This window comes from Thermobia domestica, chromosome 14 (assembly GCF_964235325.1).
Source record: "Thermobia domestica chromosome 14, izTheDome1.hap1.1, whole genome shotgun sequence".
Lineage (NCBI taxonomy): Eukaryota > Metazoa > Arthropoda > Insecta > Zygentoma > Lepismatidae > Thermobia > Thermobia domestica.
The window spans coordinates 114,462,007-114,534,095 of NC_137467.1; the positions used below are offsets into that span (position 1 = coordinate 114,462,007).

Consider the following 72,089-nt stretch of genomic DNA (forward strand, 5'->3'; position numbering starts at 1 on the left):
AGGCCTGATTATTGGTTTCATTTCCAACACAGCCTTCAATGGGAAATCACATCTTAATCCCTATGAGTTCCGGAACTTTAACGTTAACAAACTGCACTTACATGTTGGCTCAAAATCATTCCCTCAACCCCCTTACTCCTGATTTTAATAACGATTTATATCTTCTAAGTTACTATACTCTGATATCAGGTACTGGTATATATTATCAAAATTATTCACATACTGTTACTCTTGAAGAATATCCTAATGGATATGCTCTATATGCTTTTATTCTATCTCCAACTGGAACTTTAGATGATAACCCTTGGGATATAGTTCGTGGTTCTCCTGTAAATTTAAAAGTATCATTTTCAGAAACTTTAACTGAACCGCTTACATGTATTGTCTATGGTCAATTTGATGCGTTAGCACAAGTTGACAAAGATAGAAATATTTATACTGATGACACCTTTAAATATTCAGTTGAGTAGAATGAGGGTTGTTGTACACTTCTCCGCATTCCATAATAATGATGATGAATTCATTGTAAAGGAACTAGCAATTTTAAATCCTGACGTTCCGTTTTTACAAAATTGGATATTTAAACCACCATATCCATTAAATAAGTTGTCTGAGCCAATTATAAGTACAAACAAATATCTAAGTGAAAATTTATATGACATTACCTGGCACGAAGGCGATGTAGAGTATACACTTCTTAAGGAGATACTTCAATCATATTGCTCAAATACTACAAGTATTTACACGTATGGAATAATTAGAAAGTATTTCTTGAAGAAATTCTGAAAAGAAATGTTACGAATTTGGAAGAAATAGACTGTCCAAAGTATACAGAATTAAGTTTCCACGTTCACAAGTGTGCACATAATAAACATCGTTTTAGACAATATAGGTGCAGTGTTCATGAAGCATTACTATATAGTGAATATGTAAAAGTGTATGATTATGTTTTACATGTGAAAAACAGTGATAATTACATACCTACTATAATTAAGGAAATATAATCATGATCATCATATATAGTGACGAATTGTTAAAAGTGTTAGTGATTGATAAAGTGACTGCTGCAAGTGTTACTGGGATTTATCCTATTGACAAACTTCCTGTAATGGTCGAACCATCTGCAGCACTTGTAATTAATCTTGATACATCAGATTCAAGTGGTTCCCACTGGGTTGCAGTATACATTAATGAGAAAAAACATGGTTTCTACTTTGACAGTCTTGCTATGGACATTCTCAAGGAAATAAAGAACTTTTTATCAAAAATACTAAAATATATTTTACAAAAAGTGAACAGTATCAGGACGATGCGTTGCGTGTTACTTGCCACGGTGTTACTTGCCACTATTGGAATTTCGTGTTACTTGCCACGGTTACCTTATCGCATATTTATCTATCTATGACAGCGTGTCAGTTGCCACGCACCTGCATGTGATTTGACCTTGAAGGGGTGTGAGTAATTCCCTAATTACCTGAGCACCTGCACCTGCTTTTGAGAGGGGAGGGGGTGAGGAAACGAGGACACAAACAACTTGAACATCTGAACTTGATCTTCAGAAAGACTATAAAAGCTAAGGTTTGTGCTGAAATGTAACATTAGTTTTGTGATTATCTTGTGTGGATTAATTTCTTGTGAGCGTAATGGAGTTTTCAACTACGTCAAAGGGCAAACCCCTTTTACTGCACGAAGGATTTCAGTACCACTTGCAGAGAAAGAACATTAAATCGACAACATGGGTATGTATATATAATATTTTAGTGTGTTTTCTCTTTGTACAGTTCACCGTCTTTCAGTTCTTGCATGCCGGCCTTTTTCGACTCCTGGACGTCAGTTTGTCATGTTGTATTTTATATACATGCTCTGTGAATCGCACTTATTGTTGCCAAATACTTCGATTATTTTAGACAATTAAATTGGCTGTTTTAGTATTGTTCGTATTTTCTTGGCTATTTTAAACAAGTTCAAATTTAGTAGCAGAAGAGCTTGATATTAATTGTTCGTTTTTTTTTTTTTTTTTAATTATGGCAGTGCCTATTGAGTTGCTTTTTTGATTGTTTGAACTTCTTATTGATCGTCACTAAATGTATTTGATACTTTGATACACTTGATTAAATCCGCCTGTAGGCTTGGAAGAAAGCAGTAGCGTACGCAGGAATTTATTTCGGGAGGGGTCCAAACTCAATATGAGGGTATTTTATATTAAAATTCCTAAAATTGCCCCTAAAATTTGGCTAAATTTACACAAAAGTCGAAATTTCGGGGTGGGTGGGTGTCCGGACCCTCAGGACCCACCCCCTGGTACGTCCCTGGCCAAAAGGTATTTTTATCATTGTCGCCATAACCATAGACTTTACAACCAGAGTCCCTTCTCTTTACTTTGCGGGGGGAAGGGGGCTCACTACGCCACTGTAAACAGAAGTGAAATATATTATTAATAGAGGGAGGGCCATTTCAAAATTAGGCCACTTCGTTCACCTGTGTTGAGATATCTTTAAATTTGAAATTTAACTAGTTCACAATTTTGTCCAGTTTTTGTCCATTTTTGTTCACCCAAGAAAATTTGTTGTACCATTCAAATAAACGAGGGAGGCCTACTTCAAGATTTGGCCACTTCAATCACCTGTAGTGCGACATGTTCAAAGTCTGAATATTAAATAGCTCATAATTTTGTCCGATTTTAGTACATTTTTGTACCACCAAGAAAAATTATGTAAAATTGAAATAAACGAGGGAGGGCCATTTGAAATTATGGCCACATCGATCAGTGTGACATACTCAAATTCACGTTTTAACAAGCTTAGATTTTTTTTTCCAATCCTTGTACCACAAACAAAACATTTTGTACCATCCAAATAAACGAGGAAGGTCATTTCAAAGTTTGGCTACTTCGATCACCTGTAGTGTGACATTTCCAAATTCCAATTTTAATTAGTGTGGACTTTGTGGTGGACAAAAAACGTACTCGTGGGTTTTCTAGGGGTTCTCCCGTTTCCTCCCACTTTCTTCATTCCACCATTTCATTCATTTCTCATCTTCACCGTCTCCTTTAATCTAACCGGCATAACCGTGGGACGTAAAACTTAAAGATTTCATTTCAGTTTCATTTCGAATTTTGATTAGCTCAAGATTTTTATCATTTTTTGTACATTTTTGTACTATCAAGAAAAAATTTTGTACGCTCAAATTAACAAAGGAGAGTCATTTCAAATTTTGGCCACTTCGTTCACCAGTAGTGTAACATCTTTAAATTCTAATTCTAACTAGCTAAGAATTTTCACTGTTTCTTGTAGAGTTTTTACCATCAAGCTAGTTAAAATTCAAATTTGAAATGTTTTACTACAGGTGAACGAAGTGGCCAAATTTTTAAATGTCCGTCCCTGGTTTATTTGAATTATCCGAATTTTTTTCCTGGTGGTAAAAATATTTTCAAATATTCAATAAAATTCTAAGCTAATTAAGACTCGAAAAAGTGAAATGAAATCTTTGAGTTTTAAGTCTCACGGTTATGCCGGGTAGGCTAAAGGAGGCGGTGATGATGAGTAATGAATGAAAATGGTGGAATGAAGAAAGTGGGAGGAAACGGGAGAACCCCGAGTAGGGATGAGCACGAGACAAGATTTGAGGCTGCCTCGTCTCGAAAATGTGCTGTAAAAGCGATGTCTCGACTCGAAAAATGTATATTTCTCTATTGGAAAAGCTGTGTCTCGACTTGAATTTTGTCAGAAAAAGTTCTGTCTTCACTTGTCTCGTGCGCATCCTTAACCCCGAGGAAACCCACGCACACGGTGTTTGTCCACCACAAAGTTCACTTGGGATTGAACCCGGGACCCCAAGCACCAGAGGTGAACGCTCTATCACTGAGCCACCACGTCCCCTAATTAAAATTCGAGTTTGAATATGTCTCACTACAGGTGATCGAAGTAGCCAAATTTTGAAATGAATCTCCCTCGTTCATTTGGATGGTATATATCTTTTTGTTGGTGATTCAAGAATGTAAAAAATTGGACAAAATTCTAAGCTTGTAAAATTTGAATTTGAAGATGTCGCACTACAGGTGATCGATGTGGCCAAAATTTCAAATGGCCCTCTCTCGTTTATTTCAATTGTAAAAATAATCCTTCGTGGTTCACCAATGTACAAAAACCGGTCAAAATTCTGAACAATTTAAAATGCGAATTTGGAGATGTCGTACGACAGGTGATCGAAGTAGCCCAAATTTTGAAATGGCCTTCCGTCGTTTATTTAAATGATACAATTTTTTTTCTTGGATAGACAAAAATGGACAAAATTCTGAGAGCTAGTTAAAATTGAAATTTGAAGGTGTAATATATTATACCTCCCTCGTGAGGTGTACAATTAATGGACCCTCCGAAACAATGGATTGAGGTCGAGAGACGTTAACAATTCAAGGAGAAAACATATTTTGCAAAGTGTGTGTTAAACAAGTAATACTTTCAAACTAAGTATGCTTGTTTTCAGAAGAGGACATTTCCATATTGTTCGACAGCAAAAGCTTATACTTCAGCAGAGCCCTATTTTTTGGGCTTCTTATATTTCCATAACAGCTTCAAGTCTGGTAAGGAGTTCTACAAGTATGAAACAACCCAGTTGTGGCTTTTTTTTTTTTTTTTTTTTTGTATACTCGGCAGAGATCATTCCAAAGAAATCATTTAATTTTTTTTTCGGGAAGAAACGAACAACCCTTTTGAAAATATGCTCTACAATTAATTAATATTTGCTTTACAAAATCTAAAACTTGTCGCAGTAGTTACTTTTTGAGATAAGTTACCGAGTTTTCCTTTAAGGAGTTTATGACATTATTTAAATATAAGTTTCTGTTGCTTTGATATGCACCTCAGTCTCTCGAAACGTAACTTTCCTACTAAGTCTTCTGTTATATTTTCGATAACTTTACCTTCTTCCCATTCGTGCTCCACGTCTCGCTCAAATCAGTTTATTCCATTTAAAGTATCAATATCATACATTGTAAATTCTCACTGTTTTTAACGGACAATGTTACGCTAGAAGAAAATATTCTAGGATTAACACATAATTGGATACAAAAAGTAATTTGAAGTGGATTTATTTTCTTTTAAACAAGAATATAAAGTTTTGAATGCAGGCTTTTAGTACAGTAAAAAGGCCCCTTACTAAACGGAAATATTTCACGGTCCCATGAATTTAAAGGTAAAAAAACATTTTTTTTTTTTTTGATTAGTCGGAACCTGTGTTGCGAACAACGGATGTTAAAATATACTTTTTAACGGAAATTTTCAAGTTCCGGAATGCAACGTTTAGAAAAATTTTAGACATTCTGTGAGAGGTTAGGTATATGAACTACGTTGTCTGTAAAAGTCTTCGTTTACTGGTTACTCTACGCATTTAACCTATAGTCTAGCGCCATATAAGGCCCTAGATGCCGTGCAACTTTTTGAACGAAGTGCAATTTATATAGTAATTTCCAAACCAATAACTATTTTCTAGCTGGTCTAGAAACATAGAACAATGAACATAATATACACAATAGATCAAAGGGAGCCAAAAGTACATGGAGGAGCGCTGAAGAATGACATAGCATCTACTTTTTGTCTTGGCCTTGGAAAATGTATGTAGACTTTTTTGTTCACTGGAAGTTTTATGTGTATGGGGGGGGGAGATGTATTTCAATTTCACATACTGAGCTGTTTGAACCCGAAGAAACCAAATGTATTCAAGAAGCCATAGATATTGAAAACATTAAAAGCGAACTTGCGTTTATCAATACTCATTTCAGTTTAATTTCAAAGATCATAACGAGATGAGAAGAGCGATGATTAGGACTATGTAGTGCACTTGAGCTGTTTGATTCAATAACGAAACAGACTCCGCCAAGACCAATCGGACAAACATATTTTCGAAAAGCACAGTCAATAGACGCGAAAAAACCTGACATAAAATTCTTGTCTAATGCAAATAAAGTGTTCCTGGGAACAATGATACACGAATTACAGATTTATCGGCAAGTAACATTGCTTCTTTGAAATACTGTCTCTTAACGACCCGTGACACGGAAGGAACATTTTCAATGTACAGTAATACTTTGACTGACAAATGCAAGCTTTGCTAGAATATACCGAAAACTATATAGTTGTCTTTTGTAGCATGAATGCATCATAGTTGTACACCAAGTATATGTAGTTCAAGTAATACAACTCTTTTTCTCTAGAGACCTAGGTTCGATTCCCGGCGGGAGCTCATGTGGTTCGGATTCCACGTCTAATATAGCCTCGCTGCTGAACGGAACGCTAAACTGAAATCAAATAAAAAAAATCTTTTTCTCTAAATATAATAAAATTTCTCGCTAACTTTAGATTTTGATTGATGCATAATTATCCTTTTTAGTGCATATTTGCATATTTTCAGTGCATATTTTCGTTATTTTTAACGCATATTTGCATGCATATTTTGCCGTTTTTTAGTGCACATCGATCCGAAGTCTAATTATTAATAAAAATTAGTACACAACGCACACAAAAATCTGCAAATGAACAATGTAATTCCAGTTGCGAGTTGTGCCTTTATTATTCGTATGCAACGTCCGTAGACTCTTTCTACTGTTATTGCTTTTAAATGTAAATTTAAATGTTTTTAAAGGTCGGTGTTTCTTATTGTGGTCTCATTTTTCAGCTGTGTGTGAACAGAAAGAAATCTACGTGTCCGGGTTCAGTTACGACAGTAGGTGAAATTGCTACAGTGCAGCATGACCACACATGCATTCCGGACGTGGCGGCTTGCGAGATACGAAAGCGCCTCGCAAATTGCAAGAAGAGGGCACGGGAAGAAATCCTAACGCCTGTGTGTATGATCTTCCAAGAGGAAATGGCTGTACCGATAAATCAGGGATTGGATCTGGTCACTGCAATTCCTTTGTACAGCAATAGGAAAGGTAATCTCAACAAAACGAGAAGGGAATCTTTGGGTATCAATCAGGGCACACCTACACCAAGCAATATATGTTTTCCAGATGATTTTCTCCTGTTTGAAGATGGCACTTCGTTTTTGCAATATGACAAGTTGGAAGACGGGCAACGAATTCTTTGTTTTGCATACGAGGGTCTCAGGGACGCACTGGGGAACAGTGAACAGTGGTTTTTCGATGGAACTTTTAAGAGTTGCCCCAAACACTTTGCACAGCTGTACACGGTACATGCAGACATCAGGAGCGTACATGAGACTACGTCAGTTGTACCTGTTATGTATGCTTTGCTACCAGATAAAATGGAGGTCACCTACAATCACCTGTTCTCTTTCCTTAAAGTTTGGGTTGGAGAGAAGTACCCAAAAGTGTGCAAATTAGATTTTGAAACTGCAGCAATGAATGCACTTCACGCTACATTTCCACACACTGAAATATCAGGTTGTAACTTTCACTTCGCCCAGAGCATATGGAGAAAAGTGCAAAGTCTTGGCCTTGTAGAAGACTACACTAATAACGAGGAGGTGCGTCGACATATCCGGATGTGTGCTGCATTGGCCCTAATACCCCTAGAGTATATTGATGATAGCTGGCTACTTATTATGGAGGACTGCCCACCTGGAACCAAGGTTGAAGCCTTTAATGATTATTTTGTCGGACAGTGGCTAGAAAATCCTGCCATTAAAAGAAGTACTTGGAATTGCAGTGCTGAGAGACACAGAACCAACAACGTAGTGGAAGGATGGAACCACAAATTGAACGCTACAATATCTAAACGTTCGCCGCACATACTTACTTTGGTAAAGGTGCTGAAGGAAGACGCTAAATTTAGTTTTCATGCCTTTACGAGACACCAAGTGCAAGGTATACCACAAAAGAGAAGGAAAGTATCTTCCATAAAGCTTGACGAGAGGATACAACGAATTCTCGAGAATCTGAGAAGAGGCTGTGATTTAAAAAAATGTATCAGAAGTTTGAGTTACATACAAAAATTGGAATAGTTGATTAAGAAGAAAGGCGACATGCTGTTGGATTTTGTAAATAATTAATGCTTATAATTATCATGACGTGCGACGCGCACGGAATACAAGTGACAAGGTTCCTATTGGAACCGCCTAGGAGTATGGATCGATTGCGATGTAATATATAAATCATTGCGTTTCTTCCATGCTTTCAGGCGGCAAAATGAGCGCTCGAATTACAGAACTTCAATTGTTTGCATAGATTTGCAAGAATACTACTTTCATCAGAGTCTTAGAGTCTTGTTTTGTTTCTTGTATTTCGTGTGAGTTTTGTGACACAATCATAATTATTATGACGTGCAACGTGCACGGAATACAAGTGACAAGGTTCCTATTGGAACCGCCTAGGAGTATGGATCGATTGCGATGTAATATATAAATCATTGCGTTTCTTCCATGCTTTCAGGCGGCAAAATGAGCGCTCGAATTACAGAACTTCAATTGTTTGCATAGATTTGCAAGAATACTACTTTCATCAGAGTCTTAGAGTCTTGTTTTGTTTCTTGTATTTCGTGTGAGTTTTGTGACACAATCATAATTATTATGACGTGCGACGTGCACGGAATACAAGTGACAAGGTTCATATTGGAACCGCCTAGGAGTATGGATCGATTGTGATGTAATATATAAATCATTGCGTTTCTTCCATGCTTTCAGGCGGCATAATGAGCGCTCGAATCACTGAAGAACATCAATTGTTTGTGTAGATTTGCAAGAATACTACATTCTTCAGAATCTTGTTTTGTTCCTTGTATTTCGTGTGAGTTTTGTGACACGCATAAATGTAGCAAGGTTCCTATTTCTTAAATCAGAAATTTGGTTTGTTTCTTGTGTTTCAGGTGATTGCCTTGCTTTGAAAATTGCTTGGGAAATTACTCCCACCCCCTCAAGGTCAAATCTAGATGCAGGTGCGTGGCAACTGACACGCTGTCATAGATAGATAAATATGCGATAAGGTAACCGTGGCAAGTAACACGAAATTCCAATAGTGGCAAGTAACACCGTGGCAAGTAACACGCAAACGGACGATGATTCAGTTTTGTGCGGATATTTTGTTTTATTCTTTTTGCATCATATTATTCGCACTCGATGATTTGATTGATGATTTGATTGTCCCTTTGTGTACAATTCTAAAGATTTCTACTATTAAGAGATTAAAAATATACCAACAAAGTGTGTTTGTGTGTGAGAGAGAGAGAGAACAAAAATAAAAAAGAGTGGAAAATGATCAAGAAATTGCTTATCTAAATTTTCTAAATTCTATTTGGTAATAGCTATTTACAGGGAAACCAGTACTCTTCAGACTTCCCACATTTTATACTTATTTAATAAAGGGAATTAGCTACTCCAAAACAGAGACTGTAGAAAAATAATAAGCTGTTCGGAAGTTCTTTATAGAACAAGATAATAATAATATTATTATACAATTGTAATAGAGAAAATGGAAACAACAAAATTCCAAAGACAAGAAACGAGAAAAAGAATACACAGCGCCTTGTCACTCACTCTTTTCATCTAACTCACTAGCCGGCCCACATTAGCGGCCGCATGTGCATTCAATCATAAGAAAACATTTTCCTCAACAAAATCGGTGTCGGCGATATCACCGACAATATCGGGGGCTTGGCCGACAGCATCTGCGTGTCGGAGGATCGGCCAATAATATCGGTGGCGTGTGTAAGCTATGATTTGAGTACATTGAAGTTGATTTCACCGCCCACATTTTCGGCGCTTCCACCGATATTATCGTTGCCGTGTGCAAACGCACTTAGAATGTTTTTCCGCATAAACAAAAAGACGTGTCGACTTATTTCCTATTTACTGTTGATGTGCCAAATTTGAAGCAAATCGGATGCGGACACTTGGAAAACACGAGAGGCCTTACTTAACATATGCAATACCTACACACAATTTCATTTGCTTCGATCCACTCTTCCTGCGCTACTACGGTAAAATTTACTTTTTTTCGGAGGGGGCCTTGGCCCCCAAAACAGTATCGGAGCCAAGGCGCCCTCCGAATCGCCTTTTGATATTTCGTAATCAACAGTTTAGAAGACCTGTGTCCCGCCCAACTTTCTTTTAAAATGAAAATTCGAAACAGTATTCCCTCACTTCCTCGGGGTTCTCCCGTTTCCTCCCACTTCCTTCATTCCACAATTTCTTTCACTTATCATCAACGTCTATTTTAGTCTAACCGGCATAAACGTGGCACGTAAAACTAAAGATTTCATTTCATGTTTCTTGCTGTAAAGTATAATATAACTAAAAATTTGATGTAAATGAATGAGAAACCTGTGATATTGCAGATTACTGAAATTGCGATTTAATTCAATTGTAAGCATTATACATCTATATGATTGATCAAGTTGATTTATAAAGATGCAGATTATGAATTATACTATTTTTTTCAATGAAATGAAATTAAATCTTTAAGTTAGACGTGGCATGCTTATGTCGGTTATGTCAAGGAGACGGGGATGATGGGGAATGAATGAAAATTGTGGAACAAAAAAGTGAGAGGAAAGAGGGGAACCCTAAGAAAACTCACGCACACACGGTGTTTCTTTATCACAAATCTCACTTTGTGCAATCTGAGGTCGAACCATGCACCAGAGGTGAACGCTCTACCACTAAGATACCGCGACCCTATGAAAAATACAATATTTATTCTGCTCCCCGTCTCTCTCTCTCTCTCTCTCTCTCTCTCTCTCTCTATATATATATATATATATATATATATATATATATATATATATATATATATCAGGAGCATTGATAATTTTCATTTTGGACATACAGTTTCAAGTTGCTATATAACATAGAACTATGTTCTTAATCAGTTGAGTTGATTTGGAGTTTAACGTAGCTTCCAACAGTAAGAGTATATGAGACCTGGACGTATTGATTAACGTAAAAAACAAACAAAAAAAAAACGTGAACTTCCGCCGGGTGGTGATGATAATTTTGACGCAGCGTTCATTTGTGCCACACATAAACTTCTGAGGACAGTGCCCCATATTTAGGAACGTTTTGATGTCAGCAATCATATGTTGTTGACAGTGTGGACACCTACTGCTAGTTGAAAACATAACACTTTGTACCAGATTGGCCACATTGTCAACCAAATAAGCTCAAATATTGATAAGTTTCATTCTCTATGTTAGTATAAATGTATTTGCACATGCATAATTCGACTTGATTGTATTATTTCTGTAATAAGGAACATTTCCATTTACTTTCCCATAGTGAGGTATTGTAGGGACTCGAAATGTGAACACTGTTTCTCGGAAACGAAGCGGCATCAGAACCATGTTTATAGGAACATTTTTACTTATTTGGATGTCCTCAATCACCTTGTCACTTTTGGCTATGCATTAATGATACACCCTGTATATACCATATATATATATATATATATATATATATATATATCAAATTTGTACTTTCCAAATATATCTTTGTAGAAGAACATAATCAGGATCTAATTGTATAAGATCATAGCCAGCAAAAAAATTATACACAAAGCGTAAGAGAGAGAGTTGAAACTCGGTATAAACGATACCTCAAATTGACATGGCTGCTTGTGGGCAACGTATCATATTTAATTTATTGTAAAAAATAAATTCATTTTCACTCTAAATTTTGGATTTAGTATCTAAAATATGCAAAACACCCAAATTTGAAATTTTTAACACAGCCCGTTCCCGTTTTGGCAACTAAAGGGATTATATACGCGTCGTAGTTCATTGAAAATAATAAACTTTTGTATTTTGCTTTTAAAAAATCTCTAATGTAGATAATTTAGTGAATACAATTATATAATGCCCTGTGAGTCCTCAATTACGTAGTCCTGTTTTGCCAGTCAATTTGGCTATAAACAAGCTACTGTTTATAGCGAATTGAGAAGACTATATTTAGGCAAGCCAGAATATGTAACGCTTTAGGTGAGTGGTTAGCGTAATGATTTTACAAGTTCCGGGCCCGGGTTCGATTCTCGACCCGCGCCCATTACATTTTTAAAATGTTTCATTTACAAGCATGAGCTCCAGTTGGATGCTGCTAAACGAAGATAATCTCCAGTGGAGAAATTCAGTGATGATGTAATCCTGAAAATGAGGGAAGAAGAATGAATGGAGAAAACGAATTACAGAGTTAACTCTGTTAATGGTTCTATATTTGATATTATCCGTTAATTTCGTGCACGTTTAAATTGTTAATTATTTGTGCTATATTTTTCCTTTTTTCCTTGTGTCTCAATGTGTAAATTTTCACAAATATTATACAACTCAGGAACGTTCAGTTATATTTGCAACCTGAGGGGAAATACGCTTAGTACGGATAAGTTCTCCAACTCATTTGAGAGTTATCGAATTTGCATTTTTAGTATTGACAAATAAATTACTGCGCACCAATATTTAGCATTATCAAAAGTCATTTAACAAATATTGAAATCGGATCAGTTCTTCTTTCGAAGTAGTATTATGTATCAATCAGTGGCGCAGGAATCAAGGAGCTCATGCCCTGTTAGACCCCCAAAATTTCCATTGGAGGCTGGGGTCTTCCTCCGAATGATAGATTCATATTTTAATTGATTTGCAAGTAGGACTATTGTTAATAGTTTCAAACTCACTTCTAGACTTTGTGTTTACTTAAAAATTAACCTACTACATATACCGCATAATCTATCCGTACTGTCAAATGGGGTGAATAGAAACAAAACTCCCTGATTAGTATTGGATTTATCTAGACGATAAATTAATCAACAAAACTGAAATTTCTTAACGTAGTCTTATACGGCTAAAGTGTTCAGAGCAGACACAAAATATTTTACTGAGTTTATAACTCTGAAGTAGACGGCAGCAGCATTAATGTGTTACTGAAATCCCACACGGTATTTTAGGGCTCCTCAAACTTTCCTGGTAAGTATGACATTGTCATATTTGTTGCGTTTTAACATATGCCTATTTTGAGTTTGTTGTTTCATTTACTGAGGTTCATAGTAAAAGATTTCCTTTTGTAAATTATTTCTAATCAAAATTTAACTTTATTGGGTTATTGCTATGATTTTTAACTAGTGGGGGAATAGGAACACTTCTTGAGGAGTGGAAAATTGTTGAGAAGCGGAAAAAATGACCTGATAGGAATGAATCAACCATGTCTAAGAACAAATTTCCAAGTCTTCTATAAAAAATGTGTGACAAACTGAAGGAGGAAGTTATGATGGATGGATTTGAAAAGTGTGGATGTGGAATTTTTCCCCTTTGTCGAGACCAAATACTTAGGATGCTGCCAAAAAGAGACATTGAACGAGAAGAAACAGAACAGCAAAAGACATCTCAGACTGTAGATCATTCCCTTATATATGGATTTTCTCAAGAACATGAGAGAAGATGAAAAAAGTAAACAAAAGAAGAAGAGAGTAGGAGTAGATGTCGTTTCTGATAAGAGTTTTGATTTGTTTTCTGAAAAATGATACATTTTCATCAAATCACAACGAAACTCAACCTGGATCCCCTTAGTCGGACAACGGAACGGATCTCTCACGAACAAGAAAGTTAATGCACGTGGAACACTCGTCATCAGATAGCTTAGACAAAGATTTAAATTTAACCCTTGTATTGTCGGAAGAGGAGAAAGACAAAACTCCAGGAGACAACATTCCAGATGATCACGAACTAGATGATGGTTTTCTAAAGCTGGTGATTTTGCTGTGGTAAAGGTTTATGGGAAGCTAAAATACTCGATGAGACTATTCACTACCCAAGTACGAAAATGTGAACATGTGGATATGGGGGAGTGATTTATAAGAGAGCACAAAAACAATGAAATATTCAGAAACTTCTGAAGAATCGTTCTTACTACATGAGGATATTGTGACGAAACTGTCGGGTCCTATCAGGAGTTCGTCAGAACGCTTTAAGTATATGATAAGTTTCCCTGGTGATTTCAGTGCTTTAAATCTTTTTCAAATATCATCAAAGCTGTATGGTCGTTTGAACCTACAGTATATTGTGCATTGTATTGTTTTATAAGTTTGTAACTTATGTAATACTGGTCTTATTGAACTTATATCTTGTAGGTATCAAATAAATAGTTCCTTTCAACAAATATGCTTTTTCTTTTTACCTTTCCAATACTATAAAAGAAACAACAATGAAAATAAAGTCATTGTTGCTATTCACCCCCAACCATGTGAAAAATCAAGTGAAGAAAAGTGGAGTTGATGAATTAATATGACGCTTACTGGATTTCATCAGCATATTAAGACCAATTTTTTGGAATAATCTAATAAGTGAAATCTTTAACATCACCAGACTTACATACTTATATAGCCAAAAATGTGTTTCTATTCTATACGCATACATGTATAGTCATTTGAAGTAAGTTAATTTGTTTACAATCCCTCATTTCAGTTAATTATAAGATTATTTAAGTCCCCTGACTGTTATCTTCTCATCGGCCTTTCTGGTGTCCGTATATTTTTTCTGGCATTGTGCTGTTTACTGTGAGTACAAGTATCCAAAGACTCCTTTCTGTCATTTCGTCAACCAGCGTTTCTCCTCACTCCTGCCAAAAACAATCTTTACGATTTGTTATTTTAACAGGTGGTGCATACTCCATGCTGCTGTTCTAGCTACTCTACCAGGCGTTATTAATCTTGGAGCGGGCGTTTGTTAGGTTGTCTATCTCATGGACTTAGTACATCAAGAATTTGTGTGGCCCACTCTACATGTATAGCTATAGGGTGTGTGTTTTGGTACTTATAATGAGAAATAGAATTGGATAGACCTTCACCTCAATTCATCATTTATATGCGTGAAAAATCGAAATTCTTAGAAATTAGGGTTGCGATATAGAAGTTCTATCATGATTTTCACGAAGCTTTGCACCCCTTGTAAACAATGCAGACTGCAGTGCAGAAATGTTGCCAACTAATTAAACAAAAAATGTTATATGCAAACTTGTGCTAAGAAATGAATAAACAAACTGAAGGAGGAAAAACAATGAGATTAAAAATAAAATAGGATAGGCTTGTGATAAGAGAATCAAGAACCATTTTCTCTCGTTTGCAGTGGCGTACGCTGAATTTTTGAACTACTATGTAAACACAGACACGCATCAGGAGAAAGAAGAGCAGAAAGTTGAATTTCTTCTACCAGTGTAAATTACAACTAAAACTTACTATCCCCACTCCTAACGTTTCCTCTAGCTGAGAATCTACCTAAAATGTTACGATTCAGAGCAGGCCCGTATCCAGGGGGTCTAGGGGGCCGCCCCCCTAAATTTTCGTTGGCCCACTCTAAAATTTTCACGGTAGGCTTGCAAATGAACTATAATACGATGTTAAACTATAGTATGGTTGGATCGGGCCCCCCCCTAAATTCAGCCGGGCCCCCTACATTTTTGGGCTGGCTACCGGCCTGATTCAGAGCCACTATTACAAGATGACTTAGTGTTCCTACTAGCAGATCTATGGTTGGATGGGTGGATTAAAGTTTATCGTACCTTCAACAACAAGGTTCTATAAGATTTGGACCTACAGCAGAACGAGTGAGCCGAACTACATGAATTTCCTCCGGAAATCGAACGCGGGTCTCCCGCCCGACGACGAGTACGCTGAGGTGGTAGAGCGTTCACCTCTGGCACATTGGATTCCTGGTTCGATCCCAGTTCGCGCCAAGTGAACCTTGTGGTAGACAAACACCGTGTGCGTGGGTTTCCTCTGGGTCCTTCAGTTTCCTCCCACTTTCTTCATTCCAACATTTCATTCATGTTTTCATTATCACCGCCTCCTTTAGCCTAACCTGCATAATCGTGGGACGTAAAACTCGAAAAATTTCATTTAATTTCATTTCAAAATTGAGCTTCTTGTACGTTTCCATTATAGGCGAGCGAGTGTTTGGAACAAGAAATTGTTCATCCTGCAAGAACTTGAAAACTACTAGGTTTACTTATTTATTGAATAGAGAATTTATTATTTTATTTCATTTGTTATATGTAATAAAATACCTATAAAATATATTTTGAATCCTCGTGACTTATCCTTTCATTTGATATCTAGTAGAAAAGTTACGCCATAAACTAATATCAGTCATGAGAGTATGAAGACTATCGACATCCTATTCAACAAATTCCAAGAAACTTTTTAGATTCTACATAGGAATAAAGACACATTATTTTACATGCACATAGTGCCTCCTCTTAATTTCACTGCAGCCAGAAAAAAATAAGCCTCAAAAGTTATGAACATTACTATCCAATATCATAAAAATTCTTAAATGTTGAAGATTCCTATGTACATTATTTCATTTCTGGCACCGAATATTCGGCTTTTGCATTTTTTTAAAGGTCATTTATTCTGATCGCATTTTAAAAGCGGGATATACAAATTATAACTGAAAAAATTAGCCTCATATTACTTCGTAATGAATCACTAAAACAGGTTTTATCCTCTTTAACTTCTCTATCCCCCTCACTCTCACTCTCTCTTTCTCTTTCTCTTTTTTTTTTTTTTTTTTGTAATGACTATTTCCTCATCTCTAATGAAAGGTCAAACGAAGATCTGAAATAGTATAAGGAACTTATTATCTTCAATAAGAACAGCGAGTTCACTTGATTTCTCTTTTTCATTTTCTTAGCCCATTTTCATGAAATGACAAAACTGTTTGACAACCATTCTTTGTGAAAAACTGAAAAATAACTATGAGTTAGCAACATTGAAAATGAGACTGATTACAGTTTATTCTTCCTTGAGCAAATAGTACACAACAAATGCAATGTATTATGGTAATTAATGTATTGTTAAGGCACAGTAAGAACATTTTGATTTCGACTCAAAGTATGTATCTATATGGGATCGAAATCTTGAACCAAAATCGAATTTGAAAGAGAAGACTGTTACAACAAATGACAAAACATACGAAGTGCGCGCCACAATTTAAAGATGTCGTCCAAGGAAGCCAGCAGGTTACCTGCTGCTCCGAGTTATTCTGTTAAACATAAACAAGGCAAACTCGTAAGTGCAGAAGAAAAGCAAATACTTTATCAAACGATATCAACGTTGTTCAATTCACTTGAAGAAAATTAAGACCTATAATAGCTAATTTTCATGTTCTCATAGAATATTTATTTACTTACTTTGTAGTACTGAAGTTAGTGTTTGTACATTCGCATGCTATACAATGTAAGAAAGCACATCAATAAATTGAACTTAAGGGGGAAAAGTACCACCTGTTTTTCATGGATATGCATAATGATTTAGGTAACTGATGAAAAAGAAATAATCTCCCATAATAATAAATATGGTTGCTGTTACATACCAGCACCATCTCTTTATCGTTCAGTTGATAATTTGACATAACTCATTGTAATTTCATCTATAATTACAGTTTGGAGAAAAATAACAATGTTCAGTTGCACTTAAAGGAGGGGGGATTATATAGTATTGGGTATTTTGCCTTATATCACGGCAATGGTGTGAGAGTGAGACGAGTAATGCACACCGCAGTAGCAGAAATTCATGCACGTGCTCCAGCAAAATTTTGCGGGAAACAGACGAAACAATTTCCTCTTCACCAATGAGCAAATAGTTGTGCGCGCAGTGATACAACATCAAGTTACGCGGTTTGTTTTTGAAAGGTGCAAAGGACTGTGAAAAACGCTTTAGATTGTTATATAATTTAAGTTTACAGCTGCTATGAAATTTGTGAGGTTGTATTTATTGCAGTCATCTTCACCTGAATTGTTCATTTATATGTGTGAAAGATGAAATGGGGTGACTGGAAAGAATCCAAAATATTCGGAATACGATTAACGCAATTTAGTTTATTGTGTGCTACTCCTTGGTTTCTATTCATAACTATGATAGAGACCGTAAAATGAGTTTTGTAAGGGATTATTCATTTATTTATTGTTCACTTTATGTTATAGAGAATTTTGTTGATAATGCATTTTCGGAATATGACTGTCCTTCCAGAAACTTCTGCTCAATTTGCTTTGTTGAGAATACCTTTGCAGAAGAAAAAAACTGGGGATATAGAACTTTGAAACCCTGAAGCCCTTGAAAATTTATAAGCCTTTTTACGAAACAGTTACGTAGTTACTTTTAAGAAATTATAACGTTTATATAGTTTCTTTTTTGTTACATGAACCCTGATTTCTCTGAGTTTTTGTAAACAATTTATAGTGGTACTATTGCTTTACATTGCCAGTTATCCTTGAGAATGAGACATAAAAACATTCTTAGTTTTTATTGCTTTAAGACCGCTGAAAAAGAAAAGAAAAAAGAAACGCAGATTTCCAACCATAGACGGGAACCGGAATTCACAGACTTGTTTTCGGCGGATTTGTACATGTTATTGTTGTTTTTCTTGTACACTCCGCATCAAAAAAATTGCGACAGCTAACGCCGTGCAGTTAGGCCACCCAATATTCACCTTCTTATCCCATAATCGTGTCAGGTAAAGAGATTCCCTCTCTCTCCTCCGTTCCTCTCTTATACGAAAATTAACTAACAACATGAGCGCAATTCTTATTTCAAACTACACATTTATTAGTTTCGATAAAGTGAAATAAAACCGGAACGAAACAAGATTCATAGATTGATGTGAGGAGAAACTGAAACACACACAATGAAAAATTAAAACCAATGAATGCCTATTACACAGAGATTTAGAAATGAGACAGAGAGAGAAGAGGAGAGAAGAAGAAAAAGAAAAGGGAGAACAGATAAAACTGTGGAATTCAAACGTAACGAAAAAGAACCTTACATTATAAGATTCCGTTTCCAGAAATCCAACAGTAATATAGAAATAACGTTTGCTTTTACACATTTTTTCAGAACTATTCGAATATATAGAGGATGATTTAAACATTCGTTATGTCCCTTTCATAATGGATAACATACTCAATTTCAAGTAGAGCTGTAGACCTCCGAGACACATCTAGGATAATGTCAAAAGTTTAACACACATGTTTTGTTTCAGCGTGGTTAGATTCCAAATTCGGGAGTGTTCATTGGATGTACTGTTTCAAAATACATTCCAATAAATCCAGTAGATAGCGTTGGTCATATCCTCCATCTCATACTACAAATGCAAACTGAACAAAAAAGCAAAAAAGAAACGAAACGAAAAGAAAACAAAAGAAAGTAAGAGAAGATAGAAGAGTTCTATTTTACTGCTAAATTTCTATGAGAAATGCCCTATATTAAAAGTCCAAGAAGTCCAAGAATTTTTGTGTCGAACTAATTTAAATAAAATTTTGTTTTCAAATAACCAAAGAGGTTATCATTTTCTAGTCTTTTCCAAAGATTTATCTGTTCCGAACATCCAGCAATAATTTAATCTCTACCGAATATAACGTAATTTCCACAGATAAAATGAACACGCTAAGATCTCAAATGGATCATCGTGTCAGTCGGATGATGTTGGTTAGGTTATATACCACCAGTGAGTTGAGAATTCAAATCCGTAGTGACCCGCTAATTCGACTGAGACTCGGTAACCCAGAGGATAAAAAAGAGCTTTTACATATTCCCTTACGTTTAAACAGTATTTCTGTCAGAGATGACCAGAAATTTAGATGTTAATTCGAAGCACGAAAAAGACGATGCCGAAGTTAACAGTTAATTAAATTCTCCAGACCAGGTATATCAGGCTCTTGCTCTGTTTTAACTTTGGAACTTGAAATGTGTGTGTGTGAGAGAGGGAAAAATGAAATGAAATCCTTAAGTTTTACGTCCCACAGTTTTGCCTATTAGGCTAAAGGAGACGGTGATATGAGAGATGGGTGAAATGGGGGAATGAAGAAAGTGGGAGGAAACGAGAGAAGCCTGAGAAAAATCACGAGCACGGTGTTTGTCCACCACAAAGTCCACACGGCGCGAACTAGGATCGAACCAGGGTCTCCAAGCTCTGGAGGTGAACGCTCTGCCAGTGAGTCACCGCGCCCCCATGTGTAAGAGGGAGAGAGGGGAAGAAGTGAAAGATGCAAAAACAGGATAGGGAAACGTCAAGAAAGAGAGAAAGTGGGACGAGTATAAACATGAAACATACTTATCATTATAGTGCATTATATAGAACGCATTGAATTATTGCCAGTGTTGTCTTGTAAGTTTTCCATAAGAAGATAAATCTCTGCAGCCATTATTTTATGCGAAAAAATCGTACTACCTGATGGAGAATCAAACCAAGTTTTCAATTTGGATATCTGGCACGTCACCACTACGCCACCGATTGCTTTAGAAAAACTTTGTTTAACAAATGGTGTAATGTTAATTTCTGAGAACGATAACACGAAAAGTGTATACTGCAGATTAATGATGTCTTTGGAATGTCCTGGTAAATCCCTTGCCCTTTGCCAACCAGCATTCATAAATCGTGTCTATCATGATACAGGTTATTACTTTCCACATTCTTATGTATTGCTTTTCCAGTATAAGTCGATTGTTCACAATCACTATGTAAAAGAAAATAACTTTGTCTTGAACAGGATTTGAACCTACGTTCGATAGCTGTATTATTCACAAGGCCATTACGTTACCCCCCTTTTTTGTAAGAAAATTTATTGTAACTCAAGAATCAATTACATTGAAGTGGTTATGCTTTTGTCACAAAAAAAGGAAGTTACGAGAACAATGAGTTGGCTATAAAATTTGCAAATAGCTTATTACGTACATCCCTTGCTAATTTGGAGTATTCTTTTTGTAAATACTGTACATAGAAGGCTCCCCCTGCTTCTAAGTTGGAATTAAAAATATACTTGACGGTCGTTCCTATATACCAATTGACACTATGTTGTTTACTAACGGGATAAAAACGATAATCAGGTCTTAAAACTATGCTAATATTTATATTGCGTTCCGAACTACGAGTAAGAATGGCTAAAAAGTGACGTAACTGAGACCAGATTTTTGTGGATTCCAAACATGTCGTGATTCTATGAATCAACGTATCTATATTGTTACATCTATTGCAAAGAGCATCAGGACTAAAACCATATTTGTTTCTCTTTTCTTTAGTATCAATAACATTATGGACAATCATAAACCAGATAGATTTGCTGGCAACACTCAATGTCGAGTCATTGATATTGGCCCAAATATTGGGCCAATTACACAAGCACTCATCTAACACAATTTTAGGTGGGACATATAATCTAGTCATTTTAAAAACATACAGCTTTTTACTACTTAAAGTTTTAAAATCAAAAAGCTGAGACAGATATATATAATCACACAAAACAGTCTCCAGGTACTTACAGCTTTGAGAGAGGTCAGCCATACACAGGGGTAGACTCCTGTCTGTTCGTGCTAATACGTAAGTGAGCAGTTGTTGTGTTACACTATTAGCTTCGTCTGTGTACAAGGTCATTGAGCGAGTAACATACAAACTGGCAGCTTTTTCTTGCACATTGAACAGACCGATGCCACCTTGTGAATGTAAACAACACATTACATCATATTTAACACGAAAGACCTGATGTTTCCATAGAAACCAACCACATAAACTTTGAATTTGTTTTCCTATGAGTTGAGGCATAGGTAATACATTTGCGAAATACCAGATTTTGCTTAAGAGATAAACATTTATAAATTTAGCTCTAGAATATAAACATAGATTTCTGGATTGATTTACATAACCTGAATGACGCAGTGTATTTACAATATTCGTATAGTTATGATCAATAGTGTGGATTATGTTTGAATAAAAGGTAATTCCTAAAATTTTGATACTGTCGGCCTGAGGGACGGTATCTATATCATTAAAATCAATACTATTGTTTATGTTTAACATATGTGATTTACAAACATTTAATCTAGCCCCAGATGCTACCTCATATTCACGAACACATTCCATCATGAGAGAATAATCTAGTTTAGAAGAGAGAAAAACTGTTACATCATCTGCATAACTAGCCACCTTTATAGCAGGGTTAATAATATTTAGACCAGTTAGGCGGTCATTCATAGCATGTAACAGGGGAGCAAGGCTAATAGCAAAACTCAACATTGAAAGGGGATCACCTTGTCTTATTGAACGTTTGATGGGAATGTTGTTGGATAGGTGACCGTTAACATTTAACTTCGTATGAGCGTCTTTATAAAAATATTTCATCCATGTAAATTGTTCATTAAAACCGAATTTTCTGAAAACAGACCATAAGTACGAGTGTTCAATATTATCAAAGTCATTTTTAGTCTAAATTTATTAGAGCCGCTTTAAGAGCGCAATCATTACAAATAGTAATACTATCTCGAATAGTTAATAAAAGGTGATAGATGGTTTTCTGTTTAACAGCCACATATTGCAAATTTTGTAATAACTTATCCATGTAGGCCTGTAGTCTGTTTTTAATACATCTACTAAAAATTTTGATATCTGTATTAAGAAGGGATATAGGTCTATAATGGCTAACATTAGATGGTTTAACAGTTTTAGGGATAAAGACCGTGACGGCTGTATTAGGGCGCTTGATAGTCTCTGAAGCAAAGAACCATTCATTTACAATCAATGTTAGTGTATCGCCCATTATATCCCAAAATTTAACATATAAACGGCCAGAGAGAGAGTCGGGGCCAGGAGATTTTCCTTTTCTTTTTGCAGCATTTACAGCTCTTTGTACTTCATTTTTAGTAAACGGAGCACATAAAATTTGATTGTCTTCATCATTTAGCACTGCAGGCACACTGTCAAGTAATTTATTTTCGCAGCCGGTAGCAGCAGCGACCCCAAATAACTGGTAGTAATAATCATACAGGGTGTTACGAATATTGTCTTGAGTTGTTTGAATAGAGCCTTGAGCATCTGTGAGTGACGTGATAAGTTTCCTCCGTCCACGTTTGGCTTCTGTTAACACATGTGTAAGAGAGCATTGTTCTTCTTCCGGAAACCCTGGAACTTTACTACGTAACCTAATCCCTTCCATTTTCTGTTTATGGAATTGTAATAATTTGGCTTTGTATTTACGTACAGAGATAAGGGCCGAGCGATTTGTCATCGCTTCAGTTTGTCCTCTAATAGACATCTATAATAGAAATTATAAAGTTTTCGCTTATCAGCATAAATTTCAGAGGAATACCACCTACAAAAGCTTCGGATTTTGTCCTTACAGTATTGATTCCACCACTCAATATATGTTTTAAACCACTTCTTTTGTTTAAGCTAATAAGCCCACTTTTTAGAAAAGAGCTGACAAAATGACTCATCATTGAGCAGACTTTCATTCATGTGATAATATCCCCGTCCCCGAGCAATCTTCTGGTCATTAATTTTAATTTCCATTATTAAACAGAGATGATCAGTGAAACACGTGGGATATCGGTATACAGAAACAACCTGGGATTTGAAGTTATCATTTACATAAATCCTGTCTATCCTTGAGCTCGAAGTTTTTGTAATAAATGTGTCCCCCCTTAAATCTGGGTGTTTGAAGTCCCACACATCTACCAAAGACAAATTCTTTACCAATTCATTTAAGGTAGGGCAATAATGGTAAGTTGGTTCTGTTGTGTGAGTTATATTTGAATTATGATCTCCGCCAAAGATAACATTATTTGGGCCACTAAAAAACGGCGCTACCTCATTTGCATAAAAATTATTCCGTTCTTTTCTATTATGGCTTCCAATGGGTGCATAAACATTGATTAGAGTTATATCATTAACCTGACCTTTGATAATTCGACCATTACGATGTAATTCTACATCTGTAAGCGGGATGCCTTCTTTAACCAAAATTGCAGTACCAAGGCTATTATAAGTACAATTGTTATATACATTATATGATGGATGTACGTTTACAATCTTTGGACCAACTTCTTGGAGAAAAGCTACATCTATTTCAGATTTAAATAGAAAGTCATTGAGAGCTTCAAGTTTGACTGGCGATTGTATTCCGTTGATATTTATAGTTGCTAGTTTTAAGATAGTACACATAAATATTGTTATAGGAAGTTGTCTAATGTTAGCAACACACTTCATAATACCACACGACTATTTGGCTGCAAGCACTGTGTTTCTGAATGTTTAGGTAGGAGTAGAAACTGTTGGTGACTCACCTGAAGAAGGAACTGCGGTATCAGGTAGATATTTCGTACTCACTAATTTAGCTACAGACGACCGGGTGATTCTAGGTGATACTTCTAAGGGTCCCTGGTCCGTCTTCTTAGGTTGTTTTACTTGAGCTATAGCCGTTCCTGCTTTCTTCCGTTTCTTGTCTTGGGAGGCTTCCTGGGAATTCCGGGCATCAGATCCTTTTTTCCCACTAGGACAACTCACAGGGGAGAAAGGATGATCTTTTTCCTTGGACTGAACTGGAAAAATGGGACTTACAGAGGAAACTTCCGATACACTATAGATGCACTCTAGCTTCTGATCACCATCAACAACACTAGTGGAGGAGGAATCACTGTCTATCAAAAGCTTCTTTGTATCTTGTTCAATGACAACTTGATGTTCCCGTGGAAAATCTGACTCAGCCAGTGAAGAAGTACCATGTAAAGCTGGAGGGGCTGCAGATGAGGTCCTGTCCTGACTATCACTAATATCCTTGGGAGAGACGTTTTCCTTAATTTCTCCGGAACATGGTCGGCTAGGAACACTGTCTTTTGGCACTATCGGAGTAGTGTTTAGAGAACGGCCCTGTATCACAGGGGTAGTAAGCTCAGTCATTAACTTTGGAAAGTCAACATCTGACGTTAAAGTAGGCAAATTAGCAGGTTTAACCACATTAATTTCTGGGGTTGGCGAAATCCGAGAGCGTTCCTTATCACTTTCAGTATGTTCTATGGTTGTTGTTGAAACAAAGGCCCGTTTTTGACGCTGAAAGCATTGATCTTGTAAATGATCTCTAGATTGGCAGTAATAATAACAAGTACGGTCCTGACCGAAATAAGTTACTAGGAACTTCTGGTTACGAATATCCAGGAAGGACGGTATAGGTTTAAACAAATACGTAGTCACGATCTTTCGTCCAGATCTAACTTTATAATTATGAGTATCGTCATAACTTTCGTCTTTTATACTTTTACACTCTCCATAGGTAGACAAGGCACGCGTGACATCATTATCACTATATTCAGTGGGAATGGCATGTATTCGCACATAGGTTAAAGGTCGATCCGCTAATTCTAAAGTCACTGGGTATGTTCCACTATCATCTTGAAATTTAACACTATCACCATGATCTCTTAACAATTTTTCACACAACAAGTCAGACAATAACTTAATATACACACATTTACTATAAATATCCAACTCAATACTTAGTATTTGTTCTTCCTTTAACTTAAACGTATTTTGAATAAACTCATGGATTTTTATTGTGGACGGACGGTTAGGAATCGCACGAAATCCTAATTTTAATGTATTGACACGTTTGATAGACATTTTATAATTCTAAATAAACTCACTAGTCACCACAAAACTGAAATATATTAGAATCAAGTCAGCGTAAATTCCAAGCAAACACAAAGTACACTGGGCGCATTCAATGCCTCTCGCACGATACGACACTGGACGGACGACCAGCGAAATACGTGTTACCTCTTGGGCAGCTAACACGCGAGTCCACCCCTACGCTACCATGCCATTTGGAATAACAAGCCAAATATTACTTTCTTTAGCCCTGATCTTTGGACCGAACCGACATCTTCCTGTAACGTTAATTGCACCAAAGTGCACTACGAAATTGATTTATTCGACGGCGTAGAGAGAAATTAGTGTCCCCTAATAAAGGAAGAACATAAAATCCAGGGAAAGTACAGAAATGAAACGTATTTTGCAGCAAGTTTTCTTGTGCACGTTCAAAAGTACGTCAATATAATAATAATAATAATAATAATAATAATAATAATAATAATAAATAATAATAATAATAATAATAATAATAATAATAATAATAATAATAATAATAATAAATATTCATATTCACAGTACAGTAGTCTATTATTATTATTATTATTATTATTATTAACATCAATTACCCGCTTCGTTGAGTTAAATTGAGAAAAAATAGTAATATGTTCGGTTACTCAGTCACTGTTTAGGATTACTAAAGCGCTCTTTGATATCGGTCATTTTCGATGTTTTTTATATCTCTGCTCATCCTATGTTTTGGGGCACGACACCTTCAAATTATTAATGATCTCAGCGAGCCTGAAAACTATAAATTCAACAGTGATATTGATTATTTTGAACATGTTATGTCCCCCCTTTCTCCAAGTTAAGGGGCTGAATTTGGATTTAAACAGCATAAGATGTGTCACTGTTAATCTCAGCGACTCCAAAAATTATAGATTCGCCACTTGCACTGGCTTTGTTCTTTTTGAAATGTTGCTCCCCCTCCCCAACTCTTAAGTTACTTCGTCAAAGTGATATGAGACAAACCATCTCAGGTTCGAAGTCCATCTAGATTTAAAATTTGATCGAGATTGATTTGGTGGTTCAAGAGTCATTAAGTTTTATTTAGTTTTATATATATCTCCCTCTCCCATTCTCCTCTCCAAGTTCTCCCGTGAAATTGAAACGATAAAAATCATCTCAGGCCCAAACCTCACCTATGTTAAAAATTTGATCCTGATTGATTCATTTTTCACGAATTATCAAGTTTTATTTATTCTTTTTAACCCCTCCCTCCCCTCAAGCCTAAGTTATATCGTCAAAGTAAACAGATAAATACCATCTTAGGTCCGAACATCATCTATGTTGAAAATTTAATCGAGATCGGTCGGGTGGTTCAAGGGGGATGAAGTCATAAAGCCAGCCTCTTCATTTTCATTTTTTAAACACATATCTTTCTCTCTCCAACCCCTATGTCGCACCGTCAAACTGAAATGATAAAAGTCGTCCCAGATCCAAACCTTATCTATGTTCAAAGTTTGATAGATGGTGGTGATAGATGAACTCTGGTGGTTCAAGAGTTATTATGTTTTATTCATTTTTATATAACAACCCTCCTCCAATCCTCTTTCCCCATTATTTTACAGTTAAAATGAATTGATAAAGTAGGTTCCGAGGCCCTAACCTTATCAATGTTGAAAATTTGCTCGAGATCGGTCGGATGGATCAAGAGATAAGCAGTCACAAACATAGTTACATTCAATATTATAATATAGCTTATTATTATTATTATTATTATTATTATTATTATTATTATTATTATTATTATTATTATTATTATTATTATTATTAATTCTATTATTTATGTACTTTTGAATTTGCATGGCAAAATTACTTTAAAATATGATTTATTTCATTATCTTTTCCTCGATTGTATCTTTTTCCTTCATCAGTGGACTAATTTCTCTCTAGGCCGTCGAATAAATCGATTTCGTTGTGCACTTTGGTGCAAATAACGTTACAGGAAGAAGCCGGTTCGTTCCAAAGATCAGGCCTAAAGAAAGTAATATTTGGTCTGTAATTCCAAATGGCATGATAGCGTAGGGGTAACGTAAAGGCCTTGTGAATAATACAGCTATCGAACATAGGTTCAAATTCTGCTCACGACAAAGTTATTTTTTTACATAGTGATTGTGAACAATCGACTTATCATACTGGAAAAGCAATACATAAGAATGTGGAAGCAAAAACCTGTATTATGATAGAGACGATTTATGAATGCTGGTTGGCAAAGGGCAAGGGAATTACCAGGACATTCCAAAGACATCATTAATCTGCAGTATACACTTTTCGTGTTATCGTTCTCAGAAAGAAACATTACACCATTTGTTAAACAAAGTTTTTCTAAAGCAATCGGTGCCGTAGTGGTGACGTGCCAGATATCCAAATTGAAAACTTGGTTCGATTCTCCATCAGGTAGTACGATTTTTTCGCATAAAATAATGGCTGCAGAGATTTATTTTCTGATGGAAAACTTACAAGACATCACTGGCAATAATTCAATGCGTTCTATATCATACACTGTAATGATATGCATGTTTCATATTTATATTCGTCCCACTTTCTCTCTTTCTTGACGATTTCCTATAATGTTTTTGCATCTTTCACTTCTCCCCCTCTCTCTTTCTCTCTCTCTCTCTCTCACACGCTTCATGTTACAAAGTTAAAACGGAGCAAGAGCCCGATATGCCTGGTTTGGAGAATCTAATTAACTGGGAACTTCGGCATCGTCTTTTCCGTGCTTCGAATTAACATCTCCATTCCTGGTCATCTCTGACATAAATACTGTTTAAACGCAAGGGAATATGTAAAAGCTCTTTTTTATCCTCTGCGTTACCGAGTCTCAGTCGAATTAGCGAGTCACTACGGATTTAAATCCTCGGACCCAGTGGTGGTCTCTAACGTAACCAACATCATTCGACTGACACGATGATCCGTTTGAGCCCTTAGCATGTTCATATTATCTGGGCAAATTACCTTATATCCGGAAGAGATTAAATTATTGCTGGATGTTCGGAACAGATAAATCTTCGAAAAAGACTAGAAAATGATAACCTCTTATTTGAAAACAAAATTTTATTTATACTAGTTCGACACAAAATTTGTTCCCATCCTATAATTCAATTTCACGTTGAAATTTTTGAAACATGCTACATCTATGAGGAACATAAGCTTATCCTTTCCAATACTTGTAACTTTTCATTACGATACACTTTGGACTTTAAATATAGAGTATTTCTGATAGAAATTTAGGAGTAAAATATAACTCTTCTATTTTCTCTTACTTTCTTTCTCTTTTCCTTTCTTTTCGTTTCTTTTCTTTTTTCTTTTTCTTTGCTTTTTTGTTCAGTTTGCATTTGTAGTATGAGATGGAGGATATGACCAACGCTATCTACTGGGTTTATTAGAATGTATTTTGGAACAGTACATCGAATGAACACTACCGAATTTGGAATCGAACCACGCGGAAGCAAAACATGTGTGTTAAACTTTTGACATTATCTTAGATGTGTCTCGGAGATCTACATCTCTACTTGAAATTAAGTATGTTATCCATTATGAAAGGGACATAACGAATGTTTAAATCATCCTCTATATATTCGAATAGTTCTGAAAAAATGTGTAAAAGCAAACGTTATTTCTATATTACTTTTGGATTTCTGGAAACGGAATCTTATAATGTTAGGTTCTTTTTCGTTACGTTTGAATTCCACAGTTTTATCTGTTCTCCCTTTTCTTTTTCTTCTTCTCTCCTCTTCTCTCTCTGCCTCATTTCTGAATCTCTGTGTAATAGGCATTCATTGGTTTTAATTTTTCATTGTGTGTGTTTCAGTTTCTCCTCACATCAACCTATGAATCTCGTTTCGTCTCGGTTTTGTTATTTTATTTTATCGAAAGTAATAAATGTGTAGTTTGAAATAAGACTACATGTTGTTAGTTAATTTTCGTATAAGAGAGGAAAGGAGGAGAGAGAGGGAGTCTCTTTACTTGACCCAATTATGGGATAAGAAGGTGTATATTGGGTTTCCTAACTGCACGGCGTTAGCTGTCGCAATTTTTTTGATGCGGAGTGTACGAACTGATAAATATTGAATATAGACTACTGTGATTATATTTACAAAACGTATATGCTACATGTAATGTTCAGAACATAGCATTTGATGTATGATGAACTCATTTGTTGGTCCGTAAATATTGTTTGAAATGAATAAAGTTTGAGTAAATGGTACTTCCTTTTACGCTTTAGTTGGAAGAAACACTGAATTAAATTAAATTTTTGAGTTTTAACATCTCCTTACCCATCTTTTACATATCGTTTTTTACACAAACTCCTAAGAGTAAATTTAATTTTAACGTTATGTATGCTACACGGCTAAGGATTTTGAGCAGCCGCATGACGGGACACATGGTCACGCTGCTGGCGTGTGCATTACTCCCCACTGAATCAAAAAATTTAGGTTAAAGGAAATGAGTGATGTTTTATGTAGCTTTACTTTTTAATAAAATTGGGAGGAAACTTTACTGACATGATGTCCACCATAATTTATACAAAATTCAAGCCTGTTGTTTTGTCATGAAAATGTTCAAATAATTGGCGGGAGCTGCGATCGAACCAGGATCCCTTAGCAACGGAGATGAACACTCTATCAGCGAACCACTGCACCCGTTAGAAAGTAGGAGGGAACTTTACAGACATAATATTGGTCACCAGAGACATATCCGGCCTGGGATTAAACCAGGGACCCCCGCACGAGAGGTGAGTGCTCTACCAATGAGCTACCGTGCCCTCTGGAAGAAATGTACGATAACGTTTGATATATGGTGGAATAAATTCTTATTATTGAGATTTCAGTTGATTTCATTAATAGTTTTGCGAAGTGGAGTACATTATACAATTAATTAGCTAGTTAGTAGGAAAGATTTTGAGGGATTAAATTATTATTACAATAACTTTCTGATATGTACGCGGGATGTGAAGCACATGAGTTTCCAGCGCGAATTACACTCGAAACTTTACATACGCTATTGAAAATGAAATTTATAATGACATGTGTATGTTTTCATATATATTTGGGAGAGTACAAGTATTTTAAGAACGAATTTATATAAGAATCTTATGTGCATGGATATTGAACGGGGGACATCGTGTATTAAAGGCAAACGGGATGTTGTCAATCAGAAACTGAAATGATTGAAAAATTACCATGGAAATCCTTAACCCTATATTGCGCAATTTATTAATTGTTTCGAGAAAAAAAATATTTAGATGTTTTTTCTTACTGCATTCGCGTATCTAAACCGAACTAATAATAAATTTTGACTTTCACATTTATGACGTCAGGAGAATTGTGTATTTGAATTAACATTGCGCAATTATGAACCTTATTTGTTTAATTTTTCATTGATATCCAATACAGATTTTTTTAGACGTTACAGACTTTCTTTACACATAGTATTGCGCAGATTTTCATAACATGCTTTAGTAAACAGTATGTATTCTAAGGTATGCTGAAACATAGTATGTCTAATCTGAAATTACTAACATATCTTTCATGGATCACACCTATTATGTATAGAATGACAGTAAACAATTTTTCTTTGAAGTGAAACACAATGCCGTAAGACATGTTATTAGCAACTTGGCGAATTCTATAGGACGAACTCCAATACAATCTTGTCCTTGGTATGCGAAAATGGACATGAACATTACGGTTCCTAAATATTTCTAATTCTAACTTAATTAGTTCCAAAGGTTTATTGGGGTCCTTCTGGTTAGAATATAAAATACTTTCACGAACGATTAAATCCAGAATATCAGCACTAAAAACATTTGGAAATATTTAATTGGAGATCTGATTTTATTTGGAGAAGACAAACGCGATTTCTAATGTGGTGACTGAAGAGGTGGATAATTTCTTGTTACATTCTTTTCCATTGGGGCTGATGACTGGCAGCAGTTGTAGCCTGACTGGAATTGGCATTTACTATTTCATCTGAAGAAAGAAAAAAAAGCAAATGATTCTTTCAATTTACTAATCTAAAAGTATCTATTTCAATGAAATCAATGTAAAATACTGGAGTACAATAGTTTTGAACACATCTTCTGATCCATTTGAAGTTTCAGATTTAGGACGCCATTCTTCATCGTCTGAATCTAGAACTCCTAACTCTATCGCTTACCTGGAGCTGCTCATCCTCACTGTTGTCAGGAGGTATGTATTTCTGAACGAGTCGTTTTTCCGAAATATATTCTTGCTCATCTGATAAAGTAATATAAGCTTTTACAGTCTTCAAGAATCTTTATCGGGCAATAAATCGGTAAATAATACTAAAGAGTAACGGAAAGGAAAGAGAGAGAAAGAGTAACTGAGGTTTTCAAAGTAACACAAAATCGAAAAAATAATAGAGAAAGATGTCTGAAATAACGTTGTTACGTTTAGTATTTTTTTTTTCGTGTTCAACTTCATATTATTTTTATTCATAAGTTGGTAACACTGAAAGCATACACTACACGCAACAATGCTTTCCATGAGCCAATAAAAATTCCAACAAAAGTCAAAGAAAAGAATGCAAGAAACCAACCTTTAAAACTTTCCATTAGGCCTATCGAAGAAATGTTTGATTCTTAGTAAAAGAGGTTCGTAGTTGCTCAATGTTAATCAGAATATACAAACATATTTCGGACGATCAAATACAAAACGAAATTAGTGTGATAAGTTACAAGCACTTAAAATAAACAACAGACACATACCTTCTAGAAAAATATTTTTTCAAAGAAAAATTTCCCTGTTTTCGACTCCTCTTGCTTCAAAAATAAACAAAGCAATGCATTTCACCCACGCTGTATCCGCCCTCGCAACAGACACTGCTGGAAAACCTCTCCTTCCGAAAGAGATGCAATTATGAGTGTTCATAACAGATGGCACGGCATAAAGGAAACCATCTGAAACAGAAGTGGCACTATCTACGGTATGACTTTCAAAGTATCACACTCAACATGGTTTGTTAATTTGGATTAACACTGCGCAATATAGGGTTAAACATCGGAGATGAATACTGTATTACAGAGTTCCCTAAGACTGGCTAGACTGAAGTTTGCAAACAGTTGGTAAATGGAATGGAATCTTTCAGTTTAAGGTCCCATGATATTTTCCTGTAGACTAGGTTTTATTTATTCATAAAATGTAAAGGTCGTGATTGCAGGAATAAGTAAGGGGAGGAAATCATGGTTGAGCGGCAGATGCAATATATTGTTTGTCATGAAAATGTTAAAAAAAAAAAAAGAAGTACTTGCTTGGCGATCGAACTATTTCCCTCTCGGAAGTTATGTAAGCGTTTTACTTTTGAACGAGTCTAGTTGTATGTACGTTAGTTATATAAAGAGAAAAATATATTTGTAGATTGTATAAAAAAAATCCACTGCTGGACTCTGTGGGTGTTAATAAGGCACTGCGAAGGACGCACTCTTACGATGTTTCTTTTGTTAAGAAGTCTATTGTATTTTTTTTTTTTTTTTTTTTTTTAGAAATTCTTGATTGCGCTGACTGCTGTTGTTATTATGAGGGGTTGGAAATTATGGCTTGTGTGTCAACGACACTATAGAATTCCAGACAAGAATGGGTTTACAGTGTTTCTTTAAAAAGAGGACGGATATTACAACTACCTATAGGCAACCTTTTTCCTGTAAATCACAGTTATATATTATTTTAGAGGATCCTTTTTTATTTTAAGAAATTTCACTGAGAAAGTTGGCGTGGTTTTCTGATTTATATAAAAACTGAGTTTTGAGGGAGACTTTCATTTCGTTTCTTGATTTGTAGTATGAAAGTTTAAGTGATTGTCTTGATCGCTGTGACTACCTTACTTCATCTGCCCTTATATTTTGAAGGTAAGTTGAATTATGTTTTCTTACAAATAAATATATGGCAATAAAAGTTTACTTTCTTTAACTGATTACAAGATATGAAACATTAATAGGAAATGATCCTGAGACTAATTAATATTATTATAATTTGAAAATCTTGTTAGAGTAATTCTAATTGATCATGTGAATCCATTTGGAAATCACTAACATCTTTTTGTTTCATAGCGGATATCTTTTGCCGAATCCTTCCATGTTGTCTGATACGATGTAGTTATAGCGTTCTGGAAACAGAATTTTAAGGGAAAAAGTGGATTTTCTTTCTTCCTTAAATATATAAGCCATTGAAATGATTTTTTTTCATTTTCAGAAAAATAATTGAGGTCAGAAAGGACTAATTTTGTAATAAATATGAAAATTATTGAGATTCATTTGATTTTCTTAGTATAGTATATTTTTTTGTACAATTTGATGATTTTTATTGTTGGAAATATACATTCAAGTATAATAAAATTATTTTTTCTTTTTAGATTACTTCATTACCAACATTTGTGGGTACTGTTTGCAATAAGAATCAACAGGTAAGAAAAACATATTCTTATTATATAATATTTAGTATTGGAGACACATGATTTCTTATTTTTCATGGAAGACCACAGAATGAAGTTATTTGAAATCAATATTATTGGTTGATAATTAACTATGTTTACAATATATAGATAAACAACTCATTTAGTTATTTTGGTTATAATTGAAAACAAGCATTAGGAAGACGTTAATTACATACAGTAGACAGCAAATACAGTTTTTTTTTTTTTTAGCTAAGAACTGAAGTGAATGTTGAGCTTTTTACGAGCAAGATGGATTATTATTTTATATTTGTAGCTACCTGAAGACAAATGTATTATTGAATCATGTTTTATATACTAACTTCGGAAGGCACTTATGAAATATATCGAGATAAATTTAGCATTCCTTTTAACAGCTAGGCTATATGAGACGTAGACCTAAAGTGGAATTTAAGTTTTTGTCGGGAACTCTGCTAGGTTTTTTATGATAAAGGCACGTACACCTTGTCTCAAAAAGGTTGAGCGCATTCTTTACTGGTGTTTTGAGGCAATAATTTTCTAAGTCCAGCTTCGGGTATCTTCGGGAAAAAGTAAGCCAGGTTCGAACCTCCAAGCCAGCCTTTGCAATCGGGAAAAAGTTTGCAGATGTGTTTTTCTTCTTTTAAATATAATAAGACTTGTTACCAAGTGTTAAAAAAAAGCAACATTGATTGAAATACTTAATGATACAATATTTCGAAACCTTTTTTTTCAATCTCAGCACATGCTTGTTTGTCATTTAGCTCTCCATACGTAATGGAACATTTAAATACGTTAACGAATCTTTCCATATGCAAAAGAATGCTCAAAGTTAAGAAATAGAACATAATTATCGCCTGAGTACTAAAATAAAAGTCATAGTAGAACAGAAACGGCGTTTGTAATGGATATGAATGTCATAATTATCTTGAGATCCGTTATACATCGCTAGAAGGTTGTGTTAGCTCATTGGTAAGCTGTCGGGTTTCAAATCATATGGTTGAGGGTTCGAATCCCGTCTAGGCTAATCCTTTTTTTAAAATTATATTTTCCGCAATGCATGAAAAATTATATAAAATAATTACATTAGAATACATAAGTTGTGTATATATAACATAATCATTGCAGAACATAGTAATTATTATGTTTAAAATATAACATCTGAGATAATTTTCACAGTAGGTCGGTATTATATATGAGGATGTAAATACAAGTTAAGAAACTCGTTCAATAGCAATAAATAAATCATGTAGTGTATTTATTTGCAGCTATTTGTCATATAGAGGCTAATTCTCAACATTCATAATACAGAATGTCATTTATGTTTTTGAAAAGTTATTGGATGCATAAACAGAAGGTATAAACAGAGAATCCAAAGTCGGAACGCTCGCAAAAAAATTCATGAACCCCAAAGGTCACGTGAGCAGACTGGAATTGTCCTTATGAAGCATGCCACAGCAGAAAGTCTTTACATAGATTTTCAATTCAATTCCTGATATATGCTTTTGCAATGTGGAGGTGGTTATGCCTTGAGTCGCCCTCTCTCGCTCGCTCGCTCGCTCACTCTCTATTTATACAGAATATAAAAGTGGATTTATGTGTGTATTTCAACATAATTCTGATATATCTAGAGCAATTTTAACTATATTTCTTACAGTCTGGAAAAAGAGTACTGTCGGGATACATATCAAAAATGCTAGAAACGGGTCGATATTAGTATCGAATCTATAGTTTCGTGGTCGCTTAGGTGAATAGTTCTACTTTCAATTCAAGTCCAATTAAGCTTCCATTAGCACCCAGGGTGGTTACGTAGCGACATAAAGATATCGAAATCATTCGATATTAGAATCGAATCGTAAGTTTTCAGCGCCGCTAACAGTGCAGCATTTCCCATTAGTCCACATTAGTCCACATTTCACATTAGTCCCATTGCCTAGAGGGCAACATATTTGCAGAGTGCAAAGTTTAAAACTTGAATAATATTTTAATTTTTCCGTATGAAAAAGTTATAAATCAAGAGCAAATATACTATTTCACGAACAATCCTCTTTTACTATTTTAATATGTTTAATAATAGCATAAGAAATCTAATAGTAATTCAGAACATGTTTCACAGTTGTTATTTTTTGTTACATAGTTGTAGCTGTAGCATGTAGTGAGTGGAATTTAACTGTAATAAATTCACTAATTAACCATATTCGAATTAAGTTTTATTTTTAAGTTCGGGATGAAGGGGTGGAGAAATATGTAGTTATTGGGGGCACCGAGCTTTTCTACATTTTACTTTCAAGATCTCCATTTTTCTTTTGTCATTTGTTTCTAATAAAAAAAAGTTCAGTCACTTTTGGATTGTCATAGGATAGTAGGAGTTGGATTTTGGGATGCAGCCTGTGAGATTCTAGAGGAGCTAACTGCTTGAAAAAATATTTTTGAATCATCTGTAACATATGAAATAAGGATATGTATCATAAAAAATTGAAAGTAACTATGTCTGCGTAATCATCACGGTCAAATTGCAAAGTCAAATGAATTGACGTTTGGTATATAATCAGGCTCCATTCCCAACTGGGAAGTTACCATACGCGTGTCACTTTCATTATAATACATATCCTTAGGGGGAGTAGAAGTCCGAATTTTTGCGAAAAATTTAGTATCTTACAAGCCGTTCAACTGAGAGCTGAAATTCAACATATAACTCTTTATTAAAAATAAAGAAAATATGTCCTGGCATTTTTTAAAATTATCTTTTATGAGCGGGGGGACGGGGGTGCATTTTCTATATATTGGAAATTGGTAGTGGGTTGATTTGTAAAAATAATCGAAAACGATTGATATTAGTTGAGAAACAAATTGAGTAATGCAAACTAAAGTTCTTTTTGAATTTTATACCCACTGCTTTCTATTTATAATTGCTGAAGCTGGTGCCATAAAGTTAGAGAAAAATGGCCATAAAATTTGTATTCTAAACTTAATTACATTGGCATTTTCAATTAGTACGGCATGCTTAATTATATAGAAAATTAGTTTCTCTCTCTCTCTCTCTCTCTCTCTTTTTTTTTTTTTTTTACGTTGGTCTACTTTTCCTTGATTTGAAACTTTCAAATTTCACCCTATTTTCTACTGAAATGTGTCTGTAAGGCAACAAAGAAATATATATATATGATAAATTTAAATTCATTTTAATTTGGAAGATGAGAAACACTTTGCCATTATATATCGTAAAGGTCAGACCCACCAGTATTGTAACAGAGAGGTGCTTGAGCCATTGACGGTAGAAATTCAAACTCCGATAAGTGATAATTTCACAGTCTTGTTTTATTACAAGTGTAACCTCTTTAGTCAATGGAGAAGAGGACGTGGGCCATCGGTCAGAGTTGATGTCGATGGGTTTTGGTGGTTCGGAGTTGGTCGCAATGGTTCAGAGTGGTTCATAGTTGGTGGTGGGTCAGAGTGGATCACGATGGTTGATGGGTCAGAGTGGGCCAATGGGGCATTTGGGTGGTGGGTGATAGTGGGTCATGGTGGGTCGTGGATCAAATTTTCATTGACCCACACCATCTCTGGTTAAAATTGTACTAAAGATAAGAGGGACCGAAGATGTATGTCGGCTATTATGCTCAAATTTTGCTCATGGATAGTACTCCACCAGGAAGCAATAAATCTGAAACGGTTCACGGTATCACCTTCTAGAACTCGAGATGTAGGGGTTTGTCTGATTGGCTAAATTAAGACGTCAATGATTTATCCTTCAACAACCAAGCTTTTTATGATCGTTTCCGTGGGGAAGTCAGGAGAACACGTGCCTAGTAATCGTAATATTGATAGTTTGCGTCCACCCCGGGTATTTGTTTTGTGTTTTTTTGATTCAGCTAAATATAAACAAAACACACATATAGGCATTTTGACATATTTCGGGAGAGTAATTTTGTGGTTCGTTGGCGTTTCATCGCGTCTCTGCTGCTGGTGGTAAAGTTTTCAAAATGGAACTTGGGCCACCACGGATCGTCGCTGCGGGGCCACCAATTTCTGGCGAGAGGTCAATAGTTGACCATCTGTAGTCCACCGACGCTTACAGCTTAGAGTAATGAACGATGTCTTTGCCTTGTAGAGTTCATGACTACCGACGTCGGCAGTCAACTAGCTTTTAGTATTCCTTTACTAACCATCTATTGTTCATGTTTGTACACGGTGTTGTCATAATAATAATAATAATAATAATAATAATAATAATAATAATAATAATAATAATAATAATAATAATAATAATAATTATTATTATTATTATTATTATTATTATTATTATTATTATTATTATTATTATTTGTAGTAATAGTAGTATAATTGATGATAGAATAATTATTGTCTATGTATTGTCTAGGTAGGACTACACACAGGATTTGGCTCGTTTTGGTTCGACTTGACTCTAACCCGAGTCGAGTTGGAAGATATTTTTCGCGCCGAGTCCAAGAGTAGACCTCAAAGATGTCTGTTTCGAGTCGAGTCGAGTTTCAAAGGAAAGTCGTTCGTGCCCATCCCTACTAATGAGAGCTTAATCGGAGTTAAGCGAAATTGAAAGTCTCACTATTTATCTAAGCGACCCCGAAAACTATGAATCTAATATCGATCATTTTCTAGCAATCTTTTATATGTATCCCCCTCCCATTCACCATAGGTAACCCGACAGCAATCTTTTTGAAACTATAAGAAATGTGGTTAAAATTACTCTAGACCAGTGGTTCTCAATCTAATTCCTATCACGATCCCCTTTTATCACACGCTCTTGCCAGCGACCCTTTTATAATTTGTTTTACCTATTTCTATAATGGTAGAATCCATTTTTTTGTTTATAGTGAACAGTGCCATGGAAAATCAGTGCCCGGGGCGAGAGTATAGTACGATGTCACCGTATATATGAGTGACGTCGACAGACTAGCTACGAAGCGCCACCATGGTTGGCACGAAGCTCAATAACATTTTCAAAATAAACCCTACCTTTCCTTAATTTTGAGCACATTTTATTACGTTTTTCCTTCTATTTTACACATGTGCACATGTACTTTCCTAACATGAGTAACACACTTCCTCCGAAATGTGTGGCCCCTTTTTTCGGCGCCCGGCACTGACAGTGGATACAGTAACTGTAATATCTATATTCCCAATGTCGAAGGTGCTGGTTCAAGATGGATGTTAAACTCCTTCATTGAAGAGGCCATTAACGTATCCGATCTAAGCCCACAACTTCTTGACCAAATAATAGAATGATCATGCGACAAGTCTTTGCAACTGTAACGAGGACTTGGACTTTTTTGTAACGAAGACTTGGACAAGTTCTGCCTGATGAGGAGAGAAGAATATCCTGGTCTGGGGATTGCTGCTTTAAAAGTAATAATTCCATTTGCTATATCGCACTTGTGTGAAAGTGTGTTTTTTTATGGTAAACATTAAAACAAAGATAAGAAATCGCTTATCAGTTGAAAATGGTTTGATAATGTTCGTCATGAAGATTGAACCGGACATTGCTGCACTAGTGAAATTACACCATGCTTAGGTATCTCATTAGGTTTTAATTTTAATTGTATTTCAATGTGCAGGTTTTGTTGCATGTGTATTTTTCTAGTATTTCTATATACAGTTCTCATTAGTTTTATATCATACCTCTTTGATTTAAATTCATTTTTAAACAACTCTACTAACTAACTAACTCTATGGCCTATGGAACCCGGAGGTTCAATGCCGCGTTCACAAAAGCTCTGCACTGACTTCTATCCTTAGCCAATTGGATCCAGTTTCTACTTTGTATTCTTATCTCAGCGAGATCCATCTTAATATTGTCCTCCCATCTGCGCCTAGGTCTTCCTAATGGTCGTTTTCCGATTGGTCTTCCAGTCAAGATTTTGAAAGCGTTTCTACTTTCTTCCATTCTAGCTACATGACCTGCCCACCTAAGCCTTCTAGACTTGACAATGTTGGGTAAACCGTATAAATTATGTAGTTCCTCGTTATGAAGTTTCCGCCATTCCCCATTCCCGTTCCTCTTGGGTCCGAATATTCGTCTAAGGATCTTGTTCTCAAATACTTTCAGTCTATGTTCTTCCCTCAGAGTAAGCGACCATGTTTCGCAACCATACAGAACAACAGGCATGATTATCGTTTTGTATATTTTAAGCTTCAAATTTCTCGACAGATTTCGCGACGACAAGAGACTTTGAACCGAATAGTAACACGAATTCTACACCCTTTGAAAATGTTCAGTAGACTTATTTTTTATTGTTCTTTACAGTGTGTATAAAAAATAAAAGTATGCTTATCAGAACAAAATTAAAAATAATATTTAAAAATAATATTTAAAAATAATTTCTGGTATTAGATTCTAACTACATTTATCTCTTCCGCCTATCTTCGCGATTCCCTAGGGGCCGCGACTCCCAGGTTGAGATACCCTGCTCTAGGCATACATGAGTTATGTTGGAACATACATACATACACTTTTATGTGTATAAATGCAGATAAGAGAGATATGAGAGAGAGCGATTAAGGAATTGCCGCTTTACTTTTGCGATTCGCGAATTTCTTGCGTGACAGTTTGGGGCTAGCTAGTTTTTTGTCTTGGACCACGATCCGATTTTCGATATGCTCTACCTAAATGCTGTAATGCGAATATTGAGAAGTTATCTGCGATGAAAGTAGCTGCAAATAAATACATTACATAACTTATTTATTGCTATTACACGATTTTTTAAATTTGTATTCAATATTCACACATAACACACCGACGTTCTGTCAATACCTCAGATGTTATATTTTAAAGATAAGAATTACTTATGTCGTGAAATGATATGAATATATATATTCAACTGATATATACAACTGATGATATGAATATATATATTCAACTGATATATACAACTGATGAATTGTAATGTAACTATTTTACATAATTTTCATGCATTGAGGAAAGTAGAATATCATAAAAGAATTTCACCTGAACGGGTATCGAACTCACGATTTTAGCGCTCGGTGGTGTACCACTGAGCTAACAGGACCGCTTTTCGGAAGCTGCTTCTGAAATATAACTGAGCTCATACGTAAATGCTCTTTTCCGTATGGAAATCACAATGACGAAACGAGAGTGTGAATACATAGTCTCGAAATATTGTATCATTAAGTATTTCAATGTTACTTTTTTCTACACTTAATACCATTTCAACATGTTTTATTATATTTAACAGAAGGAAAAACATATCTGTACATCGTTTCCCGATTACTAAGGTTGGCTTTGGAGGTTCGAACCAGCAGCTTTAGTTTACTGTTTTCCGAAGATACCCGAAGTTGGACTTCGAAAGTGTTTGTCTCAAAACAGCTATCATCATATTGCTCAATCTGTTTGGTATATGGTATATGTTTTTATACGTGTAAAGTCAGTATAACAATTCATTCTTTAAACAGCTTTTCGTATGTATTAATATTTCTTTATAAAAACTGTTTTTAATATTATTATTACGGCGCACCATTTTCAGATTTCTTTCGCGAGTCGTTGACCAAGTCGTTCCCCACCAGCGTTGCCAGACTCACAGCTCGGAATTATTCCAAAACCTGATCGAACTTATGCTAGATTCGGTCAAATTATGCTAGATCCTCATAATTACTAATTCAGGAGTTTGAAAAAACGAAGTTGAGATACGATAACGTAACTTAAAATACACAGAGAGCAAGAATGCATGGATAGAACTCAATACTTCACGCACCAAAATTTTAACTCAACTAAATTTATTTATTTATTTATTTATTTATTTATTTATTTCCTCCAACAGAGAGATCTCTCCAATTATAGGAGGTGTACACAATTGATTACATTATTATATAATAATAATAATAATAATTAATGCAGTCGTTGCCAGATTCAATGGCGTATATGTCGTATAAATGAATGCAAAGTTTTTGTTTACATATTTTGAAAGAAAATTACTTCGCAGCATAAGCGGAGTTGGGAATCGTCTGCTGGGGGGGGGGGGCAGATTTTTGGTCGGTCTCGGAGCTGTCATTTCAGGAATAAATATGATCATGAAGTCAGAAATAAAGATGAAGTTGTCAAAAAGTTGGGGGGAGAATGGCCCCCATAGCTCCGCCCACGCGTCGGAGTTAAAGGATTAGAAAACCCTGGGTGGAGCCACAAAAAAGCCCAAAGACGTTTCGAACTTACTTCGAAAAATAAGACTGCCTGTATGGTTTACCGACTGTATGAATCAATGGAAGAGGATACATTTCTGCCGTTCTTTTTCTTCCCACGACCAACTTCTTTCTCATCTCCAGGTTTTACGGCTTTTCGATAAACTTGCTGAAATTGTGCTAGATTTGGGCAGGATGCTAAAAGCAAAATGCTAGATGCTAGAGACATGCAAATTATGCTAGATCTAGCATCATTATGCTAGATCTGGCAACGCTATTCCCCACAATAGGCGTGTCGTGCAAGTAACCAATCACACGTCAGGTACTAGCTTTTACCTATTGCTTCCTTCTCACAGCTCAGAACATTGGTAACTATGGATAGACGTACAGCAGTAATTACTTTATGGAGTTGGAAGGTTATTCTGCAACTGCAGCTAGCAAGCGAGTAGGTGTCCCGGCCTCTACAGGAAGGCGATGGATTCGGAAATATGGTGCTACAGGTCAGACTGATAATTTACGATCTCCTGGTCGTCCGCATGTGTCAACCGAAGCCCAAGATGCGAGATTAGTAAACGAAGCCCGGTTAGACCCACTAAGGACGTCTAGACAGCTAAGGGAAGTTTCTCTCTTTCCTGGTAGTAAGCATACAGCTCTGCGAAGGCTTCTTCATGCTGGGTTACGTGGCCGTGTTGCTGCTGTGTAGGAAAAACTCTCAGGCGACCACAAAATTTACCGTCTCGCGTTTGCACAGGCGAATGTGGGTCTCAATTGGGAAAACGTAGTTTTCTCAGATGAGTCCATATTCACAACATCAAAGGAGGGACGCCGTTTTGTGTATCGTCCGAGAGGCACCCGATATGACCATGGATATGTGGCTGCTTGCAATCGCAGTGGCCATGTATCTATTTTATGTTGGGGTTGGATTTCTAGTCGCGGAGCAGGACAGCTTCATAGAATTGAAGGACATCTGGACAATGCTCAGTACTTAGACATTATCAGTAATATCATGGTGCTATCTGTACGAGTATTTCAGCCTGATGGTGTAATTCAGTTCCAGCAATACCAGTCGCCAATACATACTTTCCGTGTGATTCAGGAATGGTTCGCAGGGCACCCTGAGATTGATTTAATCGACTGGCCGCTCGTGGAGCAGACCTCAATCTCATGCAAAATATGTGGGCAGAAGTGAAGCGTACTCTAAGGGAAAGTTGGCCTGAGGCAGATCCACCAAGAACTCAGGATGACCTGTGGCATCTTGTTTCCGAAGCATGGCTGGAGGTAGGGGAAGGAGATAGATTTGTCACCCATGTAATAGATTCCATGCCCAGAAGAATGGAGCGTGTAATAAATTCAGAAGGGTCTTGGACACAATATTAATGTCCCCGCCTTAACTCCCGAAAACAGCCCTTTTCAGGGCTACTTAAACGCTTCTGAAAATATTTCTAGAAGTAAACCACTCCTTGTATCCGATTTCTGTGCAATCCTACCAACAAAAGAATGATAATTAGCTGTAGGCTTTGAACTCAAGACCTCTTTATTGGCAAGTCCGTACTCTACCAGTGAGCTAACATGAACACGCAAACCCAATCTGAAGAAACACGATTTTCAATTTCTGGTATTCGATGACAATGGGTGATATCAATAAAAATAAGTAACTACTCCTGAGAAGTCCTGCTCGAGAATCGGAGTAACTACAGCTGGAGTAATCTCCTCCCTCAATTTCGTATCAATAAAACAAGCCACTACTCAGGTCTAGTCTGCTCCAGATTTATGAACGTTTACTCGCGCTTCCTCTGCACGTAGCACTGAGTCATATCAATAAAAGAAGTGATTACTCATTTCTCCCATTCATCGCGCAGTCATTTCGTTGTTTTTAATCTATGGCGTAGTATCTTAAAAGCCATGGAAGGGGCAAGTAGCAACGATAGCTTCAATCAAAGTGCATTTGTGGATATTGTAAAAGAGTTTCCAGTGGTACTTTCAAAGTCACAGCTACCAGAAAGTAAACGAAGGAAAGCCGAAGCTTTGAATGTAATTACAGTGAAATGCACCGAAATATCAAATACATCTACGACTGAGACACAAACTCAAAAGAGAATCTTTAATATTCGAGCGAGAATAAAAGAAAAATAAAAAAGAAGAAAACAATTAAAAAAAAAACGGGAAAGAAGAAAGTAATACTAAAACCATGGGAATGAACCTATTTGAGCTGATGGATGTTGATTGGAATCCAGCAATATCAAGATTAACACGACAAGCGCATATCACGTGTTATCCAAGGTCTTTGTAGATTGTTTGGCTTTAAGAACAAAATCAAACACTTGGCTCCTTTGTTTTCTTTTTTAAAAAGTCCAGCCACCCACGTCATAAATCACGTCCATCTGATTGCGTTTTCCACACCATACGTGTCCCCTTTCGCCTTGACATAAACTAAATACATTCTCATGTATACACCCTTATACACCCTTTCTATCAACGTTGAGTTGAGTTGATTATTAGTTTAACGTCCTTTTCAGTAGCGTGCCTATATGAGACAGAACCCACTGATTAACGTGGAATCCAAACCACATGAGCTCCTGCCGGGAATCGAACGCGGGTCTCCTATGCCAAAGGCATGTACGCTAACCGCTTAGCCACGAAATAGCTCTTCCTATTAACGTATTACTCTTCAAAATACTAGGTTTCTTTAATGCCACTTGTGTATAGTCAAGTGCTCCGATAGCACCCGGAAATGTATATTGTTCTTGCCACTCTGCCTTTCCTGTTTGTATATTACGCACACTTCCGGAAACAATCCATTTTCAGGTAGTCATAGACAGTACTTTGAGCCATACCAGAATCCCCTGACATTCCGACCTGGAATCCCGGATCACTCACGTAACGCAAGAAAACCCAGGGCACCGATTTCTCTGTAAATTTGGGGGGGAGGGCATTCAGATGCAGAAGGTATATATATCAGGATTTTAAGACAAATTGCACTCTAATTATGTCAAATATTGTATATTCATAAATACAATAGGGAGCCCACATGAGTTTTGGGGAGCCCGGGCCCCCTCAGGATCGGCGCCCTTGAAGAAAACCCGCATCTTTTCATCATTATGTAGTCCATCACCCCGCAACACACACACACACACACACATAAACAAAGCGAAAGAGAGAGAGAGAGAGAGAGAGAGAGATGAATATACAAAAGCATATTCAACGTATTCGAATGAGACTCTAAGTAACGACATTCCGTTCTAAAGAGAATTTGTGTTTCTTCCCGTGACGTTAAGGGGATCGGGAAAAGTTATGTGTCTTGAAGCAGGATACGACTTTGGATACTCTGTTTATACACTTTCTATATCCGTAGGAATATATTGTATTTCACGAATGTAAATGACATGCTGTAATGAGAATATTGATATCATTCATGAGAATATTTGTCATACATCTGTATGACAAATAGATGCAAATAAATACACTACATAACTTATTTATTGCTATTAAATGATTTTCCTAACTTGTATTTACATCCTCATATATAATACCGACCTACTGTGAAAATTATCTCAGATGTTATATTTTAAACATAATAATTACTATGTTGTGCAATGATTATGTTATATATACACAACTTATGTATTCTAATGTAATTATTTTATATAATTTTTCATGCATTGCGGAAAATATAATTTTAAAAAAAGGATTAGCCTAGACGGGATTCGAACCCTCAAACTTATGATTTGAAACCCGACAGCTTACCAATGAGCTAACACAACCTTCTAGCGATGTATAACGGATCTCAAGATAATTATGACATTCATATCCATTACAAACGCTGTTTCTGTTCTACTTTGACTTTTATTTTAGTACTCAGGCGATAATTATGTTCTATTTCTTAACTTTGAGCATTCTTTTACATATGGAAAGATTCGTTAACGTATTTAAATGTTCCATTACGTATGGAGAGCTAAATGACAAACAAGCATGTGCTGAGATTGAAAAAAAAGGTTTCGAAATATTGTATCATTAAGTATTTCAATCAATGTTGCTTTTTTAAACACTTGGTAACAAGTCTTATTATATTTAAAAGAAGAAAAACACATCTGCAAACTTTTTCCCGATTGCAAAGGCTGGCTTGGAGGTTCGAACCTGGCTTACTTTTTCCCGAAGATACCCGAAGCTGGACTTAGAAAATTTTTGCCTCAAAACACCAATAAAGAATGCGCTCAACCTTTTTGAGACAAGGTGTACATTATCCGATTATTAAAAATTGCTTTTTCGTTTTTGTGCAGCAGCTAAGCTATATGAAACATGGATCTACTAATTAACATGGGATCCGAAGCACATGAGATTACGCCTGGAATCAAACACAGGTTTGCACACCAACCGACAATTCCCGAGGAAACTATATACGAAATTTATAGTTTTACAGAGGGCTAAGATTAAGTTTTGAATTATTATAGGGTGGAATTAGATTTTTTGTAGAATGTTAGTAAATAGAATTATTTATCTTCAATATTGTCCAATATTGTCCCTTAGCGGGCATACTATTCGTGGGAAGATACAAAGTGATGTTTGTTTGTATGTATGTTGGCTGCCATTTGAGCATTTATTTGTAGTGAATGAATGAAGGAAATCTTTATATTAATATTTAGTGGAAATAGTAGATGTTAGAATCAGAGTTAACCCATGTATTTGGTTATTAGGTTGTTCGAACAAAAATAAATGAATAAATAATAACGATTCAGTGAATTTAACGGAAAGAGTAGATACATTTATGATAGACTAATTGATTGAATCTTGTTGATGCGAATTTTTTCTACATTTGGTCCTCCTGTTTGTGTTTTTCCTTGTATTGACAGAATGATTGAATTGGATTGTTGAATAAGAAGTTAATCATTACCTTAATTTAGTACGTGGCATGATCTTAAGAAATTTTTTTAAGAACAATATTTTCTTACGTTTCTAAATAATTAGAAGTGTTTGGTAAGCTTAGATTGGCTTTGCTTTTTGTTCTATAATTTGATAACGTAACCTTATTTTGATTGATTTATGTATTGTTCATAAGTAATTTATAGTAGAATTATTATTATTCAAACTTTTAGTAATGTTATTGGGATAAAATAAAATCTTAATTTTACATCCCACGATTATAATGGTTATATTGGATCAAAGTATAATGAAAGCGGGAAGAGTCCCCCGAGAAAATGTAGAAGCACTGTGTTTATGGAAGATCCAAACTGTAATGTTTCTTATGAATAATGTTAAAATAATTAAGGGACCCCTGCATCGGAGGTGAAGGCTCTAACACTAAATCGCTGCGCCCACTTATTCATATTATTATTGGATTAGGAATATAGCCGGAAATTTAGACAGTAATTGGATCACTCTAGAGAAGACAGGATTTTACAATTTTGATTTCTAGGTTTTGCCATCGAAGATTATGTTAAACTGTTAGTTCTCTTAACGTGCACACAATTCAATGAAAGGGAATCTTCACACATGCTGCTTGGTTTTAAAAAAAACTTTCCACTATTTCGATCGAACGATTTCACAGTAAAAGACAACATGTAACGTAGAAAGTGTATATATCAATAAATGTGAGTATGAGAAAGAATTCTGAAATTAGATGAAAAAATTATATTTAGGGTTTAGGATATAGAATTTTGACATCTACACTTATTGTGTCCATTTACAATATGAAGGATGACGTTCCTCGGAGAGCACAGAATCCGAGAAGGAAAAATTTGTATAATCCCTATATGGCAGGCAACCCATTATGTTTCAGTGTACTGTTGGATTATCTAATCTGAAGGATAACATCAAGTCATACGGAAAATCGATATCATGTGGAAAATCAATGTTGTTTTTCGTAACGAAATAATTTGATCGTACCGTCAAAAATTGTTCAGCTGAGTTTATCATTCCTTTGAGGTATGAAGATAGGTGAATTATGTCCTATCCTATCTCAAAGTCCGCTGGGAATGAGACTCGAGGTGTTTGAAGGCAAGGGGCTGCACGTTAATTGGTTAGGTGTATAGTAGATTTATATTACAAGACTGATCCATAAAATTTAAATTACTTATACTTTTATTATGTAGAACTGAAGCCTGGTCTTTAAGTTATTATTTATTGCAAATGATACTTGCTTAAAAGATCAAAAATTAATAGTATTACAGCAATACCATTAGCAAAATGTTGAGATTTTGATTTTTGGGGTAATTAAAACAGGATTTACCTCCTTTTGATAATTAGTTAGCCCTAAGGATACTTAAGTTAGATTGTATAGAATGGTAAATTCCAATTATTGATAATTTCTTGTCTTTGTTTCATTGCAGAATGGATCATTGTGAGGTTATGAATTACATTGAGGAATTACAAGAAGGAAGACTTTGGTATATAATAGAAAATGTTTCCAGCGAGGAGTGTAATTATAAAAGTATCGACATCTATCCCGAATGGCATATATAAATATTGTGAAAATTTTAAATCAACTCTTTTATATGTTGAAAACGCATTTTATTGGTCAGATAATAATGAGGATGTATTCAGTCTTCCATAGAAATAAAAATCTGTACAAAGAAAGAAAAATCAGTGTAAATAGAAAATAAAAGAAAAAATAATCTAATTATAGCTGTGATCAAAATTTGATGTTTTGTTTCAAGGAAATATAATCCCCCTTTTTGAATGGTATATGTAAAACAGAAAAGAAAGATGAATTTATTACTTGTTGTTGTTGAAAAAAAAACTGTTTTTAAGAACTTCAAAAGTATATGGGACATGCACCTGCAGCTTAACATGTGATTTCAATTACTTAAATTGTGACTTGTTTTTTTTTGTTTGTTTGTTTGTTTTTCAGCAAAAAGGGCTACTTGAGACATGCACCTATAGATTAACTTAAGATCCGAACCACTTAAATAAGACTATTTGAGACATGCGCCTACAGATTAATTTGAGATCTGAACCACTTAAATAATGTTATTTAAGACGTGCACCGACAGATTAACTTGAGTTCCAAACCACTTAAATAGGGCTATTTGAGACATGCGCCTAAAGATTAACTTGAAATCCGAACCACTTAAACAAGACTATTTGAAACATGCACCGACAGATTAACCTGAGATCCGAACCACTTAAAATATACCTTGAAAATAGATTATCTGACACACATTAAGAATAAGTGGAATAAGACATTTTTTATTTTTAAATTGGAAACAGAAAGTGAAGTAGTTTGAAATCCTGTAATAGAAGTTATCAACATCCACAGAAGAACAAGACGATGACATGAGAAGAAGAATACAGTGACCAATTATATTGAATAGGTGATTGTTTCCTTTTACGGAACTTAGATTCCTGGTAGAATCTGATGATAACAGCTAAGTTATATGAGACATGTACCTACAGCATAACATAGGATTCGAACTTGACGACAAGTTGAAGTGGGATTTAGCGTTGCCAAATGTAGATATGACGAAATTTTATTATTATTATTATTATTATTATTATTATTATTATTATTATTATTATTATTATTATTATTATTATTATTATTATTATTATTATTATTTTGATTTGTAAACATATGAAACATGATATATAGGAAAAAAATTCGCAATGTACGTTAAATGTTTAGTTAATCAATCAGCTAAGATGGATGTCCTTTAAAAGGAAAAGAAAAACAAGTGCTGAAATTGGTGATGACCGTCCATATTACGTAAAACTGTAAATATTTGACTAAACTAAATGAAAAATATTGTTTGTTTATTTATTGCTGCTAACGAATAGATAGTTTGTTTTGATTCAGAAGCGTTTCCTATTCATAACCTTTAAGGTGAAGGTCATTGTGAGTTTGAAAAGCAAGTTTTAGCTGAGTTGAATAACCCCTCATTTCCTCCTCTCCGCTCGTCTATGAGCCGGTTTTCAGTTTTGGCTGCTCATTTTTAGGAAAAGAGTTGTTGTATTGAATTGACTGGTTCTTTTCAAGAAAAGTGAAAGTGGTAGAGGTAATAGAAGCAACATTGCAACGCTTTTTAGATGGTTTCTAGAAGATTTGAGGTTAATCTTTTCTTTGAATTGTATTCAACATTGTTTCATTTTAGTAAAAATATAGCAAGCAAGAAATATGTTTTTCGGTTTCCATCGTATTCTTCTTATATTATAATATCATAGAAAAAATTCTCACAGGGTTTCACAGATTGATGTGGTATTGCAAGCGACGGATAAAAATAGACAGTTGAACTCGAAATATGCAGATCACATGGTTTCCTGTCACACTTGTGCTGTTATTAGAAAAATTTCTTATCTTACCCTTTCGTTTTCAGAAGTGAGCTTTTTTTCTTTAGTTATTGTGTTGGACTAACACAATGTTTAATTAGCGGAAACTGGAATCTAATTATGCTGCTCACGCAGTTGAATGTCTGATTTCATGCTTTTCTTTCACTTTTTCTTTCTTTAATAATTAAGTAAAATATTTTCGTTCCTGATATGTATGTGTTTGTGTTCGAACAGTAAAGACAAATATTCTCTGTCTTGGACTTATTCATCATTATAGAATATGATTAAAGTTTCATGGAGAAATTCTAAGACCATTAAAATGAATTTGAGCTATAGCTTGATTCATTAAATTTTATAGAGATAGGATAACACAGTACCTTGCTCACGTGTTTGTCGTTACGTTAAATATGTTTTGGTTTTAAAAATACTGTCTTCAGTCAAACAGTATGATAATCCAAAGCAAACGAGTGATCAGTGAAACTTTGTTACTTGTGAATAAATTACTTAAATTATTATATTCTTTGTAAAAATAATCGTCTTTTTACGGCCAAATTTATTCATTTGAAGAAATATGGGTATAAAAAATTATGGTGATCTCTGAAACAAACTAGAATATTTTAATGAGAAATCTGATCCCTGTAGAAAAAAAGTTTAGATACTATCACTACTTTGAGTGATTTCATGATTTTGACAGCTTGTGAGGGTGTATAATATTACAGATAGAACATACCTTCGATGAGATGTAACATTTGGTGTCAGTAGTACAAGTTAGGATGTATGATTTAGATTTCTGGGCTCCAAAGATCTTATGGCCATTGAGCCCGTCACGTTTGAGGGTTGACATCCCTAGTTGAACACACTATCCGGACAAAGGGAAAGATTAGGGACATATAAGTTAGGTACCAGCCCATCATTTGCCTGGTGTGAATTAGGAAAAACTCAGGAAAACCTCCTTTAAATTTTGGGCCTGAAAAATTGTTACACTTTTTCGACCGACTGTCTCCAACGGGAATTAAAACCGGGACCGCTCACACCGAAAGCGGGAGCGTTAGCGACTAGGCTACGTGGGTCACTGTAGTCCTAGTTAAACAATTATACCGAATAGGTTAGCAATTCCTCAAACATATATTTCTACCTAAGAGGAAGGAAAATAGGGAAACTTCATAACGATGAATTATGTAGTTAGTATTGTTAGGGTCATCAAGTATAGGAGGCTCCGGTGGGCAGGTCATGTAACATGGCTGAAAATGCTTTCAAAATTTTAACCATAAAAGAGGAAATAGACCATTAGGAAGACCTAGGCAGAGATGGGAGAATAATATTAAGATGGATTTCGCAGTACAAAGTACAAAGTAGATTCAGTTGACTAAGGATAGAAGTCAGTGGAGAGATTTTTGGAACGCGGCATTGAACCTCAGTTTCATAAGGTATATAGTTATTTAGTTAGTTTAATTAGGTTAGCAATTCACTGTTTAAGACAAATTATTCGTGATGAAAGATAAATCAAGTGGAAATGTGATTTTCGCACAAATTAATGAGTAAGAACATACAGGAGATAAATACTCTATTACAGAGTCATCATGCTAGAGATTAAATGAGAAAGTTTCAAGTAGGAGGGGAAGCATTCTATCACTAAGCCACTATAGTAGAGAGATCTCAGCTACCACAAGAGAGCACTCTATCACTGAGTCATCATGCTGAAGATTAAATGAGAAAGTTTCAAGTAGTACAAGGAATTACTTTATTACTGAGTCAGTACGTTCAAAATTCAATCGGACCAAAACTAGCACAAGGAAGCAGTCTATCACTGAGTCATTATGCTGAAGATTAAATTAGCATGTACTCTACCACTAAGTCAGAATGGTTGAGAGACCTCAAGCACCATAAGTATCACTGAGTCGATCTGGTGGAGAGACCCCAAGAAGCAGATGTGAGCAATGTAACAGCCCCCTGAATCAAATGATAAACATTAATTAAATAATAATATATAGATATTGTCGGAATACGAAGTGCTGTGAAATATGTAGAAACAAAGCAAAATAAAATCCAGGAAACATTAAATGTAAACTAAAAGCATGGCATTTGAGATATAATTCACTTTAAAAATCTCTTGTCGAAAAATGTTAAGCTTAAAAAGTCATGTATGCTTTTGTGAAATATATGGAGAGCAATAGAAAATGAGAAACAATGTAACATAACATATACAGAGCGTTCAAAAAGCCTCTATACACCTGAATCGTGGCACGTCAAATTCGCATTCAAAGCCACATGAAATAAAATTTTATGCGAAGGTTTGCAACACTGCTATATTATCGCCTTGTGTAAAGTTCCTTTCTTAGATTCCAATCGGCAAAGTGACTTTGAAGTGATTGTTGCATCTAGTTAGCGGTCTCTGAAACAATGGTGTTAAGTTTGGAACAACGAATATTCCTGGTTGAACATGTGTTCCGTGAACAAGGTGAGTAGAGACAGACAGTCAAAGATAAGATTGCAGCTAGGTTTCCGGATAAACCTGTTCAGAATCGTCATACTGTAAGGGCACTGATCGATAAATTTAGACATTGGAACGGTAATGGACTATGATCGAAGTGGTAGACCGTCAGCGCTCGGTGAAGAAAAATTGCAACACATATCGGAAGCAATGCAACGTAGCCCCCATAAACCACTTCGAAAACTTGCCCAGGAAAAAGCAATAAGTGTTGGTACGGCACAAAAGGCGGCTCGTAAGAAACTGCGTCTTATCCCGTATAAGGTGAGAGCGGTGCAGCAATTACTTCCTCCCGACAGTGTAAAACGAGTGCTGTACTGTGAATGGTTTACACGGTTGGTTATGGACAAGTCTGACGATGTTTTGGATTATGTTTTTTTTACTGATGAGGACTGGTTCCATTTATCAGGTTATGTCAATGCCAAGAACTCACGTTTGTGGTGTGCAGAAAACCCACATGTCATACATGAAGTTCCTCTGCATGACCAGAAGGTAGGGGTGTGGATTGCAATATCCAGAAGAAGAATAGTCCGTCCCATATTTTTGAGAAAAACAATAATTCTACCCGTTATTGTGAAATTATTCACCAGTTTATGGGAGAACTAACGGAAGACGAAATTCGTAATGCTTGGATACAATAAGATTCCGCTACAGCACATACAGCTCGCCAATCCATGAGATTACTGCAAGAGGTTTTTAGAGATCAAATAATTTCAAAGGGATTGTGGCCACCTCGGTCTCCTGACTTATCTTCTCCGGATTTTTACTTCTGGGGTTATACAAAGAATTCTGTTTATAAAGGGAACCCCCACACGCTACAAGAACTCGAAACAGCTATTCGAGATTTTGCTCATAGCATTCCACATGAACAACTTGTGAAAGCATTTGAGAACAAGAAGAAACATGTGCAAGCATGTTTGGAGGCTCATGGGTGAAATTTCCAATATTTAGTGTGAAAATGTGTTAAAATGTATGTGTATATGCTACGCAATGTACATAGTGCTTTTATGCCATAAAATATAATAAATTCTGAGTAAAATATTTTTCCTTGCTTTGAATATGTGACAATTCAGGTGCATAGAGACTTTTTGAACGCTCTGTATAAGAATTAGGTAGCCATGTCATGTACCCAGAATGAATTTTGGATGGAAAATAACGATTAATAAGACCTAGATACAGATGTGAAGGCAATATTAAAATGAATTTCGAAAAAATACGAATACAAAGTATAAATGGCGTACAATAGAAATTAGTACACAATATTTGTAAACCTCTGGATTCAATAACTCATTGTTGAAATAAATGATTTTTTATCTAACACACACAAACACACACACATGAGTACACTGTAAAACTTTTTTTCTTGAACCAACACAATTTTTAAAATATAATAAGTAACTTTAAAACAAGATTATTTTTGCAATGTTGTTCCTAGAGCTCCCGCAGGAATTTTTCTTGTTTCGTAACTTTTTATCAGTTCACAAAACTTTTACTATTTCGGAACATAGTTCCTCTTAGTTTTCCTTGAAAACGATCTAGTAAATTGGCAGAGCTTCCGCAGGTAGAGAACGAACAAAAAATAATCACACTCTACAAGTTTTCTGTTATAAGTAAATTATAAATTAAATACTTGTTAATTTTAACAGAATATAAATGATTATGAAAAGTATTTAAGTAGAAAAGAATAAAACATTAAAAGTTAGTTAATGAAAAAACTAACATTACAACTGAGAAATAAATGAATAAATAATGGATTAGCAAATAAAATAAATATTGCAATAAAAATTTTTAGTATAGAAAGTAAAAATTATCATTAATATCTTTTAACAATAAAATCATACATTTACTGTAAAATGATATCTTAAACCGTGCGCATAAGTTTCTTCAGTGATAAATTCCTTGCTCAGTATATTTTAACTATCCTAGTTCTATTTTCATTTTTGTTCTGCTATTTTTTTGCTAGTAAATCTTTTTTCTTTCCTTAAAATGTTTCCTTTATGTCTTTTATTTCTGTGTTGAATTTTCTCTGTTCTAAAACTAACGTGCTAAACTAATCATTTCTATTTATTTTGTGTTTTCCATTTGATATTTTCTTGCTATCCTATTTTCCTTCTTTCTTTTATTTTTCCATTCATTTGTTTCGTTTGTTCCAGAAACTCTGCTTTAATAAGTTTTTGTATATAGTATTTGAAACATGTATATTTTTCTTGCTGATATTTTATGTTCGTTTCGCTTGTTATACTTTTGTTGTTAGTTATACGTTTGGAAAACTTTTATTTCGTGAAATTGGTATATGATTTCCACATTAGCGTCTGTTACAACTTATAATAATTTCTAATTCATCTTGTTATAAACTCACAATTCTAACACGTCTGGGTACGAGATTACAAACTAAATGCGTCTGGGTAGGATATTACAAACTAAAGGTATGTGGGTTCTAGATTACAAACTAAATGCATCTGCGTACAAGATTACAAACTAAGTGTATCTGGTTGTGACATTACAAACTGAATGCATCTGGGTGCAAGATTACAAATTAAATGGGTCTTCTTACGAGATTACAAATTAAGTTTGTCTGCGTACAAGATTACTAAGTGTGTCTGCATACAAGATTACAAACTAAATGATTTTAAAGAAACCAACAATGGTAAAATACATTTTTAAGAAATAAGAAAATGAAAAAGATACTTTTATCCGTATAATATTTTATTTATAATTTTTTCAGACAAGTTAAAAGTTATTACATATATATCATAAATAAAATTGTAGTAAAGTATATAATGTGAAGAGTATATAAAATAACCTATTTCAATTTTGAATTCTTGTAAATGTAAACGATTTTATTATAATAATAAGAAAAGTTTTCTGTCTGAAATTGTAGTAAGTATTTGGAATTTATAACTATTACTTCAGATACTTATTTCACTAACACAAACAAACAAATTAAAAATTATAAATGAAATCTTTCTCCAAGAAAAGCACGGTGATTAAATCGTGATAGTTATTGATTAATAAAATATTATATAAAGCATAATCAAATATCAATCATCAATTTAACTATCATGATATGATGGGAAGATTTCATACAGTTCATCAAATGTATCTGGTTGTACCATAGCACGCCATGTATTACAACACAACATTTGATAGTCTAAAATAATGCATTCATGTACATCTAAAATGCGACTATTTTCAAAACACCCATAACACAGATGTGTATATTCTGGTTTCCATCGTGAAATATATTCCAGCACACACTGTTCGTTCACAGAAAAACAAGAACAATTATACATGCACTGCTTGTTGTCCATACATTTTTTTATCTTTCTTTAAAAACAGTTCAACCAGATCACGAATATGTGAATCTGAAAATATAAATGATTAGTATGATAAATTAAATCTATTTAAAATCGTTTATTTCGTCTATAATCCTTATCCAAACAATTAAATTGCTTCTGTACATAAAGTACAAACACTATGTAACGAGTTTCCGTCTGAATTAGAAATTCCCACACAGTTTGTTTCAAACTATTGTTAAATATTAACAAACCTTTATGTAGATCTTCGCCTCGAATACGTAATGCGCACGGGCAACGTAGAGAAGGTTCAGCAAGTTGATCATTTTCAAAACGTTCTTTCTCACACAAGTCACTTATTTTAAAACGATTGCACTTACAATTCACATTATCTAATTCGTGACTTTCAATATGTGTATTTGGAAACACTTTTCCAAAATGTATTTGATCATCATATCGATAAAATCTTAAACGATTCAATGCCTGAGATGTAATATTTTAACTTTATCTTGTTCTTTGTCAGGGATATCAGGATCACATGAATGTTGAAAAGTAATTTTCTTATGATTTTCACACGCGATCTGTTCTGCTCTGGGAGAAATATACTCAGAAGCAAATACTCGTCTACTACACATCTTCACGGATAATGTTCCTATGCATACATAAATAAGTCTGCGCATGCGCAGAAACTTTTAACGAATGCGCATGCGTCCTACAAAAAGTTGAAATTATATACTTGTATTCTTGTACAGTCCATGTAAAAAGTCTTTATGTAAAAATATGGGTCTTGGAAAATCACAATCAGACATTATCAAATGAAATATAATGCTTTCATAAAGATTATTAAAATGCATTGTGTAATAATATGATTTTTCTTACCATGGATATTATGTGAATCCATATAGATTTTCTTAATCTCCTCGCACGTATCTTCTTCTGTTAAAATACTACAAGATTCCAAGTCCAACACATCTTTGCTTTTCAACATACAACTATGTATATTGTTATTTTTTAAACTGTACTAACATGCAGGACAAAGTAAAAACTGTTCGGCATCCACTTAATTAAAACTATTTTAACACAATTAATGTCAATACTTGATTTATCACACGAGCAATTCATACTTTTACTAATGTCTTCTAAGAAGAAAATATTCTCAACAACTGTGACAAAGTATCAAATCCGTGTTTCTTTTCTCTACAACTACTGCACTCTAGTGCAAAAATCTTGTATTTAACTTCTTAAACAGTGTTACTTACTTATACAAACTCTACACAAAATAATTTTTAACTGTGTTAAAGTTAAATAAATATTAATGTAATTTTCAACACTTTGATTGTTTCAAACAAACTCTACTTATATATTCGTTCGTTTTCAAACTTTGAACAATCCTTGATTTGAGCGGATAAAAAACGTTGGAATGTATTAAAAAGTGTGAGCATTTAAATAATTAATTACATGAAAGTGAATATTTCAAATGTAAATTGTAAAATTAAAAATCGTAAAGTAACATTAATTGTTGTAAATTATTTTTGTTTATACAGTTCTTCAAATATGATGTCAAAACAGTAATATTTAGTTAAGCAATGTTTTCTAAGTAATATTATGCTTTAACTGATTTCTTAAGATGAAATAAACTAAAATGAAAATTAATATAATACAAATATGTGAAATAAAACTATACATCAAATAATATATGAAAATATGAATAGAAGTATTAAACACGTATTATTTTTCAACATTTTTCTTCTTTAAATATTTGAAGATAACATATCCTAATATCATATTTTGTAAAATTATTTTTGTAGAAACCACATAAAAAATTATTTTCATCTGTAAGACAAATATACTTACTAGTAATTATACAGTTTCTTCTTCTTCTTTTTATGAAATATTTACAAACGTTAAATGTACAAACGCAGAAAATTTAATTTACACTTTTTCACAAAACACAAAAACTTTTCTTAAGTACATGTAATGTTTTATTCAACACTTTTACTACTATCCTTATTAAGAAGAATATCCACAAGATCACTTAAAATCACATCACTTTTCAATAATTTAATGTCTTATAAAACGATTCTTTTGTAAGCAAACTAATAAAATGTGATTTTGCACTCGTATAAAATATATTTTCTTCCACATCTATGTTTTCCATAATATCCTTTACTCGTTATTTCATGATGTTTTCATCCAAAAATAAACACTCATGTTCCATTTCGTTAAAATATCAGTAACCGCAAGGGGTACATAGCAAGATATATTCTGTTTTCCATTCATTTATTGCTTTCCTTATACAATTCGTGTGTACTTTATTTACACCACATTTACACATTATGTCATTCTCCAAGTACGTTTGAGTATCATCCATATATGATATTATCATCTAATGAATTTGTAAATTAATTTTCAAACACTCAAACGTAATTTCACGTAACAGTACTAAACTGTCCACACTTATTTTTACTTTTTTATGTAAACAAATCTTTCAATACTGTCCTTTAAAACACCAAGATTATCATTCCAAACTAAACCATTCCAGACCATTCCAAACTGTCCACACTTATTCTTATTTTTACTTTTTTATGTAAACAAATCTTTCAATACTGTCCTTTAAAACACCAAGATTATCATTCCAAACTAAACCAAACTAAATATATTTTATCATTTTCAAAATTCTTCTTCAAACTTATTAAGTAGCAGGTAGTTATAATTCTTGGAATTGCATAAAATTTTTTGAATTAATTAAAAATTCCAAGAAATACAGGGTCATTCACCTTTCTCAATAATTCTTCGGCATGCGTACATGACCATTCAAAGTCAAGCGACATTCCTGTCAACAATAAAAAATGTAACGCACACCTGTGTTTTACCTCTCCCCAAACAATCATACGCTTTTCTTAGTAATTCAAAACAAACTTCTGCGTACGTGAACATTCAAGGACAGGTGACATTCCTGTTAACAATACAAAATAATATAACCAATCAAACAAAATATAATAAAAGAAAAACATCTATTGTACACGTATATAGTCAAGGTTAAACGAAATTTCTGTCAACAATACAAAATAATATTTAAAAATCAAACAAAATATAATAAAAGAATAAACATCTGTTTTGCACGTATATAGTCAAGGTCAACAAAATTCCTTTCAACAATAGAAAATAATATAAACAATCAAACAAAATATTAAAACATTTGTGCTAACCATTGTTCCTACATGCGTGTGGGACAATTCAAGGTCAACTACTTCTCTCGCAACAAAGACTTATTGTCAAGACCTACCCTAATTTGCATACGCGTTTAACGAATGGACACTACTCATCAGAAGTTCCTGTTTATCTATCTACTCCAGCACACACAAGAAATTTGATAGTTGTAATACCATACTTTACTAGGCTTCTACTTAACGTATTTAAATATTATGTTGGGCTGCGAGACTCCAATTGTAGATGCACATATTGTTAAGTTTTTGCTTGTTCATTTGGATTTATCATATTGAAGCACTGAATACATTAAAGTATTAAACAAGAATAGAAGGTTGCAAGCAACAAATCATTGAGAAAACATAGTAGTTTGAAAGTAATAATTTCCAAAATGCGAATTTCGTACTTCTTTTATTTTATGAGTGCTTATTGGCTTTTGGTTATGACGTCATCATTTCTATGACGTTTTTCCTTGAGTCCAACTTGAAATCAACCTTCTATAAGGAACAGCCGAGGAAGTTTCATAAATATGACTATTTTTAATTAGTCCTTGGACTTCAAGAACCACTTATCCCACGGAGCCTTGAAGTCTAGTCAAGGAACCGTTCAACGAGTGTTTATAAATATGGGCCTTACAATCTGTTACCCTGAAGCTAAAGGATCTTGGCTGATCTTCGACATTTTTCCAACCTGAATAACATTTCTGGAATCAGTGAGTTGTTGTAAATGTGCTTCTACTCAGTTGCTCCTCCCACATGACAAATGTTTTGGGTTCTGCTGGAGTGTTATTGTTGAGTTTGAATTAATACAGTAACATTTTTGCATGAGACATTGTTGCCCAGTGACACTAAAAATTGATTTAAAATATTTCTGGGCCAATATTAATCCTCGTAGCACCAAGGATAGCAAGTTACGTTAAGCACCAATGAGGGGTGCAGGTCCACCTCATATTGAAATAATTTAATACTTATGTAACGCTGTGCTTATGTTGTATAACTAAACTTGTAATTAACAAATAAATTCATTTATCATAATTTAGCCTATTTTTTATTGTACTTAGGCGCTTGCATTCCATAAATTTATGCACAAAAATACGGGAACAGTGCATAAAACGATGGAGATGCGGTGCATGTGCATTCCTGTTAGTGCTGCGAGAGTTAAATAATCTACAGTCATAGTATATCTTGTACTAGTTTGACGTTTTGCTTAAGGTCGATCACGTCGTACAAACGAACCGGCTGTTTGGGTTGTAAAAATACGGTTAGACTTGTGGCTTATCTTGTAATACAAACTGAAATCAAAATAATATAAGGGAAAGCATATGACAGAGTTAGAAACAAAGTTATCTAGTTATCTGGCGCAGATAATATGGCGCTTGTTGGAACATCTGAAAAGAAAGTGAATAAGATATTAGAAAACTTGAGGAAAGGCTGTAAAGAATATGGTAAGAAAGTAAATGTTAGACAGACAAAAGCGATGGTGATTGAAAGTAAGGGGTCGGTGTCAAATCTAGAAGTAGGAGCGAAAAATAGAATCGGTGACTAGTTTTCGTTACATTGGTAATATTATTAGTTATGATATAAAGTTCGAATATGAAATAAAAGCAAGGATACGAAGGGCGAAAGAAACCTTTAGGAAATACAAAATGCTATTTTGCGGGACCTTGAATAAAGAGTTGAGAAAACGACTCATAAAATGTTGGTGTGGAGTATTGCGCTATGTGGATCAGAAACATGTACATTACGTAAAAATGATGGAAAACGACTGGAAACGTTCGATATGTGGGTGTGGAGAAAAACGGAGAGAATTAGCTGGGTCGAGCGGTAAACGAATGAGAGGGTGTTAGAAATAGTGGAGGAGAAAAGAACAATTTTAGATATTATTAAGAAGAGGAGGAGAAACTGAATAGGGCATTGGCTAAAAAGGAGTTGCATCACGGAAGACATGCTAGAGGGTATGGTGGCACGAAAGAGAGGGAGGGTCGAAAGAGACTAGAAATAATGGAGAATAACAAAACAGAGAAATTGTACATGAAAACGAAGAGATTAGCGGAAGACCGTGGAGTGTGGAAGCTTTTCTGTTGCAGCAAGTGACCTGCTAATAATGGTAGAATACCTATGATGATGATTATGAGTTATCTAGTGAAACACAATAAAGCTGAAATTGATCTGCGAAATCAGTATAATAAAAATATACTACAAAAGCAATATGAGTGTCATTAGAAATAGATCGTAATCTAAATTTGATCAAGAGACAATGAGTAGTTACAAGTTGTTTTAAATTGACAATTCGAATTTGTAAATTTTGTAAAAATACCTACATCACCAGTACGTTGGAAACAGTTTTCTGCTATATATTCTAAATATAAAAGGCAAGTAGATGATTCTGAGATTACGCTGTCCTCGAATTTTAAGAAGAAACTTTAGGCCCAAAAGTAAAGTACCCATTGGTCATATTTCCGATAGTAATAACTTAAGCCATATATTAGAATTTTAAGGGTATAATTGTATGTGAACTATAAGCAAAAGCGTCTGAGTAATTTATAAGAAAATCATGAAGAAAGTCGCCGCCAAGAATAAATTATCCCTTGTGGATCTTTTCAGGACAACAAATTATGTTATATTGTTAGTGTTTTCATAAAACATTTATTTATGAAATACGAACACAATCGCCTGAGTCGTTCTTGAGAAAATCACACGGTTAAACTTACTGTCAAAAGTAATATACCACTTCTAGATTTTCAGGATGAGAGAATTATACTATACAGCTAGGTTATTTATATAACATTTATTTATGAATATGAACAACAAAAATCTTCAGACTTGTTTTTGCAAAGGTCATCGGGAAAAACTTACCCCCAAAGGTAAACTATTCTATTTGTAATTTTGAGAACAAACGATTTACGCCATATTGTACATTATTTATAAAATCTGGACCAAGTAGTTCGAGTAAATTTTAAGCAAATCGTCGGGAAAATTTTCAGTGTTAAAGTAAACTCTCTCTTTTGGATTTTTCCTTTCGCAACAAGCGAGTTACACCATATTGTAAGATTACTGCACAAAATATTTTTACTGAAATTAGAACAAATTTGTCTGTTATTATTGAGAAAATTGTCAAGACGAATCAACCTTTGAGAAAACCATTCCTTCTGTATGTTATCGGGATAAAGGATTTATACTCTATGTTAATTTATTAATGAAACATTTCTTTACGAAATATCAACAAAATGTGCCTGACGCGTTAGTTGGAAAATCATCGGAAGAATGCTCACCCTAAGAGTTAACTACTTCTGAATGTTTACATGACGAACGAGTTGTCATAGTGTTAGGTTATTAATGATAGGTTTATTTATGAAATGTGGTTGAGAAAATTGTGGAAAAAAGAGCGCATACCATACAGTAAATTACACCATATGTATTTTTTCAGAGCAATGATTCATACTACGGTGGAGGGTTCTTAATAAAATATATATTTATAAAAAATATTTAAAATCATCACAGCAATTTTTTTTAGAAAATTGAATTATTGTAAATTTTCATCCTTCAGTGTACATCCTTACTTTTAGGTGTCAAAGGATATAAAATTCCAAACGATAGTATGCTATTAAAACATGTCTAGAATTCGATCCAGATACGTTGAACAGTATGGCCTCTATTTTTGTGCATGTATAAGCGTGACGAACCGACAGACGAATAGATGAACAGACATCGAGAATTCATTTTTTAGATATGTAGGGACCATGTAACTTGAATTCTTTGAAATCTCGTATTTTATTTTTATAATCATCACCACAATTTCTTCTTTCATTGCTCGAATGCGAAAACGAATAGGCCTACAACGACACGTAAAGTGATAATTTGTAATCCCAAAAATTTAATTTGTTATGTTTAATGTGTGATCAGGCTAGGAAAAAAAGCTTATGCGTGTTACATCATTTTATTATGTTTTTCATGCTACTGTATATTTCGGAAGAACTTTATGATTATAGCTAATATCCATGGCATCTTTTGGTAGCACTCGTGTTCCTCACAAATAGAGCTGTATAATTTAGTTTTGTTTAAAGAAAGCATTTATTCCTTACACAGACCTATGATTGCATTTCGTGCACTTGTTGATATGGAAAAAGGAGAGAGAGAGAGAGAGAGAGTCAATAGTCTAAAAAACACACACACATACACACAAACACTAGAACAATAATTTAACATCGGCATTCTTTTCATGACAACAAGCTATTCTACTTCATTCGCTGTAATTGTAAGGCTGCAAGTCGCGCGTTTTTTTTCTGTTCCTGATTTACAGACACACTCGAAGTGAGTTGTTCGTCTGCTGTGCTGAAACGGAGAAGGGAGACATTAGCATATCATACCATACCATAAATTGAAAACAATCGGTGTTACAATAGTACGCTAATTCTGAATAAATACGTCGATTAAAGGACACTATCAATAAGTTATTTCCTTATTATATTGTTTCAATTCTTATTAATATGAAAATTATGCACTTTCTATAATGTTATGCAAAATAAAATTGGATGGGATGGGATTCGAACTGGTGTTAAAACAGTATAAGAACTACCAGTCCGCCTTTTTACCCTCTTCACCAAAGAGACTACCTTTTGTTGTCTGTCTGTTTCCTAACAAATAAATTCTCATGGTTATAGAGCATGTCACTTCCACTTAAGACAACAGTTTTCCTCTTTGTTTTTATATTTCCGTACTACATCTTGGTTACAGAAGCTAATTTATATTTGGCAGACAATTTACACCTTAGGTTTAAACCAGTAAATGTAACATTTTACTCCACTTTCTAGTTCCTTGATTCAGCTTTTGGATACTACGATACTACCAATCGTGAAATTCCCTCACTGCAAAAATCCCTCCTAAGCATTATCGCTAATATACAGAAAACCGAGCATAATTTATGTTTTTTTGCTTATATTTTTATTATTTCATTATATTGCTTTGAAATATTTTCTTAGATGGATTGCTTTCTATTATCTCCACTTACTAATAACTGAAGTTTACCGCGAAAAATCATGGGTTACAGTATAAGTTTTTTTTTTTTTTTTTTTTTTTTTTAGCATGAGGTACATTCCTAACGTAGAGCAGACCAAAAAGTTTGGCTCAATAGTTAGTAAATAATAAATGTAGTGATTCTAATGATCGACATTACTAGAATATTTTTTCAAAATAGAACATGATTAATGCAATAAAATGTGGTGCGTTATATACTTTTTATGCATATGAAATAGTATAAGACCAAGAAATGATTCAAAAGATTTTATAAACAGATTAAAAATACAAATGGCAAATGAAATACGAGGTACATATCAAAAGTGCGTGCCGTTTCGTTCTAATCCCCAAGAACAAGGAAATTAACCTGTGTCTATGTTTCAACAAATTCTCTCTCTTTATTGAAACACGTTTGCCATTGCTCCGTTCATTTTTATAGTGTGTGGCACAGTAAATCTTTGGGACTATTCCAGGTACTGAAAAATAGCATTCCCCAGGAATGATCTACTGGCAAATCGGCATCCACGGAGAAAATCCTTTAGGTTTGAGAACAACCAGAAGTTATACGGGAATAAATCTGGTGAGTAGGTTGGGTGTGACAGAAGTACAAACATTGGTCAGCAAAGAATAAGGTCACACATCATTAGCACGGTATAGCTGTGCTTTATCCTGTGAAGGATGAAATAGCAATTTGCTATTTGAGGTCTTTCTCAGTCAGTTTGGCAAATATTCTATATCCAAATTTGTACAAATATTCGCTCGTTCACATTATATGATTGTATGACATTTTAGAATAAGGTAGAGCAATATCACTCCCTGCGAATCCCAGAACATAATATAAAGCACCTTATTATTAGATTTTTTGTGGGTGGTGAATCTGTGTGTTTTCACTGCATCGACTGTCATTTCGTTTCTGGATGAATATTGGAATCTGTGATTTGCCCATTTTCAAAATTCGTTCTAAGAAATTGCGTCCCTCTCTCCTGAAGTGTGTCAAATTAACAACACTTGATCGAATCCTTTCCTTTTGTAGATTGTCATTAAGCATTAGTCGGACCCAGCGAGAAGAAACTTTCCTTAGACCTAATTCGTTTGTAATTATTCGCTCTACTATTCTAATTGTTAGCTCCAGTGTATCACAATTCTCTTGTATGGTGACTGGCCTATCTTTCAGGATGAAATTTTCAGATCAATGTTAGCGTATGTTGGCGTTGTGTTTGAGCATTCAGATCTCTGCTCACTTTTTACAATCTGCGCCTTGCTTTGAACTCAATACTCATTTCCTAACAGTGTTTTCTGCAAGAACTCTTTCACCACATAAATCTTCAATTGCGTTGAATATCGACAGCACAACCTCCAGCTACAGTGAGGAATTTCACAATTACCAGTTGATCTTCGAACAAAACCTCCACGTCTCCAGGCCGTTTCAGAAACACAACTTACTTGATCAGTTACTGTGCCTCAATTGCTGTCATTTAATAAACAAAACCTGCACCTCTTAGAGATGAAGGATGGAGGTCTTCGAAATGAAGATTCACTGTTAGTTTCCTGAAATGACAAGAAATCTGGATTTTAGGACAAAATGGCACGTAGTGTATTTTTTGTGTTCACCTCGTATTTCTCCAAAGTGCATCATTCACAAAGTTGTTCTTTTTAAAGTAAATTTATTGGATTGCAATTTAGCGTTCTTTCAGAACTAACCTTATATGAGAAGTGAACCTACAGCTTAATGTGAGATCCGAACCATATGCAGTTCCACCGGGAATCGATCACAGATTCCTCGCCGAAATATTTCTCAACGTACAACAATATTGTTGTATTTTCAGTCTAACATTTGTACCGGTAAGAGGGCTATACACAGAAAAATCCATTAAAGAAATGCGTAATGTACTGATGGATGGTAACATAGATTACTAAATTATAAAAGGAGATACTTGTAGACGTATAGAGATCCAGTATTGCAGAGAGAGGAAATAAATTTATAGTAATGGCTTGTTTTGCATCGAAAAGTGACTGGCTTTTGACTCTCCTATTTTTATGAGTGTTCTCCTCTAATGGGGACGTTTGTCAAATGCTTGTTTCCCCAAACGCATTCATCAATGAGCTCATCAGTAAAGCACTGCAGATAATAAATAAAATATGGTATTCGGATTTCCCCGAGGCTTCCTTTCATGTAAATAACAGTTCGCAGATGGCGCTTGTGTTCGCACCTCATCAATAACAAATAATGTTCTTCATTTAAGATTTATAAACTTTTTCCTGCCCTTCATATGACATCTATGGATTAGTGTTATACACATGCTGATGTTTGTGAATGTGTAACTAAGCTCCACATACGCATTTTAACATTTATTTAAGGGATAGATTAAAGAATTCTGGTAACGTATACCGATCTCTACAAAATATGTCTGACTAAAATACGAAGGGACAATTATCCAAGAGACTGTAACTTTACATGGAATTTCTAAACAATATTTTGTGTTAAAACCTTTGGAATTATTTTAAAATTTAGATTTGTATTTGTATTTAAAAAAGTATAGTGTCATTTACATTTCTCGTAAGCATTAGTAATTCTTAAATTTCAGTTCTCCATTCTTTATAATTTGCTCTGTGAAATTAACCGTAGAAGCGATTCTTCCCACATCTCGGTCTATTAATTAATTTCTACTGTCTTTCGTCTTAAATATAAGCTACTGAATCTTCTTTCTAGATTAAAGGAGCAATTTCACTATGAAAATCTTCTAAAATAAGCGTTTTCCAATCTTCCTAGTGCCGTAGTCCCATGAATTCGAAACTGATCTTTTAAAACATTATGGGCCGGCCTTTAAATACCGAGTTTTTCACTGTAGACGACGATTTTTTTGACATATTTTAAAAATTCGTAGAATAAACAATTTTCATCACAATGTGATTTATTATACCACCGAGATTATAATCCACAAAACGTTACCTTTACACAGGCGTATAACATGCAACACTTGACATTTATTTTCTCACTTTTTAATATAAATATTAATTATGCAAATCAAGAATAATGTTATAATGTAACAAAAAGTATGAAAATACCTTATATACGTGTAATGTAAGGTATAGTTGGAAAACAGCCACAAACAGCCACAATGTGAGAGTTTACAACAATGATTCCTGTTATCTGCACATGAAAACTAAAGTATTATATGTAATTAGCCTTTGTGTATCTAAGTTCGAAACACTGTAGAACGCATAGATGGATACCACATTTGGGGCAGTAAAATGTAATCTCGTTTCGTGCCCACTTGCCTGTTTCTTTCTTATGTCTGTATTCACAAACTTTGCACGATTTGCATGGTCTTGATTTGTTGTCCGAAGATGGTACTTTCTCCATGCCGGAAATGTCGCCAACACCTAGTGACCCATTTGCCGGTAAATGTCGATCGTTGGTATAGCGACGCGTCGAAGGATTGCCACTAGTGTCTACAATCGGCGTATTGAAGTTACCACCGTGTAGTAGCGAGAACTTCGTTGCTATAGTACCTTTGGTGTATAGCTGTTTCATTTGCATAAATTTTGTTGGTAATTAAATTAGTATCGTTTTAGTAGAATAAAAAATTCTTGGCCAAGGAACTTATGTATATAGTGCTAAGTTTTTGCTTTGATTTATATATTTTAAAATGTTCTAAATTTTGTGTAAATGAAATCTTGTTATGCCTCTAACATATTTTTTAATTTAGCAGTTTTAAAAGGTTACAAAAAGAGCTCTGGACTTGACTCCCCTATATGCCGTGGGAAGCTTCGCTTTCTATTTTTGCTTTTTTCTTTTACAGGGAAGAAGGAGGAAATTGTGTGCAAAGCTGACCACTTGGCTCGAGGCTTGAGACTATATAAGCCAACCCACCCCTTCTTCCAGGATTCACTTTTTTAAAGAATTTCTTCGGGGACTCTCGTGCTCTGGTAATAGAGTTTACGCCATGTCCAAACATAGGTAAATAAAGTATTATTATTATTTTTTTACTTTAAGTATTTTTTGAACGGAGCGGGCAAAAGAGCTGCTACTAATAGTTTTAAGCAGATTTCTAAATAATGAAATCTGCACTTCATAAATAATAACTAAATCTCTATTTAAAAATGAAACATGAGCCAAAGTAGCCCGCAATAAGGATTCCTCTTTAAATTTTAATGCTAGCACTAATTCTGTCTAAAAGAGTAACTTGGGCAGTTACCTTCTTCGGTGCTCGCCGAAATAAACTTTTAATAAAGTTCTCTAATAATTAAAGGGCTCAAAAATTCACATAAACTGGAGTGAGGTTTAAATTTCTGTTCGGGCCCATAATAAATTTAAGTTTCTTTAGAAAAACTAGAGGAGCTTGTTAAAAGACAGTAGGCCTAATAGTGGACGTCTCTGCCTTTAAAAGAGCTTGCGGGTTACAAAGCGAGTAACCTCACGGCACATTTTTTTTTTTAACTAATCAATAAAGTGTTATCCTAGGGTAGTTCATGTCTTTTTAAATTTAAGATGGTACATTTTTTTTACCAACCTTAGTTTTAGGTTTATATCTTTTTTAATAGGCAGGATAAACGACAAAAAGAGGAGATATTCCTCCCGTAATCTATGAATCTTAGCTTCTTTTTTTTAACCTTTTATTACTATAGCATACGCCTAGATGAGATAAAAAAGCAAAATTCCCGCTTATATCTCTTTTCTTACTTTACTGGTTACTTCTGTAAATAAAAATGGCAAATGAATAAAAACGAAAAAAAGAGCAGGCTGATATAGCATCGTTTTGGTCCGTGTTCCTTCGTTTCTTCGCAGGGAATCGTGAAGGGACTAACACGAGTTATCGCAGTCATGTGTATGCGATAATTATTATATATTATTTTTCCTGATGAATTGTTCCTAAAGTTTCATGGCAGGAGTCAAGAGTAACTCCTGCGTCTACATCACGAAGTGAAAAATCTTGAGATGAGTCCCCATAATTGTATGAATTTAGGTGGCAACTGTCGCCGATCATTAGAAAGTGAATATGGAAGAACTATGAAATAAAGTAAATAGACACGTGTCATTTTGTTATAAAATTACATGGCGAATGCATTTTCTCTGACCTAAACGGTTATCGTGTAATATGCACAGTTAAAGGTGCACTCTGATTAGCCAAATTTAAAAGACCTCAACGATTTATCTGTCTACAAGCGATATTTTCTTCATCGCCTCCGACGCGAAGTGGGAAGAACACGCGGCTTGTAATCATAAGGTTGTTGGTTCAAGCACATCCCGGGGTACTATTTCTTTTACTTTTTTGAAAGTGTGTTTTAGACTCATCTTAATGTAACCAAATCACGCTTATAGGCGATTTAACGTATTTTGGGGAAGTAATTTTATGGTTCCGTCGCGTCTCTGCTGCTGGTGGGCTGCTGTTGGTATGTTTCGAAACGGAAGTGGGGCACCACGGATCGTCGATGCCAGGCCACCAATTTTTGGCGAGATGTTGTTTGTTGTCCATCAGTAGTTCATCAACGCTTACGGCATGGACATGGGGTTGTGTGGGACTGAGGGTGAACATCTTCGACACCATTTTCAGAAACGGAAGAAAAAAATCTCACCTTTCTACAAAGATACAATTACAGTTCAGTTGCAACAATAACTGAACACCTACGCCGCCTAGCGCTGGAGTCTGAACTACGTAGTCACAATTCACAAATACACGAAACGAAGTGCGAGCTTCGTCTATTGTTCCATAGCAATAAAAAAAATAGTGCAGTGTGAGCATAGCCCGTAGCCCGTTTAATAGGAGCTATGCTTGTAGTCCGTCCTGAATGTGTTAAAAATTTATTTTACACATCATAAAGTGATAGTTTAAATTTTTACAACACTAAATGTGTCATTTCTAACGATGCAATACTGTTATAAATGGAATGCAGATATTCGAAAAAACAACATCTTATATTGAGTATTAATTTATTCGTTCATTTCCAAAACGGCTCTTGTCCATTTAGAGCAAATCCCAGAAAACTTAGAAAAACTGTAGGATCTACATGTTTTGTAGAACTTTAAATACTTTAGTGTGTTCATGTGAAAAACTTGAACATCATCAGATATTTCCAGTTATAGAAGACACATTTATCCTACAGTTTTTCTCGATTTTCTGGAATTTGATATAAATGGACAAGATCCGTTTCGGAACTGAATGACTCAATTGAGCACTCACATAGTTTGATGGGTGATACTATTTTCCGAAAGTCAAACTTCCGTATATTTGGATTAAAATTGGTCAATTTAAAACGTAGATTTGACTCTATATTCACTGTGTTACTGTATTTGTTTTTTTATATGTACGAGATGTGAAAATCTCTCCCATAAATATTTAGTATCAAGTAGCAGCAGATTCTTAGTCATTTTGGGAATTTTAGGATAAACAACATTAGAATGGAACCAAAGCTCCAGTGATAGTAGCAAAGGAAATGGTATTTTGAACATCGAATCACAAGAAACGTATTTTTCATATTTTCATATATTTTCCATTCTTTGCTCGTAATTTTGTTATTTCTCCTTACGTAGGCTACTTCTGTATTCTGTTTTCAATTGGTTAGAATCTAGGTAATACACATTACAACTACCCAAAATGTGGGTAACATGATAAATTTAATTAAAACAAAATGTCCCGTGGACCCCCCTTAAATCTGTTCCCTGGGAGTGCGAGGACCATAGATTAGAATACTGTTCTAAAATCATAAAGTAGAACAAACGTCTTTAGTGCAGGCAATTCCTTTACAATACCACCACCCAGCCACGAATCCGATATAAAACGTAGAAAACGTGAGCATAATTGTTATACTGGTTTAAAAGTAAAAGAAAGCAAAAAGAAATAAAAACCGCACTTCATAAAGTCGGAATCTTATATCACCCTACTTTAATATGCGAAAGATCAGTCATCAGTACTATAGGAATGAAAATTCTCCCGCAGTATGCGATTATGGACGTACCCTTAGTATGTATTTAAAAAAAAATAAGGAAGATAATAATATCAAATAATGAAAATGCCATGAAATCTTTATGTTTCACGTCCCATGGTTATGCCACTTAAGCTAAATGAGACGGCGAAGCTGAGAAACGAATGAAATGATGAAATAAATAATGTGGGAGCGAAAAGGAGAACCACGAAAAAACCCACGCACATCGTGTTTGTCCATCACAAAGTTCACTTGGTGCGAGCTTGGGTTGAACCAAAGACCCCATGCACCAGAGGTGAAAAAAAGCAAATATGGGGACGCAATACAATAATGAAGACTCACTAAGGAAAACGGTTCTAAATTTAATAGACCTCCGGAATGGCATATTCCCTATATGATATGTACATAATCGAATTATCATTTTCACAAATTAAACATATTAACGAATTAAGTATATGCGTATTTAACATTTTACCTTAGAATAAGGAGATATTCTACAGAAACTTAAAAAAAGAAAAAGATTTAATGCAGATCAATCTCAGTACATCAAGTCTCTTAAATCATTTTATACTCTAGAGTTATTGAAATATGTACTGTATTTACAAAATACAAAACACAATTTGTTCGGAAAAGTTCGTTCAAAAAGCTCTCTCATTTTGTCCGTTAATCCCCGTTTTCGTGTTCTTGAGAAATAAAAAGTAATATTAAGATAAGATAATTTGTGGTTTTCAATGAAATTTTTATATATATTGTAATAAATTACAAACTTACCAGTAAATCATCTTCTTGAAATTTTCTGAAAACATAATATTACAATATTATAGAGTTGTTAACGATATATTAATCTATAATATATGAACATACCGGTAATGACTGAAACCCCCTTATGAGAAAATCGTGTATTTTCTAT

At 34.6% G+C, this 72,089-nt stretch overlaps 1 long non-coding RNA gene across 1 annotated transcript; it reads left to right on the top strand.

Moving 5' to 3' along the window:
- The first annotated feature begins 33,087 nt into the window (after nucleotides 1-33,087).
- LOC145670697 (uncharacterized) lies at nucleotides 33,088-48,611 on the top strand. The gene is made up of 3 exons (XR_014128384.1): nucleotides 33,088-33,267; nucleotides 33,771-33,821; nucleotides 48,317-48,611. It is a non-coding gene; the product is annotated as an uncharacterized LOC145670697 (long non-coding RNA).
- Nucleotides 48,612-72,089: the final 23,478 nt, after the last annotated feature.